Below are 72,089 nucleotides of genomic sequence, written 5' to 3' on the forward strand. Positions count from 1 at the left end.
TGTTTGCAACTTTGTGATGATAGATTTGATGCTTGCATGGAGTCCACATCGCATATTATATTTTAGTTCATAAACATTTATTTTACGTTTTAATAATAATGTAAACATTTATTACTGCTTTCGCTGTTTTATTAACAAAGGTTTTATTTAAAAAGTCTCATATAGAGTCGTTCTCGTTTATACAACTGTGTTATGATATGATTGGTCACAATTACCCCTGGTCCATTTTGGGAGGTGTGACAAGTAGCGGGTATTCGGGTCAGGCTGGCGAATACATGTTTAAGTGCCTAATATGTACCTTTGATTTGGTGCATTTCAGGGATTTGAACACCAAAACTGAAGCAGCAATCCCATTTTTTTAGCTCACATTTGTTTATTTCCAAACTTTTGTTTTTGGTCATTCCTCAGCAATTACAATCATTGACCAAAACATATAATTAGATAATTGCTAATATGCTAGTTTCTGCAAAACATTGAATATCAAAACATCATGTTTTTAGTTTGATAAAACTCAGTAAAAGCTAAACAAAAAAAAAGATAGTAAGTGACTGACAGTAGATTTTTATTCAGGGCTTTTAATCATATCTTTATTTAGGAGTTGGGTTATATCCAACTTTGCAACAACGCTAGCAACAAACTGGATATCGGAACTCGTTTTGCCAACAGAAATGCTTTTGCGTTTAAAAGGAATTTAAACTCATTTGTTTGTTCTGCACACACAATAATACTATCCATAAGTACTCTTTCAGATTTTTAATCTGGAATCCATGTAAGAACTAACGACGGGAACTAAAAAACTAACATATATAATAACTGAAAAACAACAATACCTATATAACAACTTACGGATACCGTGGTTAGTTTTTACATGGATCCAGACAAACCTGCACACACAAAAACTACTTTTATATATATATATATATATACATATATATATATATATATATATATATATATATATAAACTGAAAAACAACAACTTACAATAATTGTATTTCAAAAAAAAGTATGAACCTAAGAATATGAGGTGTACCTCATTGATGCTGAAACAAAAAACAAAAACACATATAAGAATAAAAATCCTAGACATAATGACCCAGCTAAAAGAATAGCATAAAGTAATAATTGACTTACAGAGTATATGCTGAACGGTTACCAGTTTATGATAAGCAACATACATCCAGGAGGGAAGCAGTTCTTCAACATACTTAAAGAGAAAAAATGATTTACGATAAGGATAATACGAAACCCTAAAAAACTAACGATACATACTAGTTAGTTGCTTAAAGAAGTTATTTGCTGTTTTAGTATGCTTATTTACGCAACAACAACTAACCTTTGTTCAACATAATTATTAATGTTCAAATTGTTAACTTACTTTTAAAATATTTGCAGTATGTTGGCAAAACGCATAGAAGACAACAACTAACCTGAAAATCATAGTAACAAATAGTAAACAAATACCTCTAGGCGTTGTTGAAGCAGACCGATTAGAAGCAAGTGAGACGGAAACGGAGGTGCGATACCACAGATTCAGCCATAAACTGGCTAGATAATGAAAGTTAAATTACAAATACAAACAAACCCTGCCAACCAAGATTTCTAGTGATTAAAAAACATAAATACAAATAAAATAAAATAAAATTTAACATTAAAATAAAAATGTCAAAAAGACATTTATTAGTTATTTTATTCAATATGTTAAAACAAACTCACTGTCATCGGTTTCCCTATTTTAAATCTTACAGTATAGATGTGGACATCTTCCCTCTGTTCATTCAACATATTAAATTCTCACAAATATTACATAGTAACAAAAGAAGCTGACGATCATTAGTTGCAAAACAAAAATCCTAAAAAAAACAATACACAATACGATAATCGGTGAACAATACAATACTAAAATACACTTTTCATAATAAAATAATTTAACTGTATAAATGGAAAATTCAAATATAGACATAAAAATACCGATGAATCTTGCTCCCATACTCATTGTGTAGTCGTTCGTTCATACCATCACGGCTTTCGTAGCAAACGGTTGAGTGGTATTTCTAGTGAGATGTCGAGCAATAGGTTTTATGGCAGCGATGGTGTTGGCCGCGTTAGCGGCGCTTCCGGCAGGCGGCGGTGACGGTAGTGATGAATCTGGAAGATATGCAGGCGATGAATCTGGAAGTCGTAGACGTGATTAATATGGAAGAAGGGTGCGGGTGATTAATTTGGGTGATAAGAAGTGGAGTAAGCCGGTTGAGGAGGAAGGATTTTCTTTGGTGTTACAAATCGTTGATGAAGAAGAAAGATGGATTTGATGGTGGTGGATGATTTGGGGATAAAGAAGAAAGAAGAAAGTTCCAGAGTATTGTGGGAGGAGATGTAAAGGAGGAGGAAGGAGTAAAACGAATTCGGGTCGGGTCAGAGAAGGTTACTATTAACGCATGTTATTGGCCAATCAGAGGCTGACACCATTTACCACAATTTATATATATATATATATATATATATATATATATATATATATATATATATATATATATATATATATATATATATATATATATATAAATAGAAGATGTTAACTACTAAATTCCACAATTAATAAATAGCATTCTATCAAGTAGAATAACTAAACACTAGAAGACTAAATGACGAAATCAAAAAAAAAAAAAAAAAAAAAAAAAAAAAAATTTGAGGTCAGTAGCATATTATACATTTATACTGAATTTTGAAACTTGGAAGATTATTTTAAGCACATAATCACATATGATACAAAAGCAAAACATAAAAGATGATTTTAACACATCAAAACTAGAAATAATTTGTACCAGAATTCCAGGAGAATCGACATACCTCAATTTTGTCAAAGATATTATAAACCCTAACAGTAGTTGGGCCGAGTATACAGTAGTTGGGCTGAGTATCCTGTAAGTCCATTTGAGTAAAATAGCCCTTTTAAAGAGCATTTTTGTGAAAAGCAGCCCACACAGGTCAAAAAAAAAAATGTAAAACCTATTATAAAGCATTTAAAAACAAATCAAGGGAACAAAAATAGTGAATAGTTAGTTTTGGACCAATGGGAGGAGGGCATTTTGACCCACAAATAAAGGATATATAATACGATTATTGGATTAATAAGTTTTAGGCCCAAGTGTTTTACGAAGTCTAAGGGGCTTTTGGGTTGGCTAGGGACTGGGGTTAAAAAAAAAAAAAACTCAAAAATTAAGCCTATTATTTAGTTAATCCCCTTGCTCCATGTGATTTCCGCCCCTGCCTCATGATCTATTCATTATTAAAACTAATAACAAAATCTTTATTTATAACTTTTTTAACAACATTCAAGTTATAAATATACAAAAAATATATATTTTGTCACATGTATATCTATGGGACTCGTAATCTTTGTTAGTTGAGTTAAAATCTTTTTAGTCAGAAAATGTTAGATTTTTAGCTATAGAATTCAATAGTACCACTGTATATTTTTATTTCATAATTTATATTTAATTATTATTGTAATGTAAAGAATGAAAACATATGAATAAAATATATTGTGTAACTATTAACTAAATATTAGATAATATGCATGCATACGACAAAAATATAAGCTTAATAATTTGAAATCAAATCAAATGAATCATTTAAGGTACAATCGATATTCAGACAATGATATTTAATGATTAATTACTCTTAAATTTGAAAATGGAGTTTCAAATGTATATATCACTTGTTACTATGTTACTTGCATATGAAAATTGATATTGGATAGACTAAGACATCATATTTACAGGGCTTGAAACACATTAATATTGCATAATAATGTTATCAAAATATTAAGTTTTAACTTACCAAATATCCTTACAAAAATTTGGAACATATACATCAAAATTACCTCTTACTTTTTAATATGATTCAATATTTCTTTAACTTCTACACTGCATTCTCTAGTTATTTATTTTTAGATAAAAAAAGAAATGATACTTTTATATAATTTGTCACCCCTTTATTTAATTATTTTTCAATATTTTTCTAAGGTTTTAGGGTTTTACTTTTATGTAACTTGAAAATATGGATCAATCACGCGGTTTTGCAGCATCCTGCAACTCGCTATCTGCTAACCTTCACTTTCTTTGCTGAAATACATATATACCATCTTAATTATTTTTCTATACTTTTTTCTAACTTCTTTTCACTTTATTATTTTTAATATAAACAAAAGAAAAAATTATGATGTTGGTTTATGTGGTTTAATCCATATTACACAGGTGCTCTCTGTTTTTTTCCTGACGTGGTTGGTCATCGTTTTAGCATAAGCACAAGTTAGGATGGTGGTCTTTGTCAGCGACAGCCATTATTTTTTTCCGCTAACTTTAATATGTGCAAAAAATGTGAGGGCTATTTCGTTATTTCATTTATCTCCTTTGTCTATAATCTCAAATAAACTACTTGATTTTTTCTGAACAAATGAAAAAATATATGAGAAGCCTCGGTTTTAGGTATTTTCTAGGTTGTTTGTTATGGGTTTCTAATTTCGAGGCTTGTTCGTTGTCATTAGTACCTCTTAGTTTTGGATGCTTTTATTTGTCATAAAAGTGCTTTTTTAATATTGTTATTGTTATTTTTGAAAAAAGAAGAAAGAAATAATGAATATACCAGAATACATACTCACATAAAGAATCAATACGTTTATTTCTGATCTTTGAATGACACATAGTACTAAATTGTTCAACATTAAGTGTTGAACCATTCAGAGCTGGAGCTATCTCTTAACCATTAAGCAACTAAATTTTATGTGATATACTCTTTAAATTATATTAAGAACACTTATTAAACAATTATAATGTAATTTTTATTCATATTAAAAGTTAATAAAATGATTTTACATCATTTACATTATTGGTTCAAAATAATTATCAAATATGTTATTTTTATTTAAAAGCAACTTTATGAAACAAAAACCCTGTAAAACCCTTTTAACATTATTACCTTCACCCATACCACCATCTATTTCAACGAGAACATATATATGCACACACCGTTACAAATTTATCACCGAAAGCTAAGGAGCCTGTTTCCCAAATTATATCACTTCCACTTAAAACTCATAATAAATAAATAAATAAAATAAAATAAAAACACTAATTTTTTTTAATAATATGTTCTTTTATTTGCTTCTTTTTTCTCTCTTCATTCTTCTTGCCGGAGCTCAATTTCCCGATGTAAGTCTTCCAAGCACATTACTTTATTCATTTCCCATAATTGATTTGTTGTGGGTATTCTTCACCAACAATAAAAATTGAATTTTGGGTTTATTTTTTAAATTTTTAGAAATATGAATTAACGGCGGTCGTGGCGGACAACAGCACGGCGGCGGAGACGACGATGGTTCCGTGGATGGATCCCGGAAAAGTTGAAATGATGGGTTTGATACTTAATGACAGTCGCCGGAAACTGGGAAGTTTTCAGATTTGTTCATTGTGTACCTGTTGTGCCGCCGGCGGCGGCGGCAAAGGGTATTGTTTACCATCTCCTTGTTGTTATGCGATAAATTGCAACATACCGAATAGACCTTTTGGGTTCTGTTCATTTACTCCAAAGACTTGTAATTGCATGAGATGTCATCTTTAATTTAGATCCTAATTTTGTAGTTTGATTTATGAGGGTCTTTTGATTGAATTATTATGGTTAATGTGATCAAGTAATTACTTTAAACAGTATGTTATTAGGATTAGGATATTAGGATATTTACTATTTGTTACTATTATTATAATGAAAAATGAGAATCTTAGTATGAATTTAGTTTTTTGGATGATTAACAAGTTGTGAAATCTAATAAGAATGGTGTTTATCAAATATACTAGCTTATTGTCTTAGTTTGTATTCTATAAGTTAGGTCTCGTGTTTTTTTCTTCCTATGCATGATGACCAAGGTTAGTGAACTCAGAACTCGGGGAGAACTTGATCGGAAAATTTTGGGAGTTCTCGGTAATTCGGGGAAAACTTGGATGTTGACTTACGTTGACTTATTAGTTTTTCTTAATATAAATATACATGTTCTAACTTCTATTATAAATTCTGATATACTTCGACTAATTTGTCGAGTTTTTGACTGATTTACCGAATTTTTGACCGAGGTGCCGAGTTACCGAGTTGTCCGAGTTGACCGAGAACTCCCTAAGTCCATTGACCGAGTTGGCCACCGAGAACTTGGTTGGTGATCTAAATCGAGAACTCCCCAAGAACTCGGCCGAGTTGGCCGAGTTCTACAACACTGATTTATGACCGTAGCTAGAGATACTTCAAGTTTGTTTGTGTAACGTTAGTGTGTATCTTGCAAAACGTTGATAACAGGTAACGCTGTTTTAAGACAAGAATCATTTGGCATTATAGTTTAGGATTACGTCTCATATTTAAAAGCCCTAATGTTTGGTTCTTAAAAATACTCGAGTGATCGTCATTAGTTAGAAGATATAAACGAAGATATAAACGATCAACAAGTACTAGAACGATATTGTTTTGATTGATGATTTTCTTGTTGGATGTAGATAAACACTTGCAGGGTATTGCTATTACATACCGTATTTGCTATGGTCTAACATGGGACTATGTAATGTTTTTGTACATACATTAATGGCTAATGGGTACGTCAAAGTACAATAGATATATATGGGTTGTATTATATATATACTTTCATTTTCGTCGCTAAAACGTAGTGTAATGCACGTTGGTTGGCTTTAAAATTTCTATTATGATTGCAGGTATATTGAATAGGTTAGGTGAGAGTAATTAGCTGTAGCGCTCGTGCCTTGCCTTTGTTTTATTGTATGTACAGGAAGCTTTAGTTTATCTTTGGTTTATGAGATAAGAAGATAAACAATTAAGTTTTTCCATGTTCAAGCTAATGGGGAAGGGTGTTTTTACTCAGATGTACGCGGCTTAACCGGATTAACCAGTGACCGTTTATGACCCTTTTCCATGGCCACTGATGATATGCTGTTAATGGAGTTTGAACATTGAGGCTCAACCAATAGGCTATCTTGGAATGGTTGGTTTATGAGATAGTGACTCAGTATTTAAATTAGTTACAACAACTCAAAACCCAATACCACATGATTGGTGTATGGGGAAGGTGAGATGTAGACAATTATTTTCTTATTCGAGAATAAAAACAAATCATTTCTCCACCCAAAGTGAAACACTTTCAAAAGTAGAGAAAGTCACCCTTCTCTCTATTCGACGGATAAAGATGTTGCTTCCGATTGGACCTCGGGCCAATAAGTAGGAATTTTTTTTAAAAAAATAGTAAAATAAAATTAAAAGTAAAGCTAAAAATAACATTGAGACGTCATGAAAATGGTAAATCACCCTTACCCCCCTTGCGGTCTTGCCCATATAAGAGGTGAGTTGTTTTTTTTTTTTTTTTTTCTTTTTTGTAACAAAAAATGTATGCTAGTACCATCTACTTGACTGGCTAGGCGTTTCACTATGCATTTTGGCCTTTGCTTGATTCTCATTGCGATATCTAACGTAGGTAAATTGAAGTGCCCAGAATGTGCACATTGCTCAAGATTGTGTGTAATCAAACTTTGAATCTAAAACCTTAAATGCGGTTTTAGACTTTTAGTAAATCTTGTTATTAATCTCACATGTGCTATTGAATTCTGAGGGGTCCTAGTTATTAAAGATCACATTATCAATATTGAATTGTGAGGGGTCGTAGTTAATAACAACTCAGAACACACTTTCAAGATAAAATCTAATGCATGTTTTTGATTATCTTAGTTGAAAGTATGGCTCTCTACCTTTAACAACATTAATGTGTGAAGTTGTACTGGACCATGAGTAATTAAGCCCACACCTACCTTATGCAACTCTCATTTGTTTGCTTTAACTTTTGGTCATAGTTGTAACATTTTTGGTCAAATTTGTAACCTTTTGACCTAAGTTAACATTTTTAAACCTGGTTTCCTCTACCACATTCAAGAATAACAAAGTTAAATTGGTAGCATTGTTTGCTTTAACTCTTGCTGTCGAAACTCAAAACTAAGGTGTAAATGCTTGTATCTTAACATTTAAATATATCGGAGATGTATGAAGGGTTGAAGCAAACTTCGCTTGGATCATAAACTGGCCAGCATGTGTTGGCATTGATGTTGACATCAATCACATCCCATGTGAGGCTTGACCGAGACTACCTCACAAAAAAGTGTAGCTATCCACAAGCTTCTCTATGGTTATCTTAGATAGGTTCAGTTGCCGATCCAGGGAAAAATTTCACCGGGGGCGAACTTTTTTTTAAAACATAAGAATTTTTTTTGGCAAAATAGAGGTTTTGGAGCAAAATATAGAGTTTTTTGAGCAAAATTTGGAAGTTTTTGGGCAAAATAGAAAGTTTTGGGGCAAAATATGGAAGTTTTGGGGCAAAAAAAAATTCCACCGGGGGCGACATCGAAAAACAGAAAAAATTTGTACTAAATTTTCGAAATCCCCCCCCCCCCCCCGGATCCGCCTCTGGCTAGGTTGTAATTCTTTTTCGTTTTTCGGTTTTAACAAAAACCGAGCTGAATTCATATTCACTTTTCAATTAGGTTTTTATTTTGGTTTTGAATCTGAATTTGGTTTTGCTTCCTAAAATATTAAAACTGAACGAGTGGAACTGAATAAAGTGACGATATTGTAAACTATCCAAAATTTAACTGAACATTCGAACTGAATAAATCGATGAAATTGAAAGCTAAACTGATGAATACCCTACTCCTATTGTCAAATTGAATTGGATAAACAAAATTGTTACTTGATTTCCAAAATTGAGTCTGACCAAATTAGTATTGGTTACTTTCTCATAATTCATGTTAGATAATAATTTCACTAAGTACAGATTTCATAGTTTTTGTTAACCATAACCTTTTATTGTGCCTAAAAGACAATCAGAAACTCGCTACGCATTAATGCAAAATGTTGGTGGATCAATGCAATACAATAACTTTTTATTGTGCCTCAAATACAATCAGAAACTCGTCACGTATTAATACAAAATGTTTGTGGATCAATGCAATACAATTCAACTTATTTTATCAAGATTCACTTGACATTCGTCTAATACAATTCAACTTATTCTATCAAGATTCACTTGATATTCGTCTAAGAGATGGTACTAAGTGTTTCAAATGACGTACATAGATTGATGGCGCCATTATTATATATATGCAATCATGTTAAATACAGAAGTTGAAAGAGTATAGGCGTTGTGAATTAAACTTCCGTGTACTACTCGCCATCTTCAAGATGAACATATTATCAATGTTCATTGATCTAGTGGTATTGAGATGACATTTTATAAAGTACCAAATGTTCATTGTCCTTGTGGCATTGAAAAAATGCATTCGTGAGTGTTGATGTGTGATTTAGTTAGAAGGATGTAATCTTACTTTGACATTGATCCAATGCAAAATAACCATATCATATGTTCTTATTTTTCCATTTGTTGTGTATAATTAGTTTAAGACCTGGCCTATTGTAACATTTTGTAATACTGAATTATTGATACAAGTATGGCATGCTTACTTCTTACTTCAGCTATTATTCAGAAACATTCAACACATATTTGAGGATATGCACATTTAAATGCAACTTTTAATTATCATAACTCTCATTGCATCAAAGACGCTTGAGCGTCCTTGTTCATGCTATGGTTGTGTGTAGATAATTCCTAATCTCCCGGTTATCGGGTAGACTGGTTTTCATCTTTTTCGTGTTTTCCTTTGTTTAGCTTCATAAGGGTTGTGGTTATTATTAGTTTCGAGCTTTGGATAGGTTTTGTACTTTTGTTTTAGTTATGCTTGGTTTTTGTTTTTGTAAGTTAAAAGGAGTTATCATTACTTGGATGAATCTCCTTTCGTTATATAAAAGTTTTTCCGTTTTCGCCAAAAAAAAAAAAAAAAAAAAAAAAAAAACCTTTCATTTTACACTTAATTCAATTACTCCATCCGTCCAAATTTATTGTACAGCATTCCATTTTGAGATGTTCTAAATTAATTGTCCACATTTATAAATAGAAAAGAATAAAAAGATTAAGTTTCATTCTACCCTTAATATTTGGTAGAGTTTTTTTAAACCACTCTAGATCATGGTTGAAATTTTACTTTCTTTTTAAATTTTTATATCATCACTTTATTAATATCGAAACATTATAAGTAGCTTATAACTAAACTCTGATTATCGCCAAAGAACATCTTACATTTTTTACTATCACGTCAACATTTAATTACTACGGAGTATATTTTACATTTTTTTAGACAAAATTACGTTGTTGGTCCATCATCTTTGTACCAAACAACTTAGGTGACCTTTTTTTTTTGACCTCGTCGACCTTCATCTTTCTTTTTATGGCAAGGAATACTTTGAGTGTAACTCCCGTTAATTTTATCCCGTTAAGTCTTATCACGTGCGCAACATGCGAGGACATAATTGTCCAATCCTTTTTTCCTTCTTTGAGTTTAAACCATCATTCTTTAGCCTTTTTAAACACTGCTTGTCTGCTTCATCAACCAAAAACTCATTGTTCATCATCATTCATATGTTGGAAATCACTCCCTGATGTTGCAGCAACCTTGTTCAAACAATTAATAGAGCCGGGGTGAGAAATTAAAAATGTTGTAAAAGATGCACGGAGAAAAAAAATCATTGATTCTTGTTGTTCTAAAGCGTGAATATTGCATCCATAATCTCGATGTATTCGTAATAGGTCAGTTAAAATATCACTAAGTACAAATTTTAATGTGACACAAGAAAAAAAACCCATCATTCACAGTCGCGATGAAACAATGTTTGAAGTGGTTAAAGAAGGATGGTTTAATCTCAAAGAAGGAAAAATGGACTGAACAATTTTGCCCTCAGATGTTGCGCACATGATAAGTCTTAACGAGATGAAACTAACGGGATCCATGTCAAAAAATGAAAGTTGAAAGTTAACGAGGTAAAAAAAGAAAAAGAAAAAAGTTCACCCAAATTGTTTGTTACAAAAATTAGGGACTAACAACGCAATTTTATCTTTATATTAACTTAAACAAAAAGTTTTGGGTAAGTTTTTTATTCAAAATACAACTTATATTAAAACATTAATACAACTAAAATCAAAAAACACATTTAAAACATTACTTTATTAAAACACGTAAGACGGTTGAGCAGTTGGTGAATAATCAGGAATTGAGTTATTGATTAATTTGACTTAAAAAAATCATTTGAGTTTACGTCCATCCCTGATCAGGTACATAATCCTTTTTCCTTCTCCCTTGTATTGTACCCGACATTTCCTCGACGATAGGAGGGAAATGAGATAAGGGTTGACCAGACTAGCGACTATGGCAGGGCGGTACGCTCTGCTCTCTCGCTACCCCCACTCTAATCAAAAGCATAAAGGCCCCTACTGAAGATTCTATTATGATTGTGGATGGTTATGTTGATGTCTAGACGTTTTTTGTTTGTTGAAGAAGGTGATGATAAGTGTATGTACAAGAGAAAAGATGATGTTTGTCTAGTTTATGTTGTGCATGTAATGATGTTTAGCCGTTTGAATATATTTTTTAAATCCTAAGGGTTGGCAACCAAAAAAATATTACGAGGTAAGAGTATTGGAAGTGAAGACCAGAACGCTACAATTAAACAATTACAACTGGGCAAACATTACAATAAACAATAAATGCCCGAAAACAACAGATCATAGACATAGATACACCAATGCACAAGAAACCCTATACAAGAGGGCAACCGCTACATAGAGTAAGAAGAAAAGCTTTCAAATCCGAAACAAGTCCTGTGACGACCCAAAAATTTTTGACCAAATTTAAACTTAATCTTTATATTAATTCGACACGATAAGCAAAGTCTATTTAATTGCATCTCAAAATCTTTGAACTGTTTACATGGATACACTTAAACCTTTGACCATCCTCGACGATTCACGAATAATTGTGTGTAAATAAAAATGTATATGTATATATATATATATATATATATATATATATATATATATATATATACATATTGTATATAGTTATTACATAACTAATAATATGTAATATCAATACAAGATAAAAGATAATTGCTATTACTTATTATTAATATTAATATCAATTTTATATAATAAAATTTTTATAAATTTAAGGTTATAATTATCAAAATAAATACTAAAGATAAATATTACTATAAGAATGATAAAATTTATTATTTAGTTGTAATTAGTCATTAGGATTAATACTATTATTGATATTATTACTTTTATAATTATAATTACCATTATTATTAAAATCATTATTAAGATTATCATAAAGATAATACAATTTTTCATAAATATCATTAATAATATCATTTTTGATTATTATTAGTATTAATTATTATTATTGTTTATATAATTATTATTATTATTAATATTATTATTACTTATCTACTTAATTATTTATTAATAGCAAATAGATATCAATCAGCTATATATAATTGGAATCTTTTCATATCACAATCATATGGTACTACTATTTGTTTCCTGTCTGTAATTGATGCCATCGAATCCATAACACAACAAATTCAGTTGAGGGTTGTTTTCATCTTTTAAATTTTTTTTTTATATTTCCTGTACCTGATGATTCTTCCTGTCTACGATCAATTCTATACAACAAACGAATAATTCCAGCTGATAAGATTTCATTTGACTTTACAATATCAACTAAATAACATACAACCCTCGTTACAGCATAGCTCGAACACTTTCTTTATTATGATTCATTTTCTCTCTTCTATTGAACAACCAAACACCATTTCCAGTATCCAAATCCACCCTCAAATATCCATTTCATACTTTAACAAGAATTAAATTCTCTATCTCACACACTATATAACATATAACATAATATACACACATACTTACATGTCGCCCTTATGAAATCATCAATCACAACCCACATGTTATTTCTTTGTTGATTAAACGCAAGACCAAATCAACGAGACCAACACACAAACCACCCACATGTTACCTGATTATGGTTCTGTTACATGCTTGACAAAACCATAAAAACCACTTTTATTTTTCTTCTGTTTTCGATTCACAGCCCAATCAAACACCCCATCGAAACCACTTGAAACACTACTGTTACCCCTTCCTGGTTTGATCAGATCATCACACTAAACCCTCCTCAAACTGCTGCCACTGTTACATCTGAGCTATTGTTCCTGCCCACTTAAACCGCCACCTCTAATCTATATTTTCTTATGTTACCCTCACCACCTTTGTATCTTCTCTAAACCGAATAATCCTTTACTGCTGCTTGTGGTTTTTGGTTGATGCACTCATCATGGTTGTTGCTGTAATTGTTGTAATACAATGAAAACAAGAAGAAGTCGATGAAGTGAGTAAAATAAGTAGACAGCGTAATTAATAGCAATGTGAATATGTTAATGTTTCATTATAAGATGATTTATAAGAGTCAAGACATATGAGATGCTTGTGGGACAAAAATCCAGTTCATGGCCGACATTTTTGTTTGGCTACTTGTTACTTCTTTTTTCATAGTGGGCCGTAAAACTTTGGGTTATATGGACTGTTATATTTGTGTTTTCCAATTCGGGATCCATTAAAAAGGAGATATTATGTGATGATGCGTAGATATAGACAAAGATGCGGAGAAGTTAAAGCTTGTGGGACTAGACATCATCATCGACAACTTGGGTATGCTTTTGGTAATTATAAACTTAAATTAAATATGGAACGAATTCCATTTATTATCGAGCTGTATTCACGTAATGGGTGGTGACCCATTTTTTCTTTCTTTTTCGGATTTAGTCTAAAACGGAATAAAATTTGTTAAGGAAGAAGAAAACTATTAAAACAAATAAGGGTTTAGGATTATGATACAAATATTTTATAGATAATGATATTAAGCGATTAAGATGATGTTTATGATGATGAAATGATATCATGGTTTAAACGAATCACAACTTAGTCTTTTAGGAATTTAAGATGAAACAGACGGATTATTCAATGGAATTATATAAGTGGGATGTTAAAGTTAGTTGGGTCTTTATGAAAACGAATTTTTAAGAGAATAGACTATCGAGCCAGACTTTGTTTAATCACCTTTATTACTATTTTCTTGCTATTTTAGAAACCACAAAACCGCCATCTTAACACCCTTATGAAACTATTACAGTCTATTGCTGCTACGCTGTATACCTTTTGTTCCTATTCGGTTCAACAGCCATCGCCACTTAGCCTTTTGATTCCTAATTACAACCGAAACATCACCCATGTAGATTAACACCTCACCTACTCAATTTTGTACTAAAAGTTATAAGTATGTTACTATAAATAATTTAGTATTATGCTTTAGATATGATTAAGAATTAATGGAATGATAAAGTGTATTGTGGGGCAGCATGAAAACGAATCCTAGATAGTTTAATGAGATGCCATGAATTGGACCGAAAGCTTTATTTACTGATGAACGAGAGCCTCAATTTTATGTTGGGCCGTGGAGATGTGAAGTGGGCCGAAGTAATTTAATAAGTTAGGTTTAGAAACTGCTTTTGGGCTGTGACTTAGTTGGGCTTGTGATTTAATTCTGGCCCGAGGAGTTATAGAAGATAGATACGATTAATAGGGAATAGATGATGATAGAACATGATGATAATGATCATGATGGTTAAGAAATGATGATGATAATGATGGTATGATAATCAAAATGGTGATGATATGATTATGATAATACACAATGATGAAGTTAAACGAATAAGAAGATGATAAATAGATAGATGGGTTACATATTTTAAGTGGTGTATTAAAATAGAAAAGAGGAAACGGACGAATGGTTAAGGATGTTATCGGGTTAGCGGGACGTCGCGGGTTCAAACCCGGACTTGGGCATTTTTTTTTTAAGGGTTACTTCCTTGAGGTAGTATTACAATTACCATTATTATTATTATTATTATTATTATTATTATTATTATTATTATTATTATTATTATTATTATTATTATTATTATTATTATTATTATTATTATTATTATTATTATTATTATTATTATTATTATTATTATTATTATTATAAGTATTATTATTAAGTATTATCATTAAAGTTATTATTAGTAGTATTATTCTGAATAAAATCATTATTATTATTATTATCATTTTTATCATTGTCATTATTTTAGTATTAAAAAAAATATTACTTTAATAAATATAGGACATTTATGTAAAAATATATTGTACATCTATATTAATATTAAATACTATCTTGTTTAATAAAAGGTTATTACAAATAAGTTACAAATAATATTTAAATATATTTTAAATTGAATCATATACATAAATAGTAAATCTTAATACATAACTAAATATATATAGATTTGTTTGATTACGATTATGTGTATTAATATACATAAATGATATAGGATCGTGAATCCGAGGCCAACCCTACACTTGTTCAATGCCGTCATATGTATTTTTACTACAAAATACAGTTTTGTGAGTTCATTTGCTCCCTTTTTACTCATTACATTTTAGGCTGAGAATACATGCAAATGCTTTATTAACTGTTTTACAATATTTATATGCGTGAGTTCATTTGATTCCCTTTTACTCTTTACATTTTTGGGACTGAGAATACATGCGCTGTTTTTACAACTGCTTTATTAAATGCGTTTGAAATATATTTTGAACTGCGAATACATAGAATGCTTTTATAAATGTTTGACGAGATAGACACATGCAAAACATTCCTCGAATGAATTATTATGCAGACAGAAGTTCTGTGGATTATTATTGAATTATGTGGACATGATAATTGCCACCATTGAATTATGTGGACATGATAATTGCTACCATTGAATTATGTGGACATGATAATTGCCACCATTGAATTATGTGGACATGACAATTGCCACCAATTGAAGTGAATGTTATGTATCGAGAGAATGATTTTATACTCAGGTTATGTGTATGTTATTTTTGTGCACAAGATATGTGTACGTTTACTAAGATTATGAAAGATGATTTCGTATATGAGAAAGGTGTACTGTATTTAAAAGATATCGCATGTACATTACAGGTGGGTATAGGATTCGGGCCATTTGTACCATGCAGGATTTAAATCTTGTGGTCTATTAAAATGATGAATTTTATTGTTTTATTATAAACCTATGAACTCACCAACCTTTTGATTGACACTTGAACGCATGTTTATTCTCAGGTATGAAAGAAATCTTCCGCTGTACATTTGCTCATATTATATGGAGTCGTTCATGGCATATAGAGGTCAGAACCTCGCAATGGGATCAACTGTTGAAGACTTCGTCCAGATGGATTAGGACGGGGCATTTCAGTTGGTATCAGAGCGGAGGTCTTAGCGAACCAGGTCTTACATTAGTGTGTCTAACTAGTAGTTGTTAGGATGCACTAGTGAGTCTGGACTTCGACCTAGTAGTTGTTAGGATGCATTAATAAGTCTAGACTTAAACCTGGTCTGCATGTTAAAAAGTTTTGCTTATCAACTCTTGTCGAAAAATATCTATCTATCATTGTCAGTCTTGACACGTCTTATTGCAATTATTGAATAGACGGTATACAGACAAATTCATATCCCATCACATTAAACTTTGTCTGACACGTTTCCTAAATTCCCTCCGTAAACTACGGGATCTTCTGTACTATATACAGGTATTCTATGTAATTAGAATATCATCCGATATCCGAAAATCATTTCATATCGAGACCCTTTATCTAACCGTGCAAGATGAATTCTACAACTAGTTCAAGTTCCTCGAATTTCGACAACCATTCCGATATGGATTTCCACTCGAGCTCTGAAAGCAGTGTAACCGGAATGGGTCAACCAATTAGCCATCATAAATTCAGGATGAATTGAGAATAGGTACGAAGTAACTTAATCAATGGAGATGCGAAGAATTGATCCCTCCCACCAACCATATTGCCCTATTGGCAAAGAACCTGAAGCACTTACCGGCAAATCTGTTCGAACCACCATTTTCACTCTCATTTCCAGAACGGCTCTCAACGATTACAAAATATATAAAATTCTAAACCTTATTCATCCGCTCGTTCCGACCGACAATCATCCCGGAATAATAAAAGAAGTCAACGAACTTCGCGCTCGAGTAATCAATTTGGAAAATATGGTGCAAAACGTACCAGCTTCAGCAACATCATCACCACCAACAGCAACATCCGCATCCCACACCTCAACATCACAATCTGTCCAACGAACATTAACGTCATACGCACCATAGATACCAAGGAGTACCAACAACAATGAACGATGAAGTATTGATCCATAAATTCATTGAAGAAATATTCTGCGAAGAATATGTGTTCCTAATAGTTAACGATGAAGTATTGATCCATAACTTTATTGAAGAAATATTCTGCGAAGAATATGTGGTTCATAATAGTTTTAGAGATTACTTATTCTAGCTCAAACCGAAAATCATATGAGTTTAATATCATATTAACTCATTAAATCCATGATTACATTTGAAGAAAATATATATGTATATATGTTTTCATAAAGATTGTAATTAAAAATTCCTTTGTACAAACTGATAATGGTGAAAATATTTTAACGGGTAGGTAATACCCGAGGAATATTTAGTTTCACATTAATAAGTTACACTGTACATTCTTCGAATCTGATTCAACAGTCATTTACTATCCTACATACATCCACAGATATACGAATCCGTTCACCACAGAATAACCATTTTTATTCGATTTCATATTTGGATTTTGAATTATCAGAATCCAACAAGTGGCATAATGAAGAAAATATTGGACAATTAAAATGAATTAAAATATTGATTATAACATATGAAACTAAACAATTCTTCAAGTCTGCCACTTGATTTCATCTTAAACCTCATTTGTATCTTGACGATTCCAATCTGCATTCAAACATTTCATAATTCTTAAAAACACTTCAATCGAGAGGATGAACCAACCGCACTTCATCTACGAAAGAAAAGATTTATTCATATAGCTATGCACCTGAGAAACTCTCGGCAACTGAGTAAACGTTTAAAACGTAGCTATTCAAATTTCTTAGTGTTATTATTACTCAAAATAACTTTGCAATCCCTTTCCAAATTAGCAAATTTTTTCATAGCTCCAACAAGTCAACTTTGACTTTTCCTTCGAAACAACCTTATTATAACCTTGATTTATATGTGTGCTCTCTTATTGTTATCGGGGAACCTTTTATTATATTCCACCATATTACCAGCAAAGGTACCAGCAACCTCGTCGCTCCTTGGCTAAAATCTCTCCGACAAATCACTATATTTATCTATTGAAATCTTATCATGAACTCATCCGCACCTTGTAACGATAATTGCCATACCAATTACCAGAAATCAGCGTTTAATCATCTAAAAACATAATTCTCCTGAAAACACCTCGGATTGATAACCGACGATTTGAATATGGCTGCATTAAATGCAGACGAAACAGTAAAATTGTAGATGGCCTAAATGGCCAAGAGGTTGATGATAAAGGATGGAATGTTGGGAACGCTCGATAGAAAATTTGATACTGCAAAATAGATTGAGTTAACCATTAAGGAGACCAAGGACAAATACAAGAACCAAACCCTATATTCAAAGAATCCAGCTAATTCTGGATCCGATGAAATCTTTAGAGAACATCTTGCTACGAAGTCATGTTAAAAATCTTGTGGAAAATTTTTCTTCATCAACCTTCGAACTTAGAAATTCCAAAATATCATCATAAATATCTTCGATATTTCTGAGGATATTTTCATAAATATTCTTGTCCGAAATTATCTACGTTTTCGTGTTTTCTGTATTCCATTATATTGGAAACTTCTGTAAAATCTAAGTATAAATTATGAATGAATTGTGGAGAAGTGTTGGGAATTGAAGCATAGGTTAGTATAATATAATGACGTCCGGCCAACGTGATTATATTACACTAAGTCATGCTGAGTTCTAATGAAACGTGATGATGGTTCACAGTAGATCATACCATCATCAAGTGTCATGCTACATAACTCTTTCAATCTACTTAACCTCCTAACATATCAAGAAAATAATATATTCTTGATAGTTCTATCTTCTGTAATTCTGGTATTTCAACCAATCAAATCGCGTTATTACAATTCTTCTGCTTAGTATATTATGAGCATTTAAAATTTCATACATATAAATTCTGGACCATTATTCGCTTGATTTGGAGTCGGGAAGAGAAAACAAGAGCATGGAGCTCCGAAATATAAAGAAAAATATAAAGCCGATCACAAACACAGAAATCATAAACCGTGTATGACAATGTTTATCGCAACATAAAGACACGGGAGAATTAAAAACACAACTACCCCAAGAGCGAAGTAGAAATAAACAGATTCCTCTGGTGGGAGTTGGAATAGAAGAATGATTGTTGTGATAGTGAGAATGAGGTTGAGAACCAGAGTTGGATTAAGCATATTCACAATCAATCATTGAAAGTATGGATCGAGAAAGAAAGTATTGGAGTGGTGAAAATAATGGAACAGAAGAAGTTCATTTATAGTGAAAATATCCGACAAAGCAATCGAGACAGATGATCGCATTTAATTAAGGAGATCCTATTTCCCTTAAATCCAGAAGAAGCAAATCTTTTAGATTTCAAAGATTTTCTTTGATTCCCTTGAATTCCGGAATTTAACCAAGACAACGTCAAAGAATTAGACGCACCTTATTTTCTAAATTCAACCCTGACTACGTCAAAAGCTAAGGCAAATCTCTATTTTCTCATTTCACACGTTTGTGATAACTTCCGCCGTACTCTTCGATTAATCAAATTATTTTATCCTTATTACTCAATGGTAATAAAACTCTATTTATCAGCTCAATTGAGTCATAAAAACATTCTAATTGTTAACCATGACGACCTCACTCAAATTTCGGGACAAAATTTCTTTAACGGGTAGGTACTGTGACGACCCGGAAATTTTTAACCAAATTTAAACTTAATCTTTATATTAATTCGACACGATAAGCAAAATCTATTTAATTGCATCTCAAAATCTTTGAACTGTTTACATGGATACACTTAAACCTTTGACCATCCTCGACGATTCACGAATAATTGTGTGTAAATAAAAATGTATATATATATATATATATACATATTGTATATAGTTATTACATAACTAATAATATGTAATATTAATACAAGATAAAAGATAATTGCTATTACTTATTATTAATATTAATATCAATGTTATATATTAAAATTTTTATAAATTTAAGGTTATAATTATCAAAATAAATACTAAAGATAAATATTACTATAAGAATGATAAAATTTATTATTTAGTTGTAATTAGTCATTAGGATTAATACTATTATTGATATTATTACTTTTATAATTATAATTACCATTATTATTAAAATCATTATTAAGATTATCATAAAGATAATACAATTTTTCATAAATATCATTAATAATATCATTTTTGATTATTATTAGTATTAATTATTATTATTGTTTATATAATTATTATTATTATTAATATTATTATTACTTATCTACTTAATTATTTATTAATAGCAAATAGATATCAATCAGCTATATATAATTGGAATCTTTTCATATCACAATCATATGGTACTACTATTTGTTTCCCGTCTGTAATTGATGCCATCGAATCCATAACACAACAAATTCAGTTGAGGGTTGTTTTCATCTTTTAATTTTTTTTTTATATTTCCTGTACCTGATGATTCTTCCTGTCTACGATCAATTCTATACAACAAACGAATAATTCCAGCTGATAAGATTTCATTTGACTTTACAATATCAACTAAATCACATACAACCCTCGTTACAGCATAGCTCGAACACTTTCTTTATTATGATTCATTTTCTCTCTTCTATTGAACAACCAAACACCATTTGCAGTATCCAAATCCACCCTCAAATATCCATTTCATACTTTAACAAGAATTAAATTCTCTATCTCACACACTATATAACATATAACATAATATACACACATACTTACATGTCGCCCTTATGAAATCATTAATCACAACCCACATGTTATTTCTTTGTTGATTAAATGCAAGACCAAATCAACGAGACCAACACACAAACCACCCATATGTTACCTGATTATGGTTCTGTTACATGCTTGACACAAAACCATAAAAACCACTTTTATTTTTCTTCTGTTTTCGATTCACAGCCCAATCAAACACCCCATCGAAACCACTTGAAACACTACTGTTACCCCTTCCTGGTTTGATCAGATCATCACACTAAACCTTCCTCAAACTGCTGCCACTGTTACAGCTGAGCTATTGTTCCTGTCCACTTAAACCGCCACCTCTAATCTATATTTTCTTATGTTACCCTCACCACCTTTGTATCTTCTCTAAACTGAATAATCCTTTACTGCTGCTGTGGTTTTTGGTTGATGCACTCATCATGGTTGTTGCTGTAATTGTTGTAATACAATGAAAACAAGAAGAAGTCAATAAAGTGAGTAAAATAAGTAGACAGCATAATTAATAGCAATGTGATTATGTTAATGTTTCATTATAAGATGCTTTATAAGAGTCAAGACATATGAGATGCTTGTGGGACAAAAATCCAGTTCATGGCCGACATTTTTGTTTGGCTACTTGTTACTTCTTTTTTCATAGTGGGCCGTAAAACTTTGGGTTATATGGACTGTTATATTTGTGTTTTCCAATTCGGGATCCATTAAAAAGGAGATACTATGTGATGATGTGTAGATATAGACAAAGATGTGGAGAAGTTAAAGCTTGTGGGACTAGACATCATCATCGACAACTTGGGTATGCTTTTGGTAATTATAAACTTAAATTAAATATGGAACGAATTCCATTTATTATTGAGCTGTATTCACGTAATGGGTGGTGACCCATTTTTTCCTTCTTTTTCGGATTGAGTCTAAAACAGAATAAAATTTGTTAAGGAAAAAGAAAACCATTAAAACAAATAAGGGTTTAGGATTATGATACAAATATTTTATAGATAATGATATTAATCGATTAAGATGATGTTTATGATGATGAAATGATATCATGGTTTAAACGAATCACAACTTAGTCTTTTAGGAATTTAAGATGAAACAGACGGATTATTCAATGGAATTATATAAGTGGGATGTTAAAGTTAGTAGGGTCTTTATGAAAACGAATTTTTAAGAGAATAGACTATCGAGCTAGACTTTGTTTAATCACCTTTATTACTGTTTTCTTGCTGTTTTAGAAACCACAAACCCGCCATCTTAACACCCTTATGAAACTATTACAGTCTATTGCTGATACGCTGTATACCTTTTGTTCCTATTCGGTTCAACAGCCATCGCCACTTGGCCTTTTGATTCCTAATTACAACCGAAACATCACCCACGTAGATTAACACCTCACCTACTCAATTTTGTACTAAAAGTTATAAGCATGTTACTATAAATAATTTAGTATTATGCTTTGGATATGATTAAGAATTAGTGGAATGATAAAGTGTATTGTGGGGCAGCATGAAAACGAATCCTAGATAGTTTAATGAGATGCCATGAATTGGACCGAAAGCTTTATTTACTGATGAACGAGAGCCTCAATTTTATGTTGGGCCGTGGAGATGTGAAGTGGGCCGAAGTAATTTAATAAGTTAGGTTTAGAAACTACTTTTGGTCTGTGACTTACTTGGGCTTGTGATTTAATTCTGGCCCGAGGAGTTATAGAAGATAGATACGATTAATAGGGAATAGATGATGATAGAACATGACGATAATGATCATGATGGTTAAGAAAAGATGATGATAATGATGGTATGATAATCAAAATGGTGATGATATGATTATGATAATACACAATGATGAAGTTAAACGAATAAGAAGATGATAAACATATAGATGGGTTACATATTTTAAGTGGTGTATTAAAATAGAAAAGAGGAAACAGACGAATTGTTAAGGATGTTATCGGGTTAGCGGGACGTCGCGGGTTCAAACCTGGACTTGGGCATTTTTTTTTAAGGGTTACTTCCTTGAGGTAGCATTACAATTACCATTATTATTATTATTATTATTATTATTATAAGTATTATTATTAAGTATTATCATTAAGGTTATTATTAGTAGTATTATTATGAATAAAATCATTATTATTATTATTATCATTTTTATCATTGTCACTATTTTAGTATTAAAAAAAATATTACTTTAATAAATAAAGGACATTTATGTAAAAATATATTGTACATCTATATTAATATTAAATACTATCTTGTTTAATAAAAGGTTATTACAAATAAGTTACAAATAATATTTAAATATATTTTAAATTGAATCATATACATAAATAGTAAATCTTAATACATAACTAAATATATATAGATTTGTTTGATTACGATTATGTGTATTAATATACATAAATGATATAGGATCGTGAATCCGAGGCCAACCCTACACTTGTTCAATGCCGTCATATGTATTTTTACTACAAAATACAGTCTTGTGAGTTCATTTGCTCCCTTTTTACTCATTACATTTTGGGCTGAGAATACATGCAAATGCTTTATTAACTGTTTTACAATATTTATATGCGTGAGTTCATTTGATTCCCTTTTACTCTTTACATTTTTGGGACTGAGAATACATGCGCTGTTTTTACAACTGCTTTATTAAATGCTTTTGAAATATATTTTGAACTGCGAATACATAGAATGCTTTTATAAATGTTTGACGAGATAGACACATGCAAATCATTCCTCGAATGAATTATTATGCAGACAGAAGTTCTGCGGATTATTATTGAATTATGTGGACATGATAATTACCACCATTGAATTATGTGGACATGATAATTGCCACCATTGAATTATGTGGACATGATAATTGCCACCATTGAATTATGTGGACATGATAATTGCCACCAATTGAAGTGAATGTTATGTATCGAGAGAATGATTTTATACTCAGGTTATGTGTATGTTATTTTTGTGCACAAGATATGTGTACGTTTACTAAGATTATGAAAGATGATTTCGTACATGAGAAAGGTGTACTGTATTTAAAAGATATCGCATGTACATTACAGATGGGTATAGGATTCGGGCCCATTTGTACCATGCAGAATTTAAATCTTGTGGTCTATCAAAATGATGAGTTTATTGTTTTATTATAAACCTATGAACTCACCAACCTTTTGGTTGACACTTGAAAGCATGTTTATTCTCAGGTATGAAAGAAATCTTCCGCTGTACATTTGCTCATATTATATGGAGTCGTTCATCGCATATAGAGGTCAGAACCTCGCAATGGGATCAACTGTTAAAGACTTCGTCCAGATAGATTAGGACGGGGCATTTCAAGTCCCGCAACGCGCAACCACTCCGAAAACTCTCAGGCTACCGAATGCATACCCAACGGATGATTGAGAAATTATTAAGAGGCATTTCCTTTAGAACCTAACCCTATCAGCTATGTCGACAACATCTCGATACGACCCAAAAATTTCTGACGACGAGAAAGGTGGAACGCGCGAAACCTCAAACACAAAAATCAAACCAGGAAGAATACCGAAAAACCGTTCAAATAACCCAGAGAAATAATAACCTGCAAGTTCCTGCCAAAACCACCCACCGGACCACCTGCCGGATATCCGGCCACCAGCCTGACCCGAACCCATGGCAGTCCAAGAGACATGAAGGAGAATAAATTAAAGAGCCGGAATAAATACACATGTGCCCGAAAATGTCATGCCACCGTAAATACAACTTCCGATAAGAAAAATCGCCATTTTTATAAAATAAAAAAAATAGAAACCCCAGCACAAAATCAGGGAAAAACGCAGGAAAATAAACCTGACACACATAACAGCAGAAAACATTGTGTCAGAGCTCATGTGGTAGTGGCCTGCCTTTCTTAGCAAGAGGTCAGGAGTTCGATTCCCGTGAGGTGTAGCATTGCACACAATGTTTCCCATTTACCCTTGAATTCCATCCAAGGGTGCATTTCGTACATCGCGTTGCGGGGGCAGTGGGGGAGGGGGTTTTAATGTCCATGCCCTCGGATTGGGTCAGGTTTCCACCTGGACATCAGTTGGGGGCGGGTTATGCAACTGCAGGGAGATGAACGCGTGGGTGGTTAAGTCCCCCTGGGTGATCCCGTACGGTTGTTAAAAAAAAAGGGTGAGCCGACCTAACATAAATCTGATAACACTCACCGGATCGTATGCAAAGTTCCTAAAGTGTGACAACCCGGAAATTTTTGACCAAATTTAAACTTTATCTATAAATGATTTAATGTTTTCGACACGATAAGCAAAGTCTGTAATGTTGAGTCACGAAAGTTTTGGAACTATATTCATGTAATCAATTATTCTTTGACTGTTCTCGAAGATTCACGAACAATATATATAACTTAATGTGCATATATATATGATTTCAAGTTATTTAGTAAACGATAGTAACATTCGATTATTGATTCGATTGATATTTAGATAAGTTAACTAAAACGTTTAAGATGAACCAGTAAAACACTAATTTACTACAGTATTTTCGAATTGCTACAGTACCCGAAAAGCTACAGTGTTTTCGAAAATCACTATTTGCTACAGTAAAAAACTTTGCTACAGTAACTTTGCTACAGTAAAACACTATTTTAAAATGAAAATGTATATATGTATATGTATATACTACGAGATGATGATTTATAGAAGCAAATGACCAAAACACTCAACGGTATAAGTTATATCTCGAGTGGTATAGTTTATAGACAATTTAAGACTATATTTTGACAAAGGTACGAGTCGCGAAACGTAATGTACAAGTTTTCTCAGCGTACGAAAGGACATTCGAAAAACCGGAACCGGGACATTAGTAGAGCATCAACGTACAAATAATCGGAACCAAAAATACAAGTTAACTAGGCACGAGAATATAATATAATATATAATTAATTAATATAAATTATATATATTATATAATAAATTAATATGTCGACGAACTAGATTACAAAAATAATGTGAGCTGGAAAACCCACCCATGCGATCGCATGGGATTTGGCCTAGGGAGCCATGCGATCGCATGGCAGTCCTGGACAGGCCAAGTGCTATAAATTCGATCGAATTCCTTGTTTTTGTTTGCTCATTCATTCCTCTCTATCTATATTCCTCCGTATATATATTTATTATTATTATTATTATTATATTATTATTATTATTATTATTATTATTATTATTATTATTATTATTATTATTATTATTATTATTTATTTTAATATTACTATTAGTAGTATTAGTGTTGCTATTAATTAGTATTATACATAAAATACTACGACGAGGTCTTGAGCGTGTCACTTTCAAAATGGGTTTTCAAGCGGGATAGAGCTAAGGAAACTATGGGTTATAGCTATGGAGGTTATGGGTAATAGTCATGGGTACTGTTCGCAAGTCAAACCTAGTGTTTATCATCTCTGTTGCGTCTACGTACTTTCCTGCAATATTGAATCACAATATTGATACGTGAGCATTCATATCTTATCTTTTATATATTATTTGTGTATCCATGTCTAGTGCTCGAGTATATATATTTATGCATGCTTGTATGCTAAATTTCATCGTTAAACAGTTTATGATGAATCAGAATTAAATACATATATTACTGATAAAAGTATATGATATGCATGTTTTGGAAAGCTGGTGAAAAATCAATAAATTTTCATTTAGAAATCGCGTAATTTCGATGAACGAATCAAAAGATATGGTCAACTGAATTATGATTGACGTTAATTGGAATTGATTTTGAATCTGCAATTAATATTTAAACACCTTGTTTGTAAGATTGATAAATTGGATTTTTGAATATTACCAACCGAGTAAATGAATCCTTATATAAGGTACGTCTCGTTTTGTTGAACTATTGTCAAAATTGACCTTTTGAAACGACTTTGGATAACTTTTGTATGTCGATCTCGAGCATTAGGATTGTGATACACTATGACTAGACCTAGCTTGTTAAACATTTATTGACCAATATATGTTATCTAGGTTGAGATCTACGGTTATTTGGGTATTCCGAGTTTCGGTCACATTTCGGTGAACAACTTTATGTGCTGCTAAGGTGAGTTTCATTTGCTCCCTTTTTAATTGCTTTTGCAATCTATATTTTTGGGCTGAGAATACATGCACTTTATTTTAAACGCAATGGATACAAGTACATACTAAATTCTACACCGAGTTTGAACCGAAAATCCCTAAGCTTTGGTAACTAGTAACTGCCAGTTATAAGAACTGGTGGGCGCGAGTAGTTATATATGGATCCATAGTGTAGTGACCCGAACTTTTCCATGTTTATATATATTAATTGAGATTGATGTTTACATGATTAAATGTTTCCAACATGTTAAGCAATCAAACTTGTTAAGACTTGATTAATTGAAATAGGTTTCATATAGACAATTGACCACCCAAGTTGACCGGTAATTCACGAACGTTAAAACTTGTAAAAAAACTATATGATGACATATATATGGTTATATATATAGTTAACATGATATTATGATAAGTAAACATATCATTAATTATATTAACAATGAACTACATATGTAAAAACAAGACTACTAACTTAATGATTTTGAAACGAGACATATATGTAACGTTTATCGTTGTAACGACATTTAATGTATATATATCATATTAAGAGATATTCGTACATCATAATATCATGATAATATAATAATTTAAAATCTCTTTTGTTATTATAAACATTGGGTTAACAACATTTAACAAGATCGTTAACCTAAAGGTTTCAAAACAACACTTACATGTAACGACTAACGATGACTTAACGACTCAGTTAAAATGTATATACATGTAGTGTTTTAATATGTATTTATACACTTTTGAAAGACTTCAATACACTTATCAAAATACTTCTACTTAACAAAAATGCTTACAATTACATTCTCGTTCAGTTTCATCAACAATTCTACTCGTATGCACCCGTATTCGTACTCGTACAATACACAGCTTTTAGATGTATGTACTATTGGTATATACACTCCAATGATCAGCTCTTAGCAGCCCATGTGAGTCACCTAACACATGTGGGAACCATCATTTGGCAACTAGCATGAAATATCTCATAAGATTACAAAAATATGAGTAATCATTCATGACTTATTTACATGAAAACAAAATTACATATCCTTTATATCTAATCCATACACCAACGACCAAAAACACCTACAAACACTTTCATTCTTCAATTTTATTCATCTAATTGAACTCTCTCAAGTTCTATCTTCAAGTTCTAAGTGTTCTTCATAAATTCCAAAAGTTCTAGTTTCATAAAATCAAGAATACTTTCAAGTTTGCTAGCTCACTTCCAATCTTGTAAGGTGATCATCCAACCTCAAGAAATCTTTGTTTCTTACAGTAGGTTATCATTCTAATACAAGGTAATAATCATATTCAAACTTTGGTTCAATTTCTATAACTATAACAATCTTATTTCAAGTGATGATCTTACTTGAACTTGTTTTCGTGTCATGATTTTGCTTCAAGAACTTTGAGCCATCCAAGGATCCATTGAAGCTAGATCCATTTTTCACTTTTCCAGTAGGTTCATCCAAGGAACTTAAGGTAGTAATGATGTTCATAACATCATTCGATTCATACATATAAAGCTATCTTATTCGAAGGTTTAAACTTGTAATCACTAGAACATAGTTTAGTTAATTCTAAACTTGTTCGCAAACAAAAGTTAATCCTTCTAACTTGACTTTTAAAATCAACTAAACACATGTTCTATATCTATATGATATGCTAACTTAATGATTTAAAACCTGGAAACACGAAAAACACCGTAAAACCGGATTTACGCCGTCGTAGTAACACCGCGGGCTGTTTTGGGTTAGTTAATTAAAAACTATGATAAACTTTGATTTAAAAGTTGTTATTCTGAAAAAAATGATTTTTATTATGAACATGAAACTATATCCAAAAATTATGGTTAAACTCAAAGTGGAAGTATGTTTTCTAAAATGGTCATCTAGACGTCGTTCTTTCGACTGAAATGACTACCTTTACAAAAACGACTTGTAACTTATTTTTCCGACTAGAAACCTATACTTTTTTTGTTTAGATTCATAAAATAGAGTTCAATATGAAACCATAGCAATTTGATTCACTCAAAACGGATTTAAAATGAAGAAGTTATGGGTAAAACAAGATTGGATAATTTTTCTCATTTTAGCTACGTGAAAATTGGTAACAAATCTATTCCAACCATAACTTAATCAACTTGTATTATATATTATGTAATCTTGAGATACCATAGACACGTATACAATGTTTCGACCTATCATGTCGACACATCTATATATATTTCGGAACAACCATAGACACTCTATATGTGAATGTTGGAGTTAGCTATACAGGGTTGAGGTTGATTCCAAAATATATATAGTTTGAGTTGTGATCAATACTGAGATACGTATACACTGGGTCGTGGATTGATTCAAGATAATATTTATCGATTTATTTCTGTACATCTAACTGTGGACAACTAGTTGTAGGTTACTAACGAGGACAGCTGACTTAATAAACTTAAAACATCAAAATATATTAAAAGTGTTGTAAATATATTTTGAACATACTTTGATATATATGTATATATTGTTATAGGTTCGTGAATCAACCAGTGGCCAAGTCTTACTTCCCGACGAAGTAAAAATCTGTGAAAGTGAGTTATAGTCCCACTTTTAAAATCTAATATTTTTGGGATGAGAATACATGCAGGTTTTATAAATGATTTACAAAATAGACACAAGTACGTGAAACTACATTCTATGGTTGAATTATCGAAATCGAATATGCCCCTTTTTATTAAGTCTGGTAATCTAAGAATTAGGGAACAGACACCCTAATTGACGCGAATCCTAAAGATAGATCTATTGGGCCTAACAAACCCCATCCAAAGTACCGGATGCTTTAGTACTTCGAAATTTATATCATATCCGAAGGGTGTCCCGGAATGATGGGGATATTCTTATATATGCATCTTGTTATTGTCGGTTACCAGGTGTTCACCATATGAATGATTTTTATCTCTATGTATGGGATGTGTATTGAAATATGAAATCTTGTGGTCTATTGTTACGATTTGATATATATAGGTTAAACCTATAACTCACCAACATTTTTTGTTGACGTTTTAAGCATGTTTATTCTCAGGTGATTATTAAGAGCTTCCGCTGTCGCATACTTAAATAAGGACAAGATTTGGAGTCCATGCTTGTATGATATTGTGTAAAAACTGCATTCAAGAAACTTATTTTGTTGTAACATATTTGTATTGTAAACCATTATGTAATGGTCGTGTGTAAACAGGATATTTTAGATTATCATTATTTGATAATCTACGTAAAGCTTTTTAAACCTTTATTGATGAAATAAAGGTTATGGTTTGTTTAAAAATGAATGCAGTCTTTGAAAAACGTCTCATATAGAGGTCAAAACCTCGCAACGAAATCAATTAATATGGAACGTTTTTAATCAATAAGAACGGGACATTTCAGTTGGTATCAGAGCGTTGGTCTTAGAGAACCAGAAAATTTGCATTAGTGTGTCTTATCGAGTTTGTTAGGATGCATTAGTGAGTCTGGACTTCGACCGTGTTTTCTTTAAAAATGATTGCTTAACATTTTTGTTGGAAACTATATATTTTTAACATATGAATATTATGTGATATATTAATCTCTTAACGTGTTTGATATTATGTGATAGATGTCTACCTCTAGAACAAGTCCCATTGACTCACCTAATAATAATGAAGAGTCAAATGTAAATTGGAATGATTTGTGGACTGATTCACAAGTTCCCGAAGAGGAACCGGAAGAAGAGTCGGAACCGGAAGAAGAATCGGAACCGGATGAAGAAATAGAACAAGTGGGGGAAATAATAAAACGGTTAAGTAAAAGAAAATCCTCAACCACCCGACCAAAGTTAATTATGGTCAATGGTGTTTCCGCCAAGGAAGCAAAATATTGGGAGGATTACCAATTCTCCGATGAATCGGATTCCGACGAGAATTCCGATGATGTTATAGAAATTACCCCAACTGAATTTAAAAAGGCAAAAGAAAATAATAAGGGAAAGGGCATAAAAATAGAGAAATCTAATTCCAACCCCGATGAACTTTATATGTATCGTCAACCCCCGAAGTCCTTAAGTTGTAACAATGACCCGGGAACCTCTAAACCACCAGGTTTTTCTAAACCAATGTGGACAACGACGGCTCGTATTAGGGGAACATCATATATCCCTAGAAACTTGGCAAAACGAACCAAAACCGAAGAAGAAGAAACGAGCGAGTCGGAATAAGATAGTTGTATTCGTGTGGTATAATATATGGAATATAGTGTTCTTATGCTTTATGATATATGTAAAAATTGCTTGTATTAATAAGTATTTTTTTTATGAATCTAACTCTTGTCTATTTTACAGTTTAAAAACACAAAATGGATAGACAACCCAATATTTTAAGAGACCTACCCGGAGACATGATTGATGAAATCTTGTCTAGAGTCGGCCAGAATTCTTCGGCACAACTATTTAAGGCGAGATCAGTTTGTAAGACATTCGAAGAACGTTCCAAGAATGTCTTGGTTTATAAGAGACTTTCGTTTGAAAGATGGGGGATATCACATTGGGAAACCCATAAGTTACGATGTGTTTACTTTGACGCATATATTGCGGGGAACCCAAATGCTATTTTACGCAACGGGTTAAGAAATTATTTTGACTCAATATATCCGAATATTGGACTTCGTGATTTAGAAAAAGCGGCTAACATGCAACATAAAGAAGCATGTTATGCTTACGGATTAGTAATGTTCGCTTCTCACCAAAGTGAGAACAAGAACATCGGGCTACAACTATTAAACAAAACGTTTCCACAAGTGACGGAGTCGGTAATTGGGGTAAGAAATGAGGTTTTTAGATTATTACGGGACTGTTGGACATTACGTAACCCTCGTCCCTTTGATGATGTTACAACACGCTGTCTTATCAACGGCCATAACGGTTATGTTGCACAAGACCAAGGATGGGAAGTAGTCCTAGTAAAACCAGAATGCATGACTTGTTTCTGGACGTATGAATTACGTGTCTTTATTGCCTTTGCTGAACGACTTGTGTACTAGCTAGAATTGTCTTCACAACTATCTTGTATCAAAGTTATTGTGTGCTATATTTCATGCTTTATGTAAAATAAGCGGTATTGTAAGTTTGTAAAATATTGTATAAAAGTTTGAACGCGAAATATTATTATAATCAGTTTTTCATATAGAATTGTAGTAGTTGAATTGTATATTAGCTACTAAGTATGAACTTAACGGGTAGGTACTACCCGAATTTAAACTTATAAAACGCTAATATGAAGAAAAAGCTTTTATAAATGAGTTCATATTATGCTACGAAATACTATTAACTACTCTTAATATTCTGTATGATTAACTTGTTCCATTTAACTATTTTGAAGGAAATGGCACCGACTACTCGACACACCGTGAATATGAATGAAGAGGAATTCCGTACTTTTCTAGCTTCAAACATAGCCGCAGTACAGGCTGCGCTACATACCAACAATAACCTTGGATCTAGCAGTACAGGAAATCGTGTAGGATGCACCTACAAAGAATTCACTGCCTGCAAACCTTTGGAATTTGATGGAACCGAAGGACCGATCGGATTGAAACGGTGGACCGAGAAGGTTGAATCGGTGTTTGCCATAAGTAAGTGTACTGAAGAGGACAAAGTGAAGTACGCTACGCATACCTTCACAGGTTCTGCGTTAACATGGTGGAATACCTATCTAGAGCAAGTGGGACAAGATGATGCGTACGCACTACCGTGGTCAGCATTCAAGCACTTGATGAACGAGAAGTACCGTCCCAGAACCGAGGTCAATAAGCTCAAGACAGAACTTAGAGGGTTACGAACCCAAGGATTTGATATTACCACGTACGAAAGACGATTCACAGAATTGTGCCTATTGTGTCCGGGAGCATTCGAAGATGAGGAAGAGAAGATCGACGCGTTTGTGAAAGGATTACCGGAAAGAATCCAAGAAGATATAAGTTCACACGAGCCCGCCTCCATACAACAGGCATGTAGAATGGCTCACAAACTAGTGAACCAGATTGAAGAAAGAATTAAAGAACAGACTGCTGAAGAGGCCAATGTGAAGCAAGTCAAAAGAAAGTGGGAGGAAAACGGTGATAAGAATCACCAATACAACAACAACAGCAATTACAACAATAATCGCAACAATTATCCCAACAATCGCAACATCAATCGTAACTACAACAAACGGCCCAACAACAACAACAACAACAACAACAGCAGCAACTACAACAATCATCCCAACAACAATAATAACCGCACCAACAACAACAATCAGAAGCAACTATGCCAAAGGTGTGAAAAGAATCACTCGGGGTTCTGCACCAAATTTTGCAACAAGTGTAAAAGAAATGGTCATAGCGCGGCGAAGTGTGAGGTCTACGGACCAGGGGTTAATAGAACGAAAGGAACAAATGGTGTCGGAACGAGTAATGGCGGAGCAAGTAGTGTCGGAGCAAGTTATGCCAATGTAGTTTGTTATAAATGTGGAAAACCAAGCCACATTATTAGAAATTGCCCGAACCAGGAGAACACGAATGGACAAGGCCGTGGAAGAGTTTTCAATATTAATGCGGTAGAGGCACAGGAAGACCCGGAGCTTGTTACGGGTACGTTTCTTATTGACAATAAATCTGCTTACGTTTTATTTGATTCGGGTGCGGATAGAAGCTATATGAGTAGAGATTTTTGTGCTAAATTAAGTTGTCCATTGACGCCTTTGGATAGTAAATTTTTACTCGAATTAGCAAATGGTAAATTAATTTCAGCAGATAATATATGTCGGAATCGAGAAATTAAACTGGTTAGCGAAACATTTAAGATTGATTTGATACCAGTAGAGTTAGGGAGTTTTGATGTGATAATCGGTATGGACTGGTTGAAAGAAGTGAAAGCGGAGATCGTTTGTTACAAAAATGCAATTCGCATTATACGAGAAAAAGGAAAACCCTTAATGGTGTACGGAGAAAAGGGCAACACGAAGCTACATCTTATTAGTAATTTGAAGGCACAAAAACTAATAAGAAAAGGTTGCTATGCTGTTCTAGCACACGTCGAGAAAGTACAAACTGAAGAAAAGAGCATCAATGATGTTCCCATTGCAAAAGAATTTCCCGATGTATTTCCGAAAGAATTACCGGGATTACCCCCACATCGATCCGTTGAATTTCAAATAGATCTTGTACCAGGAGCTGCACCAATAGCTCGTGCTCCTTACAGACTCGCACCCAGCGAGATGAAAGAACTGCAAAGCCAATTACAAGAACTTTTAGAGCGTGGTTTCATTCGACCAAGCACATCACCGTGGGGAGCTCCTGTTTTGTTTGTCAAGAAGAAAGATGGTACATTCAGGTTGTGTATCGACTACCGAGAGTTGAACAAACTTACCATCAAGAACCGCTACCCACTACCGAGAATCGACGATTTATTTGATCAACTACAAGGCTCGTCTGTTTATTCAAAGATTGACTTACGTTCCGGGTATCATCAAATGCGGGTGAAAGAAGATGATATTCCAAAGACTGCTTTCAGAACACGTTACGGTCATTACGAGTTTATGGTCATGCCGTTTGGTTTAACTAATGCACCAGCTGTGTTCATGGACCTTATGAACCGAGTGTGTGGACCATACCTTGACAAGTTTGTCATTGTTTTCATTGATGACATACTTATTTACTCAAAGAATGACCAAGAACACGGTGAACATTTGAGAAAGGTGTTAGAAGTATTGAGGAAGGAAGAATTGTACGCTAAGTTTTCAAAGTGTGCATTTTGGTTGGAAGAAGTTCAATTCCTCGGTCACATAGTGAACAAAGAAGGTATTAAGGTGGATCCGGCAAAGATAGAAACTGTTGAAAAGTGGGAAACCCCGAAAACTCCGAAACACATACGCCAGTTTTTAGGACTAGCTGGTTACTACAGAAGGTTCATCCAAGACTTTTCCAGAATAGCAAAACCCTTGACTGCATTAACGCATAAAGGGAAGAAATTTGAATGGAATGATGAACAAGAGAAAGCTTTTCAGTTATTGAAGAAAAAGCTAACTACGGCACCTATATTGTCATTGCTTGAAGGGAATGATGATTTTGTGATTTATTGTGACGCATCAAAGCAAGGTCTCGGTTGTGTATTAATGCAACGAACGAAGGTGATTGCTTATGCGTCTAGACAATTGAAGATTCACGAACAAAATTATACGACGCATGATTTGGAATTAGGCGCGGTTGTTTTTGCATTAAAGACTTGGAGGCACTACTTATATGGGGTCAAAAGTATTATATATACCGACCACAAAAGTCTTCAACACATATTTAATCAGAAACAACTGAATATGAGGCAGCGTAGGTGGATTGAATTATTGAATGATTACGATTTTGAGATTCGTTACCACCCGGGGAAGGCAAATGTGGTAGCCGATGCCTTGAGCAGGAAGGATAGAGAACCCATTCGAGTAAAATCTATGAATATAATAATTCATAATAACATTACTACTCAAATAAAGGAGGCGCAACAAGGAGTTTTAAAAGAGGGAAATTTAAAGGATGAAATACCCAAAGGATCGGAGAAGCATCTTAATATTCAGGAAGACGGAACCCGGTATAGGGCTGAAAGGATTTGGGTACCAAAATTTGGAGATATGAGAGAAATGGTACTTAGAGAAGCTCATAAAACCAGATACTCAATACATCCTGGAACGGGGAAGATGTACAAGGATCTCAAGAAACATTTTTGGTGGCCGGGTATGAAAGCCGATGTTGCTAAATACGTAGGAGAATGTTTGACGTGTTCTAAGGTCAAAGCTGAGCATCAGAAACCATCAGGTCTACTTCAACAACCCGAAATCCCGGAATGGAAATGGGAAAACATTACCATGGATTTCATCACTAAATTGCCAAGGACTGCAAGTGGTTTTGATACTATTTGGGTAATAGTTGATCGTCTCACCAAATCAGCACACTTCCTACCAATAAGAGAAGATGACAAGATGGAGAAGTTAGCACGACTGTATTTGAAGGAAGTCGTCTCCAGACATGGAATACCAATCTCTATTATCTCTGATAGGGATGGCAGATTTATTTCAAGATTCTGGCAGACATTACAGCAAGCATTAGGAACTCGTCTAGACATGAGTACTGCCTATCATCCACAAACTGATGGGCAGAGCGAAAGGACGATACAAACGCTTGAAGACATGCTACGAGCATGTGTTATTGATTTCGGAAACAGTTGGGATCGACATCTACCGTTAGCAGAATTTTCCTACAACAACAGCTACCATTCAAGCATTGAGATGGCGCCGTTTGAAGCACTTTATGGTAGAAAGTGCAGGTCTCCGATTTGTTGGAGTGAGGTGGGGGATAGACAGATTACGGGTCCGGAGATTATACAAGAAACTACCGAGAAGATCATCCAAATTCAACAACGGTTGAAAACCGCCCAAAGTCGACAAAAGAGCTACGCTGACATTAAAAGAAAAGATATAGAATTTGAAATTGGAGAGATGGTCATGCTTAAAGTTTCACCTTGGAAAGGCGTTGTTCGATTTGGTAAACGAGGGAAATTAAATCCAAGGTATATTGGACCATTCAAGATTATTGATCGTGTCGGACCAGTAGCTTACCGACTTGAGTTACCTCAACAACTCGCGGCAGTACATAACACTTTCCACGTCTCGAATTTGAAGAAATGTTTTGCTAAAGAAGATCTCACTATTCCGTTAGATGAAATCCAAATCAACGAAAAACTCCAATTCATCGAAGAACCCGTCGAAATAATGGATCGTGAGGTTAAAAGACTTAAGCAAAACAAGATACCAATTGTTAAGGTTCGATGGAATGCTCGTAGAGGACCCGAGTTCACCTGGGAGCGTGAAGATCAGATGAAGAAGAAATACCCGCATCTATTTCCAGAAGATTCGTCAACACCTTCAACAGCTTAAAATTTCGGGACGAAATTTATTTAACGGGTAGGTACTGTAGTGACCCGAACTTTTCCATGTTTATATATATTAATTGAGATTGATGTTTACATGATTAAATGTTTCCAACATGTTAAGCAATCAAACTTGTTAAGACTTGATTAATTGAAATAGGTTTCATATAGACAATTGACCACCCAAGTTGACCGGTAATTCACGAACGTTAAAACTTGTAAAAAAACTATATGATGACATATATATGGTTATATATATAGTTAACATGATATTATGATAAGTAAACATATCATTAATTATATTAACAATGAACTACATATGTAAAAACAAGACTACTAACTTAATGATTTTGAAACGAGACATATATGTAACGTTTATCGTTGTAACGACATTTAATGTATATATATCATATTAAGAGATATTCGTACATCATAATATCATGATAATATAATAATTTAAAATCTCTTTTGTTATTATAAACATTGGGTTAACAACATTTAACAAGATCGTTAACCTAAAGGTTTCAAAACAACACTTACATGTAACGACTAACGATGACTTAACGACTCAGTTAAAATGTATATACATGTAGTGTTTTAATATGTATTTATACACTTTTGAAAGACTTCAATACACTTATCAAAATACTTCTACTTAACAAAAATGCTTACAATTACATTCTCGTTCAGTTTCATCAACAATTCTACTCGTATGCACCCGTATTCGTACTCGTACAATACACAGCTTTTAGATGTATGTACTATTGGTATATACACTCCAATGATCAGCTCTTAGCAGCCCATGTGAGTCACCTAACACATGTGGGAACCATCATTTGGCAACTAGCATGAAATATCTCATAAGATTACAAAAATATGAGTAATCATTCATGACTTATTTACATGAAAACAAAATTACATATCCTTTATATCTAATCCATACACCAACGACCAAAAACACCTACAAACACTTTCATTCTTCAATTTTCTTCATCTAATTGAACTCTCTCAAGTTCTATCTTCAAGTTCTAAGTGTTCTTCATAAATTCCAAAAGTTCTAGTTTCATAAAATCAAGAATACTTTCAAGTTTGCTAGCTCACTTCCAATCTTGTAAGGTGATCATCCAACCTCAAGAAATCTTTGTTTCTTACAGTAGGTTATCATTCTAATACAAGGTAATAATCATATTCAAACTTTGGTTCAATTTCTATAACTATAACAATCTTATTTCAAGTGATGATCTTACTTGAACTTGTTTTCGTGTCATGATTTTGCTTCAAGAACTTTGAGCCATCCAAGGATCCATTGAAGCTAGATCCATTTTTCACTTTTCCAGTAGGTTCATCCAAGGAACTTAAGGTAGTAATGATGTTCATAACATCATTCGATTCATACATATAAAGCTATCTTATTCGAAGGTTTAAACTTGTAATCACTAGAACATAGTTTAGTTAATTCTAAACTTGTTCGCAAACAAAAGTTAATCCTTCTAACTTGACTTTTAAAATCAACTAAACACATGTTCTATATCTATATGATATGCTAACTTAATGATTTAAAACCTGGAAACACGAAAAACACCGTAAAACCGGATTTACGCCGTCGTAGTAACACCGCGGGCTGTTTTGGGTTAGTTAATTAAAAACTATGATAAACTTTGATTTAAAAGTTGTTATTCTGAAAAAAATGATTTTTATTATGAACATGAAACTATATCCAAAAATTATGGTTAAACTCAAAGTGGAAGTATGTTTTCTAAAATGGTCATCTAGACGTCGTTCTTTCGACTGAAATGACTACCTTTACAAAAACGACTTGTAACTTATTTTTCCGACTAGAAACCTATACTTTTTTTGTTTAGATTCATAAAATAGAGTTCAATATGAAACCATAGCAATTTGATTCACTCAAAACGGATTTAAAATGAAGAAGTTATGGGTAAAACAAGATTGGATAATTTTTCTCATTTTAGCTACGTGAAAATTGGTAACAAATCTATTCCAACCATAACTTAATCAACTTGTATTATATATTATGTAATCTTGAGATACCATAGACACGTATACAATGTTTCGACCTATCATGTCGACACATCTATATATATTTCGGAACAACCATAGACACTCTATATGTGAATGTTGGAGTTAGCTATACAGGGTTGAGGTTGATTCCAAAATATATATAGTTTGAGTTGTGATCAATACTGAGATACGTATACACTGGGTCGTGGATTGATTCAAGATAATATTTATCGATTTATTTCTGTACATCTAACTGTGGACAACTAGTTGTAGGTTACTAACGAGGACAGCTGACTTAATAAACTTAAAACATCAAAATATATTAAAAGTGTTGTAAATATATTTTGAACATACTTTGATATATATGTATATATTGTTATAGGTTCGTGAATCAACCAGTGGCCAAGTCTTACTTCCCGACGAAGTAAAAATCTGTGAAAGTGAGTTATAGTCCCACTTTTAAAATCTAATATTTTTGGGATGAGAATACATGCAGGTTTTATAAATGATTTACAAAATAGACACAAGTACGTGAAACTACATTCTATGGTTGAATTATCGAAATCGAATATGCCCCTTTTTATTAAGTCTGGTAATCTAAGAATTAGGGAACAGACACCCTAATTGACGCGAATCCTAAAGATAGATCTATTGGGCCTAACAAACCCCATCCAAAGTACCGGATGCTTTAGTACTTCGAAATTTATATCATATCCGAAGGGTGTCCCGGAATGATGGGGATATTCTTATATATGCATCTTGTTATTGTCGGTTACCAGGTGTTCACCATATGAATGATTTTTATCTCTATGTATGGGATGTGTATTGAAATATGAAATCTTGTGGTCTATTGTTACGATTTGATATATATAGGTTAAACCTATAACTCACCAACATTTTTTGTTGACGTTTTAAGCATGTTTATTCTCAGGTGATTATTAAGAGCTTCCGCTGTCGCATACTTAAATAAGGACAAGATTTGGAGTCCATGCTTGTATGATATTGTGTAAAAACTGCATTCAAGAAACTTATTTTGTTGTAACATATTTGTATTGTAAACCATTATGTAATGGTCGTGTGTAAACAGGATATTTTAGATTATCATTATTTGATAATCTACGTAAAGCTTTTTAAACCTTTATTGATGAAATAAAGGTTATGGTTTGTTTAAAAATGAATGCAGTCTTTGAAAAACGTCTCATATAGAGGTCAAAACCTCGCAACGAAATCAATTAATATGGAACGTTTTTAATCAATAAGAACGGGACATTTCACATAGGGCTTGACATCCCCGTCTGTTCCAGGTATAGAAACCCTAGCCTGAACTATAAAACAGACGTATGCTATTTGAGTTTAGTACACATTGGATTGCGTATATTGTACATGTTGGTTGCATGTATATTAAAACAGGGGTACTTATTATATATACGTTAAAGTTTAGTTACCAGGGTGCTCAATCTTGTAGAATATTTTGATAAACATTTCTGGATGAAACAACTGAAGTCTTGTGATCCACCTTTATATACAGATTATGTGCAACATTAAAACTATGAACTCACCAACCTTTGTGTTGACACTTGTTAGCATGTTTATTCTCAGGTTCCCTAGAAGTCTTCCGCTGTTTGCTTATATGTTATACAAGATATGTGCATGGAGTCATACATGCTTTATTCGAGAAAACGTTGCATTCACAAATCATCACCATCTATCTGACTGCATTGTCAACGGAAGTACTATTGTAAACTATTATTTACGGTGATTGTCTATATGTAGAAATCATCAGATGTCGAAAACCTTTGATTTAAATATTCATTTATGGTGTGACTTTTCAAAAGAATGCAATGTTTACAAAACGTATCATATAGAGGTCAAATACCTCGCAATGAAATCGATGAATGACGTGTTCGTCCATATGAATTTGGAGCGATCGTCACATAAAGGAATTCGCCGCCTGCAACGGTAGTCTGAGAAGAACGGAAAAGGACTGGCAAGCAAGAAAATGGAGGCCAAGCCCCAAATCAACATAAAAAAGAAAGCATCAAGAAAACTAACCCAACCCATCACCGAAAAACATAATGTACGTGCAGAACACGCGGCATTCGTCGCCTGTCGCCTTAAAGTGAGCTGAGAAGTCGACCGGAAACTTCAAGATCCCGAGAAAAAGGATGGAAGAGGCAAATATGTGTAGAAGAAACAAAAGGATGGAAAAATAAAGTCGCCAGACCTCCGGCTAGATGTCAGATGCTGGAAGCGATGCAAGAAAAGGGTTAGGGATCCGGTGAGTGAGTATAAGAGAGAAGCATCAGCAATTATATTGGAGAGATGTTTTTGTGTAAACAAGGAGCTGGGAGATTTTCAATTAGATGGGTCTTTGTTTTGTTGTGAGATTGTGCAACTGTAATTTGCTAGGGTTTAGATGGAGACGAAATGGAGTGTTTCCATCAAAAGTTAAACAGAAAACGTTTTTAGTTATCGTTTGATATTCCTTTTTACACATCATGTTTCATCAAGTCTTTAAGATTTTATCTACAGATTGTATTTTCGGCCCTATTACTTGAAATGTATTGAATTGTTGATGGGGGTCATGCATAATCTCTAACGGGTCAAATGGTACACAATAAAAGGGTAGCTAAAAGGGACTGGTTGCAGCAGGATTCGTGTCTTCTGGGCATCACAATACAAAGATGTGGACAGAACAGCAAGAACACAAGCTATGAACTCGTTTATAATAAAGTTACAGACGTTTGTTAGGCTGATTCCAACGAGGTGTCAATTTTCCTCCTTCATCCTACTTGGAAACATCTTTGACGCCCCTAATGCAGTGTCAAAGTTTGACACCCTGGGCGTCAGTCGGAACTTTGACGGATCAGTAAAGTGGTGTCAAATTTTTAAAGTGGTGTCAAATTTTTTCAACCAATCAGATTTCGCCACATATTTTTATATATTTTTAATTAGTAAATTTTATACTCAACTACCAATAAAATTTTACCACATCACCCGACCACAAATATAACCCTCAAATTTGACACTCTCCTTTAAACAACTTCAGTTAAAATCATGGTTAGAGTCACGTTTAGAATCGGTCTTAGCGTTCCCTTTGTCGTCAAAAAATCAGAACTCTGCTTAATTCAAATATTCTTGCACAAATATCAATTTTATGTTCACCCACCCATACTATGATGCCTTTCGTTACTAAAGTCTTGAGTGTTAACTACATTTGTTGAACCCCATTCAATATCTAACCAAACGGCAAACGTTACAGTAAAATGCCATCGACGTTGATCAATGGTCTTAATCTAAACTAAAAGAAACCATCTAACGTATACAACAACTATAGGTATTCAGCGAAACCATATACAAAAAGATCATAACAACCGCAACCCAACCTTGCATTACAGACGAAAAATAATACCATTTAGAATTAAAATGCTACAATACTCTTTCTTTCTGTGTGAGTTAGAGACCTCTTGTAGGAACTGATCGATGTAATTTTTTTTTTTTTTTTTTGATTAATGATAAATTGCACCCTATCGTTGCTTTGATGTCGAAACATTTGAAGTTAAAGCATGAAGCATAGATTGAGCAGAAATCAACCCCTCTCGAAGCATCTCATTGTATTCATACCAGTTTTAAAGATGATTTCCAAAGAACTTACTTCTGAACCAGGCTTAATTCTGCTAACATGAAAACATATTAAATCACAAAAAAAAAAATTCAATTAGAGGGCCTCTACAAAATGCATTAGTGTTCATTATCCATAATACTAGTTGTCAACCATTTCAAATTACCATCATATCCCTGTGAACAGTAACGCTCACAGTTATACAAGCAACGGTATTTTGGTAAGTTTGAATTTTATATTTTTGAATTTTGAAATTTAATTATCTTTTTTTAGTATCTCTTGCTTACTACAATTACTAGTTGCTTACTAACGTTCACAGTTATACTAGTTGTCAACCATTTCAAATTACCATCAAATCCCTGTGAACAGTAACGTTCACAGTTATACAAGCAACGGTATTTTGGTAAATTTGAATTTTATATTTTTGAATTTTGAAATTTAATTATCTTTTTTTAGTATCTCTTGCTTACTACAATTACTAGTTCGCACTTTACACCAATGACCTACGGTGACCAAATTGGCCAAAGATGACACAAAAATACCCCTGAATTATATATAATTGATGAGTAAATGTATGAAAAGGAGTACTAAACTAAACAAACATGCATCCTCTTTGTAGTCAAAAGGTGATTTTAGCTAGAAAAAAAAAAAACAACAAAACAGAAGCTTTTAGCTAATATTTGATATTCCAAAAACGTTGAAACTTGAAACAATACGGTGGTTACCTAATGAAGGTGGCAAAGGTATGTCGTTAGCAGAAGTCATCGGTAGGTGCCTAGGAACATCTTCAATATACAATGGAACAATAGCCATTTCTTTCGAATATTTCTCATCACCCGACAACTCATTTTGTACCACCTGAGATAGAATGGATGTAATTGAAAACTCAAGAAACCAAAAAGTTTCAAAATAAATAAATTAGCTAAAAGAAATTCACATCACTAAAATTTTTGCTTTCTCATAGGGTCTGCTAACTTTTGTGTTAAAACTGATGGAATTTTTCTTATATGTTTCCTTCGTTTAGTTGATCCTTCATTTCGTTGTGACTTGATAACGTTTCCACAACAGTTCCATCGTAATTTTGTGACGAGCCACGACCTGATGTGAATATCACGCATTTCCTCAACTAGTTGAATAATTATGCAAACCGAAAAACAGAATTAAACAGAACAGTTCAAACTCAGTGAGTTAGAGAAATACGAAGTGTAGTGGCAACATAGGTGGATCAGGCAGGTGTCGGGTAATGAATCAAGATGGGTTCAGGTTAAATCTAGTTAACTGAGGTAACTCGGTAAGATAAAAATTGGATCATTTGGGTTGGGTTGGGTTTTAAGCAAATTTTTGTCCATTAAACAGATTCACATAATAAAAATGCAATGATCTGAATCTCTGAATATAACATGTTAGGAGGTTGTATACATTAAAATTAGACTTAAGGCGATGTTCAACCCATCTAACCCGTTAGAGATTAAAAAAAGAAAAAAAAAAAAAAAACAAACAACGAACCATTAATAAGTAAATGGGTCAAAATTGACACCTCCAGATATGTACTTTACTTTTGAAAATTTTACCTTGTCCCGATGTTCTTGGGCTCTCCTACGGCTTCTAAGACTTCTTATTATGTTGTCCTCGTAACGGAACTTTTTGAATCTGTATTTCAAACTAAAAGGGAATTTTATTAGGACCTTTCAGATTATACTTATAGCATAGAAAGTTTACAGACAGCAAAATAAAGGCGCTGGAAAAAAAAATAACTGTCTTGTTTGAATCATGTTTTTCATGTTTTACTAAATCTAAAGACATATTTTACTCGGATATAAACAGCCTAACAACCCTTTCCCTAGAATCTCAAATATGTGCCGCTAGTAAGGTTCGAACCTAAGACCTCTTGTGAGATATAAGAACACATTCTTGTTACAATAACTAGTACACTTAGAAGTGTTGTTATCCATTTTCCCGCAATAACAATCCGACAAACAGAAATTTTACCACAAATTTATCAAATTAAAAATGTAAAACATACATGTGATTTATCTTATTAAGGATGTTGAGAGAGAACAAGTCTTGAGTAACTAAATAAATAAGAAACATACTTGCAACATTAAGTAGAAGATCGGACCGATACTAACACAATACAGCCATACAGGCCACCCAAATCAGCAACGAAGCCAACTGCATGCTCAGAAAAAGTAAAACAATACAATGGATAACTACCATGAAAATTTTTAATCATTAATCATAAGTAACATGCCTTATTAATGCTAGAATTTTATCTAATAACTTAGCACTCTAGAGGAGGCAATTTTTTAAACACTTACTTAAATGTGGGGTGATTCATGTTATGATATATCTCTAATAGGTTAAACGGGTGAAGATTACTAGTGAAATAATATGATTCTTGATATTATAGTTGACAAAGTAACTGCCTTTTGATATCCTCAAGACTACAAGTATGGACAATATGCGTTTCGGGTCAACCAAACTCAAGTCCTTCCTGAAAAATACTTGTTACGATATCTGCAAGTATGGACAATATGTGTTTCGGGTTATAACCGGTCACAAAGATAAATACCCCTGTTAGGCCACGTACATCTGAGTAAAAAACTCGCCCTCCCAGGTAATTTGAACAGTGAAAACCTTTTGCGTTTACCAGTTTACGTAGTTTTGGTAGATTACTCACCCAGGCCCAAAATGTTATGATCATCTATCTCAACAATGTATGACTAAAGAAAACTGACAAGTACTGTGATATTGACAAGCCCAATGCTCTAATTCTCCAAAGAAGTCTGCAACTGATTTCTCTCATTAAAAGAGGACGCCGGAAGGAACTCGTGAAACAAAGGCTATATGAGTTTAAGATCATTTTTATTACGATAAAATTGAGGACATAAATTAAACTACAAAATATTTGGATCACCCCCTATAAAAGTCTCACAAAACTCCACTCACAAAAATCACATGTTTTTTGTGTAAACGGTCTGTTGCTGATACATTGAATTCAAAAAACGACAGCACTTGCAGACATATCTGGAAGTTCAAAAAACTGTCATGAAGAATAGAAATTGTCACGAATAAATTGTCAATTGTGCATTTAAGAGTAACCATTGGCTCGTTTGTGGTGTTGCGGCAAGTAAAGTTCGCAAAAGTAAATAAGGGTGCGGTTCTAGAATTCAAAATACGGGGTTCTGCAGTTAGTAAAGTGCCGAGACCGCACAGATTATTTCAACTCATGCTAGAAATGGTGGTTATGTTGAACTCCATGATGTAAAAACGGTTGCGTTTTCTGCTCTAACAGTACGCACTTCTATAGTTCTCTTGATATGATTTGGTACATTAACCTGTGATGAAAGTCAAACTAGGTCATTACAATGTCAATATGGGTTTGGGTCGAGTAGTATACAAGTTTTTAGGAGTACTTTAGACGGGTCAGGTCTACACCCTTCAACATATCCTTGTGTAGTTAATTTTAAATCTCTAGAGTCCAAGACATTCTTAACTCTGATTACAAAAAAGCATTATCGAAATTATTGAAATAATAAATATACCAGTTCTAAGTCAAAATGCTTTAGAAGGTAGTGAACACTTAAGAACACCTTCAACCTTTAAACTTTTTTTTTTTTTATGAACGGCAACCTTTAAACTGTTTCACCAATTTTCTCCAAAAGTTGATTAATTAACATGACTATTCAACACATTATGGTTTATGTAGAATGAAAGTTGACCCATTTTCACAAGTAAGGGTCAAAATTCTCAGCTCTACTTAAACCGTCTTTATCCTGTGCAAATTACAATACATTTGCTCACCCATTTCCAAAAAAAAACATCTTAAAAGTATCTATCGATTATCTGGAAATTGTGATCATCAGTTTTGACTGAGAACCCTCACACACACCCAATCTACTCCTTCAAGATTGTCATGGGACTAAGTGAATAATCTGCGAAGCTTGATGGCCCGAACGTTTTGAGTGAAATTATTACGTGGATGAAAAAGAAGAAACAAAAGATGATGCTTTTGAAGGTTGATTTTGAAAAAGCATACGACTCGGTTGATTCGTGTTTCTTAGACCATATGCTTAAATGTCTCGGTTTTGGATCTCAATGGCGAAGTTGGATAAATGGATGTCTCTCCTCAGCCCGAACGTCTATCCTTATGAACGGTAGCCCAACGAAGGAATTTCCAGTTCAACGTGGTTTGTGCCAGGGTGATCCTCTCAGTCCTTATTTGTTTTTAATTGTTATGGAGGGGTTGCATCAAATGATGGTAAAAGCGTCGGCTTTTAATTTATTTAAAGGGGTTTCGATTGGAAATTCATAAGTTACTATTTCGTACCTCATGTATGCTGATGACGTTATTGTTGGATGTGAAGAATATCAAAACAAAAAGATTCGGACGAACAGGAGGCGCACCGCGGCCTTGGAAGGCGCGACGTGGCCTTACATGTGAACAGGGCATCAGATTGGGAAACCTACTATCTGGAGTTTTGCCTTTGAGGCGCGGCGCAGCCCCATATGGGCGCGGCGCGGCTTGGTCTGACGGGAGGTTTCCATATTGACGTTTTTCTTGTTCTCCAAGGTGTTTCTTTGTTGTTTTTGGCCTATATAAGCATCCTATTGTAACCCTCATCTGTATCTATGAATTATATCAATAGAATCTCTTTAGTTGGTCCGTGGATTAAAGTAATCGACATTCAATTACATATAACCACGTTAAATCTCGCGTTCTTTAATTTTTCGTTTTATTGTCTTTCGTTTGTCGAAGTGGGTGATTAATCTCAGTGATTAATCTTATTGTTTGGGTCCTATAATCCTTGCAATTGGTATCAGAGCTCAAGGTTCGTGTTGGGATCGATGGCGAAAGACGGTAAATTAAAGATTGAGCGGTTTGATGGTAAAGACTTCGCCTTTTGGAAGATGCAAATAGAAGACTACTTGTATCAAAAGAAACTTCACCAACCTTTGTTGGAGACCAAACCCGAAGGCATGAACAATGCCGATTGGATGCTCTTGAATTGTCAAGCTTTGGGTGTGGTTCGTCTTGCACTCGCCAAGAAAGTTGTTGGTAATATTATGAACGAAAAGACAACGTTAATTGTTTGAAGGCGCTCTCCAACATGTATGAGAAACCTACGGCGGCGAATAAAGTTTTTCTCATGCGAATATTGTTCAACACGAAGATGAAGGAAGGTATGAGTGCAACGGATCATATCAATGAAATCAACAATCTTGTTTCAAGATTAGAGTCGGTTGAAATCAAATTTGATGATGAACTAAAAGCACTAATCTTACTTTCATCATTGCCGAAAAGTTGGTCGGGTACGGTTACCGCGGTTAGTAGCTCGACCGGTACTACTAAGCTTACGTATGAAGGAATTAGGGATTTAATTCTCGGAGAAGACACTCGTAGAAGAAGTTCGGGGGAATTGTTATCCGGTTCTTTGTTGAGTACCGACAACCGTGGTAGGAAAGTTGATCGCGGTGTGAAGAAGAGTAAAGGGAAGTTCAAGAAGAGGTATCTATCGAAAGACCAAAGCGATGTTATTTGTTGGGGTTGCAATCAAAAGGAGCATTATCAAAGATATTGTAAGAATGCTCCGGTTAAAGATGTTAACTTGATCGCAGAAGATACGGAGGATGCATTATTATGTAGTATTGAAAGTTCAGTGGAGTCTTGGGTCTTGGATTCGGGAGCTTCGTTTCACGCCACACCCACTAAGAGAGTGATGAAGAATTTTCGATCGTATCAAGGTAAAGTTAGATTGGCAAACAACCGAAGTCTCGAGATTAAAGGTATAGGAGATGTTGTATTGAAGACTACTCTTGGTTCTAATTGGACTTTGAAGAACGTGAGGTTTATTCCTAAGTTAAAGAGGAAGTTAATCTCGGTTGGTCAATTAGATGAAGAAGGTAATGAGGTTAGTTTCAAGAATCGCCAATTGGAGGTGATTAAGGGTAGTAGTGTCGTGGCACGTGGACATAAAAGGGGAACTCTTTATATGGTTGAGGTGTTTGAAGAAGACACGGTGATTGCCACGGTTGACGTTGGAGCAAGTTCTACTCTATGGCACCGAAGACTCGGGCATATGGATGAGAAGGGTATGAAGGTTCTTAGTTCGAGTGGGAGGATTCCGGATTTGAAAAAGATAGAGCTTGGGTTTTGCGAACCATGTACTTATGGGAAACAAAAGAAGGTAACTTTTGTTAAATCGGGGAATTCACCAAAGTTAAAGAAATTGGAGCTTGTTCATACGGATATTTTTGGGCCAATGAATGTAGAATCACATGGAGGTTCTCATTATTATGTCACCTTCATTGACGACTCCACTCGAAAGGTATGGTTTTACTTTCTTAAAGCTAAATCCGAAGTATTTGGTACTTTTGTGAAGTGGAAAACTATGGTTGAGAATGAGACAAATTTAAAGGTCAAGTGCTTAAGGTCGGACAATGGAGGAGAATATGGTAGTCTTGAGTTTAAAGATCATTGTGAAAAGCTCGGTATTAGAATGTTGAAAATGGTACCGGAGACACCGCAACACAATGGGGTCGCCGAACGTATGAATCGTACGTTGAATGAAAGGACTAGAAGTATGAGACTACATGCCGGTGTAACAATCCAACCCGTTAACCAACCGAAAACAGATCATAATTTTTTTTTTTTTTTTACACAGCAAGGGAGCGCGGCGCGCAGACCCTTTGGTGCGCAGCGCGCACATGCAGTTTCAGCTTCTGTCCGATTTTGCAAATTTTCATTTAATGATCTCCCACTTCCCGACACTTTCAAACGAAACGCTTTTTACAACACATTAATATAGTTAAAACTAACACGTTTCAATAATAAAACTAGTTTTACGTCACCGGGCCCACATCGTCCGGAATTACGAGTTTCGTACAAATATAAGTTTCGACCACAAAAATTTAATTTCCAAACGACACTTCGAGCATGGTGTTTGGGGTTAAACTACCCATAACTTGGTCGAACTTCCAAAAGCTAAACTTCCAAAAAAAACGTCTCCTATCAAAAACAAGCGGGATCACTATTCCAAATGAACGCCCTTACCCTTGTCCACACCGGAGCCTATAAAAAGGTAAACAACGAGACGGTAAGCGAAACGCTTAGTGAATGCAATAATTATACATATACATATATAACTCACTTACTTGCAAACACTTACACCATTTTCGCATACATACTAGCAATATAATTAGCATACCATCATAAAGTATAACGCTAAAATCCCCGATAACACAAGCTAGTATAACAATAGCATATAACACAAGCAATATAATATGCTATACCACAAAACACAAACATTGATGTTCACAACATCCATTAGTATTCAAATTCCAAGGCTAGCCCTACGAATGGTATAGTCAACATCAAACTTTAATCCCATCCGTCCCAATTAATGTGGTATCGTCAACATCGAACTTAAAACCCACACATGTGAGGTATCGTCAACATCTAACTTTAAGCCCTCATCGAATGTCACTACAATAGTGGTACGGCTTCGTCAACATTGAACTTTAAATCCATACATGAGGTATCGTCAACACCGAACTTTAAACCCTCATCTAACAACAATAGTGGTATGGCATCGTCAACATCGAACTTTAAATCCATACCCCACAAGCAAATAAATCATATACATACATATATAATTATTCCACTCACCTTAACACTTCGGTGATAGTTTTATACTTCTGCAAGCTTCAAAGAAAAGTACCTAATACATTAAGTACTCAATTAACACACGAACTAGTTGGACTAAACACCAACAATACACTCTTATGCATTTAATGACTTAAATGCATTAAATGACCCATTTCACCGTTTTAAAGTCAACACACCTATTTTGGGTTATCCACTAACCCAAATAACACCCATTTACTTAATACCTAGGTGTGCTAGTAATTAACTAACCAATTAAGACTAATAAACACCAATTAACACTTTGAAACCCTAGGTTAGTTATTATTGAGTCCTCATGACTCAATCTTACCCAAGAACTCTCAAAATCACCAATAATGGGTTTTATGTTCATCACTAACCCAAACCCTAACCCTTAAACAAATTAAAATAAGGAAATCAAAGTTAGGACATACCACTACAATCAAAACGTAGCTAGTGGATAGATGAACAACTTTAATACACGTGCTTTGGCCCAAAATCAACTTCTTCTTTCTTGATTTAAGCTTTCTCTCTCTCAAATGGGTTTCTCACTCTAGAACCTTAAATGGGAGAGATGATGTGGTTGGTGATGATGTTGAATGTGTTTCAACCACCCCACAACTGGCCACTAAAGCCCTAAACTCGTTCTCAAGTAAAAAGACAAGAATGCCCCTCATTAAACTTTAATTTAAAAAGCAGAAATCTGTGCACAGGAGTAGTGCGCGGCGCGCACACCTACTCCTGCGCGGCACGCACAAGGTGTCTGTGGAGGTTCTGACTTCTGCTTAAATATACAATGCAGCCCACACTTTATGTACCCTATTTACACTATGTACAATAATTATTCAGGTCTTACAACTCTCCCCCACTTGAATCAGAGCACGTCTCCGCGATCCAAGTCACATGACAAGAGGGAAGATACACTAACACAAACTCTTCGGGCTCCCACGTAAACTCGGAACCTTTACTACGACGCCATTGAACTTTATAAGTTCTCACCTCTTTATTTCTCAACCTCTTCACCTTTTCATCGAGTATAGCAATCGGCTCCTCAACATATTCTAACTTGTTGTTTAGCTCAATCTCGTCTAATGGCATCCATGAAGAATCATCCGCAATACACTTACGGAGATGGGAAACATGAAATGTATTATGGATCCCCGCAAGCTCTTCGGGTAATTCCAAACGATACACAACTTCACCAATATGAGCTAAAATCTTAAATGGCCCAATAAACCGAGGAGCTAACTTTCCTCGTTTTCGAAAACGAATAATACCCTTCCATGGCGAAACCTTAAGCATCACCATGTCACATTCTTGGAACTCAATCGGTCGCCTACGTTTATCAGAATAAGATTTTTGCCTATCTTGAGCCGCTTTAAAATGAGTCCGAATCATATCAATCTTACTATTCGTCTCTAATACCAAATCGATACTCCCAATTTCCCTTTGTCCCACTTCACCCCAACAAATCGGAGTTCGACACCTTCGCCCATAAAGCATCTCATAAGGTGGCATTCCAATACTAGTATGATAACTATTGTTGTACGAGAATTCCACTAAAGGCAAGTGCTCATCCCAACTACCACCGAAATCGATAATACACGCCCGTAACATATCCTCCAATGTTTGATTTGTACATTCAGTTTGACCGTCCGTTTGAGGATGGTACGCCATGCTCATTCTCAATTGTGTACCCATATCTTCATGAAACTTATTCCAAAACCGAGAAGTGAAATGAGTATCTCGATCCGAAATAATAGATATAGGAACCCCATGTCTCAATATCACCTCCTTAATAAACAACTTTGACAAAGTCTCCGACGATATCGTTTCCTGATTGGGAAGAAACAAAGCACTTTTCGTCAATCGATCAACTATCACCCAAATCGTATCAAATTGGGTTCTCATCATCTTTGGTAACTTGGTAATGAAGTCCATGGTAATGTGCTCCCATTTCCATTTCGGGACTTCCAATGGTTGTAATACGGCTTTTGGTGCTCGGCCTTAACTTGCAAACACGTGACACATTGTTCAACATACTTTACAACATCACGTTTCATGCCCGGCCACCAATACTCTTTCTTCAAATCAAAATACATTTTTATCGTGCCTGGATGAATGGAATACTTTGACTTATGTACTTCATCAAGTAGCACTCGTCGAAAATCTCCCATTCTAGGCACCCACACTCTTCCTTGAAAGGACAACAAACCATGCGGGCCTAAGGTAATGGACTCCGTTTGCCCCACGATTCGTTCTTCATGCTTGTTGTTAAAAAAAGCTTCAATTTGAATCTCACCGAGCTTTACAAGAAAATCGTTAGTAATAATCATGCGTAACGATCCTACTCGTATCGCCGGATGTTGACTCTTACGACTTAACGCATCCGCGACCACATTCGCCTTACCCGGATGATAAAGTATTTCACAATCATAATCTTTCACCACATCCATCCACCTACGTTGACGATAATTCAAGTCTCGTTGATCAAAAATATGTTTCAAACTCTTATGATCCGAATAAATCGTACACTTGACACCGTACAAGTAGTGGCGCCAAATTTTCAACGCATGCACCACCGCCTCCAATTCAAGATCATGAGTTAGATATCTCCTTTTGTGTTCCTTTAATTGTCGAGAGGCATAAGCGATGACCTTACCTCTTTGCATTAGAACTCTCAAAATCACCAATAATGGGTTTTATGTTCATCACTAACCCAAACCCTAACCCTTAAATAAATTAAAATAAGGAAATCAAAGTTAGGACATACCACTACAATCAAAACGTAGCTAGTGGATAGATGAACAACTTTAATACACGCGCTTTGGCCCGAAATCAACTTTTTTCCCCTTGATTTAAGCTTTCTCTCTCTCAAATGGGTTTCTCACTCTAGAACCTTAAATGGGAGAGATGATGTGGTTGGTGATGATGTTGAATGTGTTTCAACCACCCCACAACTGGCCACTAAAGCCCTAAACTCGTTCTCAAGTGAAAAGACAAGAATGCCCGTCATTAAACTTTAATTTAAAAAACAGAAATCTGTGCACAGGAGTAGTGAGTGGCGCGCACAAGGTGTCTGAGGAGGTTCCGACTTCTGTTTAAATACACAATGCAGCCCACACTTTATGTACCCTATTTACACTCTGTACAATAATTATTCGGGTCTTACAGCCGGTTTGCCTAAGATATTTTGGGCGGATGCGATTAAAACAGCGGCTTATTTGATTAATAGGGGACCCTCAACACCATTGGGTTTCCGAATTCTCGAGGAAGAATGGCTAGGTAAAATGGTTAGTTATGATCATCTTAGAATCTTTGGGTGTAATGTTTATGTAAAAACCAAAGATATTGATAAAGATAAACTTGAAGCTAAGCCAAAGAAGTGTACTTTCATTGGTTATGGTTCGGATGAGATGGGCTATCGTTGTTGGGATAATGAAACTAGAAAGGTTATTCGATCGCGTGATGTTACCTTTGATGAAGATTCGATTTATGGCAAATCGGTAACGGAGAGTCAAAAACCAGATCATGTTACTCTTGATGATGTTTCTCTTGATGATCTTGCTGTATCTAGTGGGATTTCGAGAAACAATGAATTTCTGATTAATGGTGATGGGTCGGATCTTGACAATGATGGGGATGGTTAGGATAACGGTGATAATTCTGAACATAGTGCGAGTTTTAGTGATGAGGAGGCTACTAATGTGAAATGTCCCGTTCATATTGATTATAAACGTTCCATATTAATTGATTTCGTCGCGAGATTTTGACCTCTATATGAGACGTTTTTCAAAGACTGCATTCATTTTTAAAACAACCATAACCTTTATTTTATCGATAAAGGTTTAAAAAGCATTACGTAGATTATCAAATAATGATAATCTAAAATATACCGTTTACACACGACCATTACATAATGGTTTACAATAAGAATATATTACATCAAAATAAGTTTCTTGAATGCAGTTTTTACACAATATCATACAAGCATGGACTCCAAATCTTGTCCTTATTTTAGTATGCAACAGCGGAAGCTCTTAATAATCACCTGAGAATAAACATGCTTAAAACATCAACAAAAATATTGGTGAGTTATAGGTTTAACCGATATATTATCAAATCATAGTAATAGACCACAAGATTTCATTTTTATAACACATCTCATATCAGGCATTTCGCAAACTGCATAGAGACAAAAATCATTCATATGGTGAACACCTGGTGACCGACATTAACAAGATGCATATAGAATATCCCCATCATTCCGGGACACCCATCGGACATGATAAACTCAAAGTACTAAAGCATTCCAAATTTCAGAATGGGGGTTGTTAGTTCCCGTAGATCTACCTTTAGGATTCGCGTCAATTAGGGGCCAGTTCCCTAATTCTTAGGCTACCAAGCTAAAAGGGGCATATTCGGTTTAATAATTCAACCATAAAATGTAGTTTCGATTACTTGTGTCTATTTCGTAAAACATTTATAAAACTGCATGTATTCTCATCCCAAAAATATTAGATTTTAAAAGTGGGACTATAACTCACTTTCACAGATTTTTACTTCGTCGGGAAGTAAGACTTGGCCACTGGTCAATTCACGAACCTATAACAAATATGTACATATATATCAAAGTATGTTCAAAATATATCTACAATATTTTTTTTATTACGTTTTAATGATTTGAGTTTGTTAAGTCAGCAGTTCTCGTTAGTAACCTACAACTAGTTGTCCACAGTTAGATATACAGAAATAAAGAAATATATATTATCTCGAATCAATCCACGACCCAGTGTCTACAAGTCTCAGACTCGATCACAACACAAAGTATATATATTATTTTGGAATCAACCTCAACCCTGTATAGCTAACTCAAAAATTACTGCATATAGAGTGTCTATGGTTGTTCCGAAATATATATATATATAGATGGGCCGATATGATATGTCAAAACATTGTATACGCGTCTATGGTATCCCCAGATTTCATAATATGTATAATACAATATAAATTAGTTAGGATATGTTTAGTCTAGATTTGTTACAAAATTTTCGTAGCTAAAACTAGCAAATTTATCCAATTTTGTTTTACCCGTCATTTCTTCGTTTCAAATCCGTTTTGAGTGATTCAAGTTGCTATGGTTTCATATTGAACTTAAGTTTATGAATCTAAACATAAAAACTATAAGTTTATAGTCAGAAATACAGGTTACAAGTCAATATTATAAGAGGTAGTCATTTCAGTCAAAAGAACGACTTCTTGATGACCATTTTGAAAAACATACTTCCACTTTGAGTTTAACCATTGTGACGATCGCTCCAAATCCATATGGACGAACACGTTATTCATCGATTTTATTGCGAGGTATTTGACCTCTATATGATACGTTTTGTAAACATTGCATTCTTTTGAAAAGGCACACCATAAATGAATATTTAAATCAAAGGTTTTCGACATCTGATGATTTCTACATATAGACAATCACCGTAAATAATAGTTTACAATAGTACTTCCATTGACAATGCAGTCAAAATAAGATACATGGTGATGATTTGGTGAATGCAATGTTTCCTTGATAAATATGCCATGTAAGACTCCATGCACATAGCTTGTATAACATATAAGCAATCAGCGGAAGACTTCTAGGGAACCTGAGAATAAATATGCTAACAAGTGTCAACACAAAGGTTGGTGAGTTCATAGTTTTAGTGTTTCGCATAATCTGTATATAAAAGTGGATCACAAGATTTCAGTTGTTTTATCCAGAAATGTTTATCAATAGATTCTACATAACAGAGCACCCTGGTAACCAAGCCTTAACGTCTATAATAAGTACCCCTCGTTTAACATGCAACCAACATGTACAATACACGCAATCCAACGTGTACTAACTTCAAATAGCATACGTCTGTTTTATAGTTCAGGCTAGAGTTTCTTTCTATACCTGGAACAGACGGGGATGTCAAACCCTATGGATCCATATATCTCTATTCGCGCTCATCGGTTCTTATAACCGACAGTTACTAGTTACCAAAGCTAAGGGATTTTCGGTTCAAACTCGGTGTAGAATTTAGTATGTACTTGTATCCATTGCGTTTAAAATAAATTGCATGTATTCTCAGCCCAAAAATATAGATTGCAAAAGCAATTAAAAAGGGATCTATAAACTCACCTTAGCCGCATAAAAAGTCGTTCACCAAAATGTGACCGAAACTCGGATTACCAAATAACCGTAGATCTCAACCTAGAGAACATATGTTGGTCAATAATTGTTTATCAAGCTAGGTCAGGTCATAGTGTATCACAATCCTAATGCTCGAGATCGACATACAATAGTTATCAAAAGTTATTTCAAAAAGTCAATCTGACTCCATACAATAGTTGAATGATCATGGCAATCGAATCATTTTAATATTTCACATAGTTTTCCAATTCTTGTAAAATTAAACTATAGTTTTTATAAGGCTTTAAAATATGATAAAACAGTCAGTTTTGACAATTGTTCAATAAAACGAGACGTGCCTTATATAAGATTTCAGTTACTCGGTTGGTAATATTTAAAAATCCATTTTATCAATCTCGTAAACAAGTTGTTTATATCTTAATTGCAGATTCAAAAGCAATTTCAATTAACGTCAATCATAATTCAGTTGATCATATCTTTTAATCCGTTCATCGAAGCTATTCGATATCTAAATGAAAAGTTATTGATTTTTCGCCAGCTTTCCAAAAACATGTATATCATATACCTTTTACCAGTAATATATGTATTTAATTCGTGATTCATTATAACTGTTTAACGACGAAATTTAGCATACAAGCATGTATAAATATATATATACTCGAGCACTGGACATGGATACACAATTAATATATAAAAGATAAAATATGAGTGCTTACGTATCAATATTGAGATTCAATATTGTAGGAAAGTACGTAAACGTAACGGAGATGATAAACACTAGGTTTGACTTTACAAGCATAATCCCCAAATCATACCCATAACCTCCATAGCTATAACTCATAATTTCCTTAGCTCTATCCCGCTCGAAAAACCATTTTGAAAGTGACAAGCTCATGACCTCGTCGTAGTATTTTATGTATAATATTACTAAAAATATTAAGATTAATAATAATAATAATAATAATCTTAATAATATAATAATAATAATAATAATAATAATAATAATAATAATTAATATAAATAATAAATAATAATAATATTACACATGGAGTAATATATGTGTAAGAACTCGAGCAGAAACTGGACTTTTATAGGCAACTTTTTGAAATCTGATGCCCATGCGATCGCATGGGTTTTTAGTGTATTTGCCATGCGATCGCATGGCCGCCTGATCCAGCTCAAAATGTTTTTGTTTTCTTGTTTGTCGACATATTATTATATAATATATATAATATATATAATTTAAATAATTAATTATATATTATATTAAATTCATGTGCATAGTTGACTTGTAATTTTCGTTCCGATGACCCGTACGTTGTCACTCGACTTATGTCCCTGTTCTGGTTTCTCGAACGCATTTTTGTACGCTTAGAAAACTCGCAATTTACGTTTTGTGACTCGTACCTTTGTCAAAATATAGTCTTAAATTATCAATAAACTATATCATTCAAAGTGTATCTTAAACTTTCGAGTGTTTTGGTCATTTACTTCTATAAATCATTGTCTCGCTATTTGTTGATATATATATATATATATATATATATATATATATATATATATATATATATATATATATATATATATATATATATATATATATATATATATAATAACAAATCGTTTTATGACCAAGTTAATATATATTTTCAACATTCATAAACACGTTTTAAATATACGTCGCAAGTTATTCATACAATTAATATTCCAACTTATCATATATATTCAAATAAATATTTAAACCAATAAGTTTAATGTACGGTATTAAACAATTAAAACTTTATTACGTTTTCAAGTTATAGTATATATATGTATCTATTTACATGTAATGGTTCGCGAATCGTTGAGAACAACCGAAGGGTACTTGAATAGTTCAAAAATTTTGAGATTCGGTTTTACAGACTTTGCTTATCGTGTCGGAAACGTTAAATCATTTAAAGATAAAGTTTAAATTTGGTCAGAAATTTCTGGGTCATCACAGTACCTACCCGTTAAAGAAATTTCGTCTCGAAATTTGAGTGAGATTGTCATGGCTAACAATAAAAATGTTTTTATGACGAATATGAGTCGATAAATAGAGTTTTATCACCGTTGAATAATATGGATAAAACAATCCAATTACTTGAAGCGTATGAGAGAAGCCGTCGTAATAAAGTGAAATGGAGAATAGAGATTCATCTTAACTTTTGACGTATTAACGATTGATTTTCGGAATTTAAGGAATAGAAAATCTTCATAATCTATATAAGATTTGATTCTTCGGAATTTGTGGAAATTAGGATTTTCTTTGATTAAATGCGTAATCTGCCTCGATTGCTATGTCTGATATTTCGCTATAAATTGACCTCTTCCGTTTCATTTCTTTCACCACTCTTACATCTTCTTTCTTATTTCATACATCCCAATAGATTGTGAAAATGCTTAATCCAGTTCTGATTCTTGATATTTTCTTGGCTATCGTATCCTTCATTCTTCTTTTTCATCTGCCACTCGAGGAGGTTATTTTCTTCTACTATTACCTTGGGGTTATAGTATTTTTCATTCTCCAGTGTCTTTATATTGCTATACGCATTGATATACACGGTTTGTAATTTCATGTTTGTTATCGGGCTTTATATCTCCCTTTATATTTCAATGTCCCTACTTCTGTCTTCTATAATCATTGTCATTCACGGTTAATACTCCCTCTTATTTGCTGCGATTTATACTCCAATTTCTATTTTGGAGCTTTGTCCCTTCGTTTCTTCTTCTTGCGATTAGGCATCTCTTGTAATGGTCCAGAATTCGTAGTTATGGAGTTTTGGATAAACATAGTTAATGTTCTAAGAAAGAAACGGTAATGGCATAATCTGACTTGTCAAATTACCAGAATATCCGGAAAAGACCGAATCATCAAGAAATATATTTTCTTGATATATTTAGAGATTATATGGAATGAAAGAGTTATGTAACATGGTTTATGATGAGAGTGGGATCTGTGAACCTTTATCAAGTTCCATTAGAAACTCAGCATGACTTACTGTAATATAATCACGTTGATCAAGTGTCATTATATTATACTAACTCATGCTTCAATTCCCAACATTACTTTAAAACATCTATTTTTCGAATTTTTCAGATTTTAGAAACTAAAATAGTTTCTTTTATGATGTAACAAAGATAGCGCGAAGAGATGAATGATTTCAGATAAGAATAGGTATGAAGATATCTCCAGAAATATCGAGGATATTTATAATGAAAGATACGATGATATCTTAGAATTTCTAATATCAGAGGATGATGCGGAAAATCTGTCTGTGAAGGTTTAGAATAAGAAGTAAGGTTCTTACTAATGGTTTCAGCAGTCACTGAATCATTTGGATTCTTTGAAGGCAGGTTCAGTCTTTGTGATTTATCCACAGCCTCTTTCATACTTTGTTTAATCCGTTTTCCAGTTCTAAACCTTTTCTTTTTCTGAGCTTTGCCAACACACTATTCTTTATCATCAAACTTTTTACTGTTAAAGTCGTTTACAGTTTTTGCTGCTTCATCAACATTTTTCCAAAATTCGGAGAACTAGTTTCGTAGTTTGGGGTGTTTTTCGGAAACTTCACATTCGAAGTATGTAAGTCCAGGAGGTAGACGTTATATGTACACATATAACTGTTGGCGTAGACGTGCTGCAAGATTTCAAAATACTGATTGCTAATTCCCAATAGTTGGTATGGCAATTTCCGTTACAAGATGTGGATGAGTGCATGATACGGTTTCAATGAGTATAAGGATTTTTCGGAAGATCAAAGATCAATGAAGTTGTTGGTAAATTTACTGTTAATGTGGTGGAACATGAAAGGTTCCCCAGTAATAAGAACGTATATGTCAAGGTTATAATAAGGCTAATCTGAAAAGTCGAAGTTGACTGGTTAGAAGTATAGTAAAACTGGATACTTTGAAAAAGATTGTAGGATTATTTTCGGTAAAAACAACGCTAAAGGATCTTGCACAGTTTTGAAGTCAAAGTATAGTTTTGAAAGATTTAGGAATCTAAGAGTGATGTCTTTTGTTAAATCTTGGCTTGAATTCTGATTTTTTTTTAATCAGAATATGTAATCAAATTTGGATGAGGATGGTTGTTTTGATTTTTATAAAAGAATATATATTGTGTGAAAGTAGTGAGTATAATTGATGATTTGTTGAATCGGAATCGAAGAATGTAACATATTAATTGTGAATTTATATATCCCTCGTGTATTACCTACCCGTTAAAATATTCTCACCATTAACAGTTTGTACAAAATAATTTTCTTAATTACAATCTTTATGAAAATATACCTATATATATAGTTTCCTTAGATGTAATCATGAATTTAATGAGGTAACATAATATTAATCTCATCTGGTTTTCGACTAGGACTAGAATATATAATCTCTAACACTTTTAGAAACTACATATTCTCTGCAAAATATTTCTTCGATGAAGTTAAGAATCAATACTTCATCGTTTGTTGTTGTTGGTAGTCCTTGGTATCTATGGTGCGTATGACGGTGATGTTCGAGGTACAGATTGTGAGTTGAGGTGTGGGATGCGGATGTTGTTGGTGGTGGTGGTGATGGTACTGTTGGTGTTGCTGATGGTGGTACTGTTGCTGTCGGTGCTGCTGCTGGTGCTTGTAACCTTTGCACCACATTCTCAAAAGCCACTACCCGAGCGCGAAGCTCGTTGACTTCTTCTATTACACCGGGGTGATTGTCGGTTCAGACGAGTGGACGAATAATATCTAGAAATTGAGATAATATATAATCGTGACGAGACACTCTGGAAATGAGAGAGAAAATGGTGTCTCGAATAGGTTCGCCGGTAAGTGCTTCAGGTTCTTCGCCAAGAGGGCAATGTGGTGGATGGAAGGGATCACCTTCTTCTTGTCTCCAATGACTAAGCAGGCTACGAACCCATCCCCAATTCATCCAGAATAGGTGATGGCTAATTGGTTGATCCATTCTGGTTACACTGTCTTCGGAATTCAGGTGAATATCCATATCGGAATAGCTGTCGGAGTTTAAGGAATTTGAACTAGATACGTGATCCATCTTGTATAATCAGGGAATGATTTTTGATATGAATTAGATTATAGAATTTAGTTTGGTATTCTTCAATACATAATTTACATATGTATATATAATACCAAATTCCATAAATCACGGAGAAATTTTCGGAAGATATCAGGAAAAGTTTACAGTAACAGATAGGCTACGATATGAATTTTGTCTATACACTATTCATGCAATCAATGCAGTAAAACGTGTCTAGACTAGGAATGATAAGCAGGTAATTTTCGACAAGAAATGATAAGCAAAACTTTTGACATGCAGACACGGTCGAAGTCCAGACTTACTAATGCATCCTAACAACTATCAGTTAGACACAATCATGCAAGACCTGGTTCACTAGGACCAACGCTTTGATACCAACTGTGACGATCACTCCAAATCCATATGGACGAACACGTCATTCATCGATTTCATTGCGAGGTATTTGACCTCTATATGATACGTTTTGTAAACATTGCATTCTTTTGAAAAGGCACACCATAAATGAATATTTAAATCAAAGGTTTTCGACATCTGATGATTTCTACATATAGACAATCACCGTAAATAATAGTTTACAATAGTACTTCCATTGACAATGTAGTCAAAATAAGATACATGGTGATGATTTGGTGAATGCAACGTTTCCTTGATAAATATGCCATGTAAGACTCCATGCACATAGCTTGTATAACATATAAGTAATCAGCGGAAGACTTCTAGGGAACCTGAGAATAAATATGCTAACAAGTGTCAACACAAAGGTTGGTGAGTTCATAGTTTTAGTGTTTCGCATAATCTGTATATAAAAGTGGATCACAAGATTTCAGTTGTTTTATCCAGAAATGTTTATCAATAGATTCTACATAACAGAGCACCCTGGTAACCAAGCCTTAACGTTTATAATAAGTACCCCTCGTTTAACATGCAACCAACATGTACAATACACGCAATCCAACGTGTACTAACTTCAAATAGCATACGTCTGTTTTATAGTTCAGGCTAGAGTTTCTTTCTATACCTGGAACAGACGGGGATGTCAAACCCTATGGATCCATATATCTCTATTCGCGCTCATCGGTTCTTATAACCGACAGTTACTAGTTACCAAAGCTAAGGGATTTTCGGTTCAAACTCGGTGTAGAATTTAGTATGTACTTGTATCCATTGCGTTTAAAATAAATTGCATGTATTCTCAGCCCAAAAATATAGATTGCAAAAGCAATTAAAAAGGGATCTATAAACTCACCTTAGCCGCATAAAAAGTCGTTCACCAAAATGTGACCGAAACTCGGATTACCAAATAACCGTAGATCTCAACCTAGAGAACATATGTTGGTCAATAATTGTTTATCAAGCTAGGTCAGGTCATAGTGTATCACAATCCTAATGCTCGAGATCGACATACAATAGTTATCAAAAGTTATTTCAAAAAGTCAATCTGACTCCATACAATAGTTGAATGATCATGGCAATCGAATCATTTTAATATTTCACATAGTTTTTCAATTCTTGTAAAATTAAACTATAGTTTTTATAAGGCTTTAAAATATGATAAAACAGTCAGTTTTGACAATTGTTCAATAAAACGAGACGTGCCTTATATAAGATTTCAGTTACTCGGTTGGTAATATTTAAAAATCCATTTTATCAATCTCGTAAACAAGTTGTTTATATCTTAATTGCAGATTCAAAAGCAATTTCAATTAACGTCAATCATAATTCAGTTGATCATATCTTTTAATCCGTTCATCGAAGCTATTCGATATCTAAATGAAAAGTTATTGATTTTTCGCCAGCTTTCCAAAAACATGTATATCATATACCTTTTACCAGTAATATATGTATTTAATTCGTGATTCATTATAACTGTTTAACGACGAAATTTAGCATACAAGCATGTATAAATATATATACTCGAGCACTGGACATGGATACACAATTAATATATAAAAGATAAAATATGAGTGCTTACGTATCAATATTGAGATTCAATATTGTAGGAAAGTACGTAAACGTAACGGAGATGATAAACACTAGGTTTGACTTTACGAGCATAATCCCCAAATCATACCCATAACCTCCATAGCTATAACTCATAATTTCCTTAGCTCTATCCCGCTCGAAAAACCATTTTGAAAGTGACAAGCTCATGACCTCGCCGTAGTATTTTATGTATAATATTACTAAAAATATTAAGATTAATAATAATAATAATAATAATCTTAATAATATAATAATAATAATAATAATAATAATAATAATAATAATAATAATAATAATAATAATTAATATAAATAATAAATAATAATAATATTACACATGGAGTAATATATGTGTAAGAACTCGAGCAGAAACTGGACTTTTATAGGCAACTTTTTGAAATCTGATGCCCATGCGATCGCATGGGTTTTTAGTGTATTTGCCATGCGATCGCATGGCCGCCTGATCCAGCTCAAAATGTTTTTGTTTTCTTGTTTGTCGACATATTATTATATAATATATATAACATATATAATTTAAATAATTAATTATATATTATATTAAATTCATGTGCATAGTTGACTTGTAATTTTCGTTCCGATGACTCGTACATTGTCACTCGACTTATGTCCCTGTTCCGGTTTCTCGAACGCATTTTTGTACGCTTAGAAAACTCGCAATTTACGTTTTGTGACTCGTACCTTTGTCAAAATATAGTCTTAAATTATCAATAAACTATATCATTTAAAGTGTATCTTAAACTTTCGAGTGTTTTGGTCATTTACTTCTATAAATCATTGTCTCGCTATTTGTTGATATATATATATATATATATATATATATATATATATATATATATATATATATATATATATATATATATATATATATATATAATAACAAATCGTTTTATGACCAAGTTAATATATATTTTCAACATTCATAAACACGTTTTAAATATACGTCGCAAGTTATTCATACAATTAATATTCCAACTTATCATATATATTCAAATAAATATTTAAACCAATAAGTTTAATGTACGGTATTAAACAATTAAAACTTTATTACGTTTTCAAGTTATAGTATATATATGTATCTATTTACATGTAATGGTTCGCGAATCGTTGAGAACAACCGAAGGGTACTTGAATAGTTCAAAAATTTTGAGATTCGGTTTTACAGACTTTGCTTATCGTGTCGGAAACGTTAAATCATTTAAAGATAAAGTTTAAATTTGGTCAGAAATTTCTGGGTCATCACAACCATGATTTTTGGATATAGTTTTATGTTCATAAGAAAAATCATTTTCCCAGAAGAACAACTTTTAAATCAAAGTTTATCATAGTTTTTAATTAACTAACCCAAAATAGTCCGCGGTGTTACTACGACGGCGTATGTCCGATTTTACGGTGTTCTTCGTGTTTTCAGGTTTTAAATCATTAAGTTAGCATATCATATAGATATAGAATATGTGTTTAGTTGATTTTAAAAGTCAAGTTAGAGGGATTAACTTTGTTTTGCGAACAAGTTTAGAGTTAACTAAACTATGTTCTAGTGATTACAAGTTTAAATCTTCGAATAAGATGGTTTTATATATATGAATCGAATGATGTTATGAACATCATTATTACCTTAATTTTAGTAGGTAAACCTACTGGAAATGATAAAAATAGATCTAGCTACAAAGGATCCTTGGATGGCTTGCAAGTTCTTGAAGCAGAATCATGACACGAAAACAAGTTCAAGTAAGATTTTCACTCGAAATAAGATTGTTATAGTTATAGAAATTGAATCAAAGTTTGAATATGAATATTACCTTGAATAAGAAAGATAACCTACTATAATTAACAAAGGTTTCTTGATCTTGGATGATTACTTGGAATGGATTTGAAAGCTTGGAAGTAAACTAGTAAACTTGAAAGTGTTATTGAAGTGTTCTTGAGTAGTAGTTTTGTAGGTTGATTAAAGGTTGGATTTATGAGCTAGATTGATGTATATTTTGATGAATATGATGAAGAACACTTAGAACATCATCATGAAACAAGAGAGAGATCAAATTGATGAAAGAAAATTGAAAAATGCAAGTGTGTGGGTGAGTGAAATGGGACGTGAACCATGGTGTCCATTTAAGCAAGTTGTAATTTGATTTTTAGTGAATAATTCATGCTAGTAACCAAAAGTTTGGTTCCACATGTTTGTTGACTATCTAGGGCTACTAAGAGCTGAATTATTATGTGAATATACCAATAGTATATACGTCTAGGAGTTGGGTATTGTACGAGTACGAATACGAGTGCACACTAGTAGAATTGTTGATGAAAATGAATGAGGATGTAATTGTAAGTATTTTTGGTAAGTAGAAGTACTTTGATATGTGTCTTGAAGTATTTCAAAAGTGTACTAATACATCTAAATACACTACATGTATATACATTTTAACTGAGTCGTTAAGTCATCGTTAGTCGTTACATGTAAATGTTGTTTTGAAACCTTTAAGTTAACGATCTTGTTAAATGTAATTAATTCATTGTTATTATACTTAAATGAGACGTTAAATTGTTATGTTAATATGATAACACGGTGTATGAATATATCTTAACATCATATATATATATATATATATTAAAATACTATTACAACGATAATCGTTACATATATATATTGTTTCGAAATCCTTAAGTTAGTAGTCTCATCTTACTTGTATAGTTCATTGTTAATACACTCAATGATATACTTAATTATCATTTTATCATGTTAAATATAGTATATCAATATCTTATTACAATACATATGTATTAGTAAGACGTTATTATAACGATAATCGTTATGTATATCATTTTGAGCTTCATAATTCAATATTATCATTTTTATGTATATCACACATTGTTAATATACTTAGTGAGATTCTTACATATCATAATCTTATGTTAACCATATATATGTCCATATATATATATATATATATATATATCATGTCGTTTTACAAGTTTTAACATTCGTGAATCGCTGGTCAACTTGGGTGGTCAATTTTCTACATGAAACTCATAACAAATAATCAAGTCTTAACAAGTTTGATTGCTTAACATGTTGAAAACATTTAATCATGTTAATATTAGATATCATTTAATATATATAATTATGGAAAAGTTCGGGTCACTACAGTACCTACCCGTTTAATAAATTTTGTCCCGAAATTTTAAGCTGTAGAAGGTGTTGACGAATCTTCTGGAAATAGGTGTGGGTATTTCTTCTTCATCTGATCTTCACGCTCCCAGGTAAACTCGGGTCCTCTACGAGCATTCCATCGATCCTTAACAATTGGTATCTTGTTTTGCTTAAGTCTTTTAACCTCACGATCCATTATTTCGACGGGTTCTTCAATGAATTGAAGTTTTTCATTGATTTGGATTTCGTCTAATAGAATAGTGAGATCTTCTTTAGCAAAATATTTTTTCAAATTCGAGATGTGGAAAGTGTTATGTACAGCCGTGAGTTGTTGAGGTAACTCAAGTTGGTAAGCTACTGGTCCGACACGATCTATAATCTTGAATGGTCCAATGTACCTTGGATTTAGTTTCCCCCGTTTACCAAATTGAACAACGCCTTTCCAAGGTGAAACCTTAAGCATGACCATTTCTCCAATCTCAAATTCTATATCTTTTCTTTTACTGTCCGCGTAACTCTTTTGTCGACTCTGGGCAATTTTCAATCGTTGTTGAATTTGGATGATTTTCTCGGTAGTTTCTTGTATTATCTCCGGACCCGTAATCTGTCTATCCCCCACTTCACTCCAACAAATCAGAGACCTGCACTTTCTACCATAAAGTGCCTCAAACGGCGCCATTTCAATACTCGAATGGTAACTGTTGTTGTAGGAAAATTCTGCTAATGGTAGGTGTCGATCTCAACTGTTTCCGAAATCGATAACACATGCTCGTAGCATGTCTTCAAGGGTCTGTATCGTCCTTTCACTTTGCCCATCAGTTTGTGGATGATAAGCAGTACTCATGTCTAGACGAGTCCCCAATGCTTGTTGCAGTGTCTGCCAAAACCTTGAAACAAATCTGCCATCCCTATCAGAGATAATAGAGGTTGGTATTCCATGTCTGGAGACAACTTCCTTTAAATATAATCGCGCCAACTTCTCCATTTTATCATCTTCTCTCATTGGTAGAAAGTGTGCTGATTTGGTAAGACGATTGACTATTAACCAAATAGTATCATAACCACTTGAAGTCCTTGGCAATTTAGTAATGAAATCCATGGTAATGTTTTCCCATTTCCATTCTGGGATTTCAGGTTGTTGAAGTAGACCCGATGGTTTCTGATGTTCAGCTTTGACTTTAGAACACGTCAAATATTCTCCTACGTATTTAGCAATATCGGCTTTCATACTCAGCCACCAAAAGTGTTTCTTGAGATCTTTGTACATCTTCCCCGCTCCGGGATGTATTGAATATCTGGTTTTATGTGCTTCCTTAAGTACCTTTTCTCTCATATCTCCAAACTTTGGTACCCAAATTCTTTTAGCCCTATACCGGGTTCCGTCTTCTTGAATATTAAGATGTTTCTCCGATCCTTTAGGTATTTCATTCTTCAACTTTCCTTCTTTTACAACTCCCTGCTGTGCCTCCTTTATTTGAGTAGTAAGGTTAGTACGAATAATTATATTCATAGCTTTTACCCGCATAGGTTCTCTGTCCTTTCTACTCAAAGCGTCGACTACTACATTCGCCTTCCCCGGGTGGTAACGAATCTTAAAATCGTAATCATTTAACAATTCAATCCATCTACGCTGCCTCATGTTCAGTTGTTTCTGATTAAATATATGTTGAAGACTTTTGTGGTCGGTATATATGTTACTTTTGACCACATATAAGTAGTGTCTCCAAGTCTTTAATGCAAAAACAACTGCGCCTAATTTCAATTCATGTGTCGTATAATTCTGCTCGTGAATTTTCAATTGTCTAGACGCATAAGCAATTACCTTTGTTCGTTGCATTAATACACAACCGAGGCCTTGCTTTGAGGCGTCACAATATATCACAAAATCAACATTCCCTTCAGGCAATGATAATATAGGTGCCGTAGTTAACTTTTTCTTCAACAATTGAAAAACTTTCTCCTGCTCATCCTTCCATTCAAATTTCTTCCCTTTATACGTTAATGCAGTCAAGGGTTTTGCTATTTTGGAAAAATCTTGGATGAATCTTCTGTAGTAACCAGCTAGTCCTAAAAATTGACGTATATGCTTCGAAGTTTTCGGGGTTTCCCACTTTTCAATGGTTTCAATCTTTGCCGGATCCACCTGAATACCTTCTTTGTTCACTATGTGACCGAGGAATTGAACTTCTTCCAACCAAAATGCACACTTTGAAAACTTATCGTACAGTTTTTCTTTCCTTAACAACTCTAGCACTTTTCTCAAATGTTCTTCGTGCTCTTGATCATTCTTTGAGTAGATAAGTATGTCATCGATGAAGACAATGACAAACTTGTCAAGATATGGCCCACACACTCGGTTCATGAGGTCCATGAACACAGCTGGTGTGTTAGTTAAACCAAACGGCATAACCATAAATTTGTAATGACCGTAACGCGTCCTAAAAGCAGTCTTCGGAATATCATCCTCCTTCACCCGCATTTGATGGTATCCGGAACGTAAATCAATCTTCGAATAAACTGACAAACCTTGCAGTTGATCAAATAAGTTGTCGATTCTCGGTAGTGGGTAACGGTTCTTAATAGTAAGTTTGTTCAACTCTCGGTAGTCGATACACAACCTGAATGTACCATCTTTCTTCTTGACAAACAAAACAGGGGCTCCCCATGGTGACGTGCTTGGTCGAATGAAACCTCGCTCTAAAAGTTCTTGTAATTGGATCTGGAGTTCCTTCATTTCGATGGGTGCAAGTCTATATGGAGCACGGGCTATTGCTGCAGCTCCTGGTACCAAGTCTATTTTAAATTCAACGGATCGGTGCGGAGGTAATCCTGGTAATTCTTTTGGAAATACATCGGGAAACTCTTTTGCGACGGGAACATCATTGATGCTCTTTTCTTTGGTTTGTACTTTCTCGGCATGTGTTAGAACAGCATAGCAACCTTTTCTTATTAGTTTTTGCGCCTTCAAATTACTAATAAGATTTAGCTTCGCGTTGCTCTTTTCTCCGTACACCATTAAGGGTTTTCCTTTTTCTCGTATGATACGAATCGCATTTTTGTAACAAACGATCTCTGCTTTCAACTCTTTCAACTAGTCCATGCCGATTATCACATCAAAACTCCCTAACTCTACTGGTATCAAATCAATCTTAAATGTTTCGCTAACCAGTTTAATTTCTCGATTCCGACATATATTATCTGCTGAAATTAATTTACCGTTTGCTAATTAGAGTAAAAATTTATTATCCAAAGGCGTCAATGGACAACTTAATTTGGCACAAAAATCTCTACTCATATAGCTCCTATCCGCACCCGAATCAAATAAAACATAAGCAGATTTATTGTCAATGAGAAACGTACCCGTAACAAGCTCCGGGTCTTCCTGCGCTTCTGCCATATTAATATTGAAAACTCTTTCACGACTTTGCCCATTATTTTTCTCTGGGTTCGGGCAATTACTCCTAATGTGGCCCGGTTTTCCACATCCATAACAAACAAAGGCGGCATTACTTGTTCTGACATTATCTGTTGTTTTATTTCTGTTATTCATTGGGCTGTAGACCTCACACTTTCTCGCACCATGGCCAGTTCTTTTACACTTGGTGCAAAATGTCATGCAGAACTCATTCGGGTGGTACTCTTCACACCTTTGGCATGACTTCTTCTGATTATTATTGTTATAGGTATTGTTGTTGTTGCGGTTGTTATTGATGTTGGGACGATTGTTGTGGTGGTTATTGTTGTTAGGATGGTTGTTGTAGTTGTTGTTGGAACGATTGTTGTTACGTTTGTGTTGCGATAATTGGTGCGATTGAAGTTGTGATTGTTGTGTTGATTGTTAAAATTGTGACCCTTGTCACTGGTTTCTTCCCACTTTCTTTTGATTTGTTTCGTGTTGGCTTCTTCGGCTGTCTGCTCTTTAACTCTTTCCTCAATCTGATTTATGAGTTTATGAGCCATTCAACTCGCCTTTTTTATGGAAGCGGGCTCGTGTGAACTTATATCTTCTTGGATCCTTTCTGGTAACCCTTTTACAAATGCGTCGATTTTCTCCTCTTCATCTTCGAACGCTCTCGGGCACAATAAGCACAACTCCGTGAATCGTCGTTCGTATATGGTAATATCGAATCCTTGTGTTCGTAATCCCTTAAGCTCTACTTTTAGCTTGTTGACCTCACTTCTGGGACGATACTGCTCAGTCATCAGATGTTTGAATGCTGACCAAGGTAGTGCGTACGCAGCATCTTGTCCCACTTGTTCTAGATATGTATTCCACCATGTTAATGCAATACCTGTGAAGGTATGCGTAGCGTACTTTACTTTGTCTTCTTCAGTACACTTACTTATGGCAAACACCGATTCAACCTTTTCGGTCCACCGTTTCAATCCGATTGGACCCTCGGTTCCATCGAATTCCAGAGGTTTACAGGCAATGAATTCTTTGTAGGAACATCCTACACGATTTCTTGTGGCGTTATTTGCATTGCTAGATTCAGAGTTATTGTTGTTGTTTTGCATTACAGCCTGTACTGTGGCTATGTTTGCTGCAAGGAAAACACAGAAGTCTTCCTCGCTCATGTTCAAATTCTGACGAGTCGTCGGTGCCATTTCCTTCAAAAATAGCCCAAAAGAAATAAGTTAATCATATAGAATATTAAGAGTAGTCAATAGTATTTCGTAGCATAATATGAACTCATTTATAAAAGCTTTTTCTTCATATTAGCGTTTTATAGTTTTAATTCGGGTAGTACCTACCCGTTAAGTTCATACTTAGTAGCTAATATACCATTTAACTACTACAATTCTAAATGAAAAACTGATTATAATAATATTTCGCATTCAAACTTTTATACAAAAATTTACAAACTTACAATACCGCTATTATACATATAGCATGAAATATAGCATACAATCACTATGATACAAAATAGTTGTGACAACAATCCTAGTTAATACGCAAGTTGTTCAGCAAAGGCAATAAAAACACGTAATTCATAAATCCAGAAACAAGTCATGCATTCTGGTTTTACTAAGACTACTTCCCATCCTTGGTCTTGTGGAAAATAACCGTCATGACCGTTGGCTAGGCAGCATGTTGTAACGTCGTCAAAAGGACGAGGGTTTCATAATGCCCAACAGCCCCGTAATAATCTAAAAACCTTGTTTCTCACCCCAACTACTGAATCAATCACTTGTGGGAATGTTTTATTTAATAGTCGTAATCCGATGTTC

The sequence above is a fragment of the Rutidosis leptorrhynchoides genome, chromosome 2 (assembly GCF_046630445.1).
Source record: "Rutidosis leptorrhynchoides isolate AG116_Rl617_1_P2 chromosome 2, CSIRO_AGI_Rlap_v1, whole genome shotgun sequence".
In the NCBI taxonomy this organism is placed as follows: Eukaryota; Viridiplantae; Streptophyta; class Magnoliopsida; order Asterales; family Asteraceae; genus Rutidosis; species Rutidosis leptorrhynchoides.